This window comes from Thalassophryne amazonica, chromosome 2 (genome assembly GCF_902500255.1).
Source record: "Thalassophryne amazonica chromosome 2, fThaAma1.1, whole genome shotgun sequence".
In the NCBI taxonomy this organism is placed as follows: Eukaryota; Metazoa; Chordata; class Actinopteri; order Batrachoidiformes; family Batrachoididae; genus Thalassophryne; species Thalassophryne amazonica.
Genome location: NC_047104.1, coordinates 66,975,332 through 67,047,420, shown reverse-complemented (window position 1 = coordinate 67,047,420; position 72,089 = coordinate 66,975,332). Strand labels below are relative to the sequence as shown.

General features: G+C 44.9%; 1 protein-coding gene across 1 annotated transcript; it reads right to left on the bottom strand.

Moving 5' to 3' along the window:
* Positions 1-15,414: 15,414 nt before the first annotated feature.
* On the bottom strand, positions 15,415-49,298 carry alpk3b (alpha-kinase 3b). Its single transcript, XM_034162947.1, is given in 16 exon segments — positions 15,415-16,387; positions 16,511-16,559; positions 21,194-21,411; positions 21,490-21,578; positions 23,956-24,230; positions 24,328-24,363; positions 24,450-24,577; positions 25,653-25,800; positions 26,739-28,293; positions 28,295-28,378; positions 28,380-28,547; positions 32,184-33,459; positions 45,731-45,848; positions 47,342-47,463; positions 49,151-49,175; positions 49,178-49,298. Coding segments are annotated over 16 exon segments (4,677 nt in total). The 5' UTR covers positions 49,251-49,298; the 3' UTR covers positions 15,415-16,074.
* Positions 49,299-72,089: the final 22,791 nt, after the last annotated feature.

The following is a 72,089-nucleotide window of genomic DNA, read 5'->3' as shown; positions in this document are numbered from 1 at the left end:
GGAAAGAGAAATTATTAAGGTAGTCAGTACATATAAAAGCAAAAAGTCAACTAATCATAATGACGTACTTAGTCAAGCAAATAATTACTGATATTGCCAAACCATTAACATATATATTTAATAAATCATTTCAAACTGGAATTGTCCAAAATAAAAGTGGCAAAAGTGATACCTTTATTTAAATCTGGTGACAAACATCTTTTTACTAATTACAGCCCTGTGTCTTTATGTCGCAATTTTCAAAGTTATTGGAAAAACTTTGCAATAGTAGATTGGATAAATTTTTAAAATGACACAGCTTGCTTGATGACTGTCAGTATGGTTTTAGAGCAAAAAGGTCCACTGCACTGGCATTGCTCGATGCAGTAGAAGAGATCAATAAACATGTGGACCAAAGGGAAATAGTAATAGGTTTATTTCTTGACCTTATAAAGACTTTTGACACAATCACTCATAACATATTTCAAAAGATGGAACTGTATGGGATCAGAGGAGTGGCTCTGAATTGGATTAAAAGCTATTTAGAAAATGGGAAGCAATTTGTTAAACTCAGGGACTGCTGTTCTTCATATCTGGACATCGTTTGTGGGGTTCCCCAGTGTTCTGTGTTTGGACCAAAGTTATTTATTTTGTACATTAACAATTTATGTAGAGTTTCGCATGTGTTCAGAGCAGTTCTCTTTCAATTCAATTCAGGGTCTTCTTTAGTAGTTATGTATTCTTTGGTTTTGCTTTATTTATCATTCATCGTATGTCAGTTATTCATTGCTTTATTCTGTAGTTGGTTTTGTATTTGTTCACTCAAGGTCCTTTAAGTTACGTTAGCCTTAGTTTTGTTCTGTTAATCACATTTATTGTGTTATGCTTAGTCACAGGTTTTTGTTATTATTTATGTAGCCCTTTCAATACTCGCCAATTGAACAAGTGGGCTCTGGGTTCTATTTGTCCTACTCTATATATACTTAAAGATTAAGTAATATCTTGGATCTCTGCACGGTACCAAATTAAGGACTACACACCATAACTGAACATAATAAGCACTCCTGACTCAAGGGATAACGTATGAACAACCTAACCTTTTATTAAACAGTTAAGAGTAAATTAAAAGTGTTCTTGTGTGGAAAATAAAATATAAAATAAAATAAATAAAATAACAAGCGCCTCCCTCTCAACACAGAAAAACCCCAACACAGTATGGTACTCCAAGTTAATAGTCCAACCTATTTTAACCAGTCTCTTAACCCATAATAAGGCCGGCACACCATACAATAATACTACGTTGCAGGCCTGTATTGATGCTTGCGTTCGTGGAGACCCCAAACTTATTGATCACTTCACTCAAAGAGCAAACAAAATAAACTTATGGTACCTGGTGTCGGTGTTAGTCCCATCTGACCCAACCTGTTGTGTCGTTCTCGGTCCAAGCGAAACCCCAGCTCGGCATTACCAGTAGCAGCTTCCGTGGTAGAAGGGTGCGTGGCCCACACCCAGTCACGAACGCCTCCTGCTTGTCTCTCACCGTTCACAGAGACACTCGGATAGTTGCAGGTGTTGCAGAGTACTCTCTGGATCCAGTTCCTCGTTGACCAGTTCGGTAACGATGCACTACCAGCTCCCCGGTCCTGCTGATTTAGCAAAAAGGCAGCTTAGCAGCTCTTTAGCATCGCCCACCGGCTATGCTAGAAGCTAGCGGCAGAAAGTTCAAAGAGCTTCGAGTAGGAGCTCAAAAGTCCTCCACCACAACTCTAGCATAAATACTTAAAGCAGATTGTCTTAGAGACAATCTCACAGCGATGATAGCTGTTACTTTCACAAGACAAAAACTCATTCCGCAGCTGCCGACCTCCTTGGCCGTCCGGGCTGAATCTCTCTCTCTCTCTCCTTTTTTTTTCACGTCACGTTCAAAGACAGTCCGAGTGTCGGAAATAACACATTCTTCAGGTACCACAAATTAAACAATCTAAATATAGAATAACTATTTTAAGACAAGTCTTGAACTGCATTTTAAAGATGAACATTTAACAAAAATAAATGAACTCACTCTTTTTAACATATTTATATCTTTATGAACCTCCTTTTGATACACAGATTATGTATCTGGGCTACACCCTCCCCCCCCAGATGTCTGGTGTCCCCAACAGACTACCAAAACTCTAAACCAGGGAGACAGTATAACACTTTTGTGTACAGTGCAGATCAATCTTGTCCAATAGTAATCACAACCCCTCTATGGATGATTGTGATTGGCTGATCTTTAGTTTTTCCAGGTTCATCATAAGTTAAACGTACTACCGGTTTAACGGTTCGTTTAGGTTTAATGTCAGGAGTTGTAGCCAAATGGTTATGAGGTGTTTTCTGTTTTGGGACCCTGACAGACCGCGACCTTCGGGTGTCCATCTCCAACTCTGGGGTAGGCACCTGGACTTGCATGTCGTCTTGATCCGATTCCTCTTGATTCGTCTCTGCCTCACTAACCCAAGTAGACTCCATAACATCCTCCAGTTGTGCGTCGGCACTTGCACTTTCCTCTTCTGACGAGGTGTCATCATCATCATCACTTTCTTGGTCATTGATTAGAGTCTCTTGCAGTATCTCTTGAGGTCTGAGAGCATGCTTTACGACTTCTTGAACGCTTTCACTGGTGTAATACGGTCTTTGAGGTCCATAGTACTCATACTCTGAGGATGAGTCTGTATCTTGAGGCTCCAGCACAACTGTCGATTGTTTTGATTGCTTTGACGGCTTAGCCTTGGTACTCTTCTTGTCTTTGTGTAGGACTGGCGGTTTCACGTGCTGTCCAATAGGCAGTATATGGTCTCTGTGGACTGTCTTAACTTTTCCACTCCCACTTTCTTTTTTCAGTTGGTAGACAGGAAGGTGTGGCATCCTCCTGACAACTGTGTACGGTACTGGACTCCATCTTGGTTGCAATTTGTGTTTTCCCTTTATCCCCCAGTTCTTTAGTAAGACTCTGTCTCCTACTTCTAAGGACTGGAAACCAACTCTTCTGTCATAGCTGGTTTTGTTCTTCCGATGAGCTTTGTCCGCTGTCTCAGAAGCTAACTGATAGGCTTGACGCAGATCTTCTTTTAGCTTCAACACATAGCCAGAATGACTTTCCTCAGTTGTATCAAGGGAGGTCTCAAAACACAGGTCTACTGGCAACCTTGATTCTCGCCCAAACATGAGAAAATAAGGTGAAAAGCCAGTGGCATCACTTTTCGTGCTGTTATAGGCATGGACAAAATAAGGGACGTGTTGACTCCACTGCCTTTAGAAAGTAAGGTGCGGTTGAACCTCTCAGGCTGCGGGTCTCCTTGTGGATGATAAGGGGTAGTTCGCGACTTCCTTATCCCCATAAGCTTGAATAAGTCTTTAATCAGGCGACTTTCGAAATCACGGCCCTGATCAGAATGGATACGGGCTGGTAGACCATAATGAACAAAATATTTATCAACAAGGGTCTTGGCCACCGTCTGTGCAGTTTGGTTCCTGGTTGGGAATGCTTGGGCATATCGTGTAAAATGATCTGTGACTACCAATACATTTCTCATGCCTCTTGAATCTGCCTCCATGGAGAGGAAATCGATGCACACCAAATCCATGGGACCACTACTGGAAATCTGGTGAAGTGGTGCAGCTTTCTGAGCAGGAGATTTGCGCGTGACACATTCACCACAGTTCCCAATGTGTTGCTCAACATCTTGTGACATTTTTGGCCAGAAGAACCTTTTACGAACTAAGTCAAGGATTCTTTCGATACCAAGATGTCCTGATTCATCATGAACAGATTTCAGAACACTGTCATGGTATTGTTTGGGCAGAAGAAGTTGGGTCACCTCTTTGTCACCAGGGCGCTTGGTAACACGATAGAGCAAACCATCCCGCATAGTCAGTTTGTCCTTTTCACGTCTCATCTGTGACATTTCAGTGCTCGTTTCCGTCCACTGATTCCGTTGCAGTGCTTGGATAGCAGGCCCAATTACTGGATCCTGTTTTTGAGCCTTAGCCAGATCAATGTTTGAAACATGTTCCAATGACTGAAGCTCCATTTGCAGTGGGAAAGCATAAAGATCTGGAACACAATCTGGAGAAGCTCCAATTTGATCGACACACCGAGGGGGAATATCTGCTATTTCCGAAGCCTGAACTCTGACAGATCGCCTTAACCGCCGACTCAAATATGGTTTCCCACTCAGTGGCTGAGTCTGTCTCAGGAAAACGCCTAGAAAGAATGTCTGCATCTACGTTGTGCTTTCCCGCTCTGTACTGGACATCAAAATCATAGGTGGACAGTGCAGCAAGCCATCTATGTCCCACTGCATTGAGCCTGGCTGTGGAAAGCACGTACGTCAACGGATTATTATCAGTCCGCACAGTGAAACAAGCTCTGTACAGATAATCATGAAAGCGCTCTACCACTGCCCATTTTAGAGACAGGAACTCCAGCTGATGTATGGGGTACCGTTTTTCAGACGGGCTCAGCTTCCTACTAGCAAATGCAACTGGCCTTAAGCCATCCTCTGCCTGTTGATAGAGGACTGCTCCAAGTCCTTTGAAGCTTGCATCCACATGAAGCATGTATGGCTTGGCAGGATCTGCGAAGGCTAGTACTGGTGCATGGGTTAAGCAGTAGATTATTTGGTGAAAAGCTTGGGTACAGGAGTCGTCCCACCGCTCCCCAAAAGGTTCGGACTCTTTCAAATAAGTTTTGGTGGGATCTGAGCATGTTTTCCGGCCCTTTTGGGTGGGAGCATAGCCTTTAGTCAATTCTGTAAGTGGTCTCACAATAGTGGCATAGTTGGCTATAAACCTTCGATAGTACCCACAAAAACCCAAAAAAGATCTCAGGCTCTTTAGATCTTGTGGCTGAGGCCAAGTGATTACAGCCTCAATTTTCTGTGGGTCGGGAGAGACACCTTGGGCAGACACAATATGTCCGAGGTATTTCACCTGCGGCTGACAGAATTGACACTTGTCTAGGGAAATCTTTAGCCCTGCCTGCCCGAGACGATCCAACACTTTGAGGAGCCTTTCCTCATGTTCCTCGAGGGTCTTCCCAAAGACAATCAAATCATCCAAGTAGACCAGAACCTGTAACAAGTTCATGTCTCCAACAGTCTTTTCCATTAACCTTTGGAACGTTGCAGGCGCTCCAGTTATTCCCTGGGGCATTCTCTCAAATTGGAAAAACCCAAGCGGGCAAATAAATGCCGTTTTCTCTTTGTCTTCCTCCGCCATTGCTATCTGGTAGTATCCACTACGCAAATCCAGCACGGAGAACCATTTGCTTCCAGACAAGGAGTCAAGTGCCTCGTCAATGCAAGGGGTCGTGTATTGGTCAGGCACTGCTCTGCTGTTTAGTAACCTGTAGTCTATGCACATTCTTATAGTTCCATTTTTCTTACGAACTATAACAATCGGCGAAGCATAGGGGCTACAGGATTCCTTGATGATGCCTGCACACAGCAAATCTTGCAGATGCTTTCTCACATCCTCTATGTCCGCAGGAGCCAAACGTCGAGATCTCTGACGAAAAGGACTTTGATCGGACAGACGGATGTTATGCTCTACCCCTTTGGCGAGGCCAACATCCCACTCATCGACTGAGAAGACTTGAGAACGTTCAGCTAGCTTTTGGCAAAGCCGATCTTTCCACTCTGTCGGCACCGGAGAGTTGCCAAAATTGATTAGAGCACTATCAATCGTGGGGGCGTCCCTCTTGTGGAGTGGCATTGAGAGAACGCTTTCGGTGTGGTACATGTGAGCCATTACTGTCCCCACTGGAATGATGGTTTCTTTTGCAGACTGGTTTTGTACTAAAATCCTGAAGTTGTTGACTTGCACAGCATTGGTGGGTACCACCATTGGCTGTAATAACACATCCCCAGGCAGAGGGGCTAATGGTGAAGAATCCACCATTAAGATTTCATTGTCAACTTTTTGTATGAAGTCCACCTTACAGGAAACTTGCAGGTCTTCCCCGGGAGGCAATATCAAAGGGCTCGGACCTTTCCATACCACGTGGCCCACCTCCTCCTCGGAGGAAGTTAAAGAAACCGAGCCTGCGAGTGCGCCGCTCGATTCATGATCCGCTTGGATGCCAAGAGCTCTAGTGATGTCAAAGCCCTCTTTCCAGCATTGCTTTACCAAGCGGCGTACATGGCTAGTGTTGGTGCCCACAATGACCGGAATCTGTTCTTCCTTGGAACTCGGGCAAATCAAGGCTAGAACTGTCACTGTATGCTGGCTGCCAGTGACTACGGCTGGATACTCAAGATCAACCACAACATAGCCACAATAGGGGTAGGTGACACTAGACTCACTTAAACCCCAAAGGTCGAGACCAGTAACTGGATGCACAGGAACAGAGGAAATATGCTTTTTGTACCACAACTCAAAGATGATGGTAACCTGAGATCCACTGTCTAATAAGGCATCACATGATTGTCCATTGACCTTTAGTGGTATGACACTGGGTGGTCCAATCAGACCCTCAGGGATCCCTGTTGTAGCGGGAGAGGTCAGCAGACCATGCGTGACTGACAGTTGATATTTGAGGTACTAGGGTCAGCACTTAGGTTACTCTTCATTGTCTTTACAGTTTGAATGAGCTTCCTAATTACTTTACTCTGATTTTCTGGATTGCGGCATTTTGCCACAAAATGACCCTTTTCCCCACACCTGTAGCAGAACTGCTCATCTGACTGTTGTCTGCTTGGGTTGGGAACATTCATTTTTTGTTTAACCTCCACCGCTGTGACTGTAGTCGGCTTTCCGGAGGTTTCTTGACCAAAGTCCCTTTGTGCCACTTTCTGTTGTAGTCTTTTGACTTGTTTCTTCAAGGCTGCAAGCTCAGTGTCACCACAGCGTTCTTTTGACTGTAATGTGGGCACAGACCAAGCACAGTGACCTTTCTCTTTTACACCTTGGGGACTTATCAGGCAGGAAGCCAACTTAGTCTTAAGCTCTTTGATCTCAGCTTTAAGACTTTGTAATTCTGTGTGGCTGGCCTCTGCAGATTGTTTGGTCTGTACTACATTAACAGAGGTAGTAAGCTTTCTCCTTGACGCTTCATATTCTTCCTCTGTACGGATTTCACGCAAGAGCTGCAGGAAAGTAGGGGGGTTTTCCCTTCTTTCACGTAAGCGCAACTGAATTAGCATGAGGTCTGAAACGACAGCTCCTCTCAAAAGCTGTTCCAAACGGGCTTTGTCTTTGCCATCAGCCGGAAACCCTCCTCTCTGTATTACTTTATTGAGAGCTCTCTCCAGCCGTCTTAGAAAATCAGACAGTTTTTCTGCTGGCTGTTGCTGCATTAGCCGAAAGGCAAAGTAGAGATTATCTACCGATTCAGCAGTACCAAACGCACTCTCTAGGGCTTCTAGGTACTCTGTGGGTTTTGCATCTGGATATGAATCTTTGACTGACTTCGCAATTTCCAATGCAGACCCTTTTAGGCTTTCCATTATCCTGCGCTTTTCTCCCTCTCTGTACAGTCACTTTCTTCCACCATGAGCCATGCTTGTTCAAGACAGTAGTCAAATGATTCCTCATTGGGGGGAATCGGCAAGTTCCCTGAGAACAGGCGTAAACGCCGATAACCACCTTCCGCCTGTGGCTTGCAAGACTTCTCCAAGAAGTCACCAACCGCTTGCAAGATAGACTCAGTGGAGTTGACCTTGGGAGTGGATTCTGTGAAAAGACTTTTAACATCTTCTATAGTCTTGCCCTCAGCATTAAGCAGGGTTTTCAACTTGGTATTGAAGTTACTTACAACTGGAATTTCACATAATGTGATCACTGGCCAGAGTTTTCCACTTCCCGCATGAAGCACTTCAGGGGGTACATTGTCAGTACACTCTTCTCTGCATTCACACAAAACTGATATACAGCTTTGGGAGGGGTGGAGCATTCTGCCTCGGACACGGACTCGACCCAAACATTTCACCTTTTCTAAGGTTTCTTCTATTTGGTCTACTTCCACTTCTTCAGGGACCAGGACCATAAGCGCTCTAGCTTCTTCCAAACCTTCCCCCCGGCACCACCTCTTCAGCTCTGCAGCCAATTCGGTGCGATCTGCCATGGTCCAGTCAGCCAATTATGTGGATTGTCGAAACTGGGTACTTTGGAGTGACCTTAACTTTAGTGTAATGCCCCTTTAACGTGCCTAGAAAGACCCAAGATATCCCAGCGGTGCCTCCATTTTATGTAGCCCTTTTAATACTCGCCAAGTGAACAAGTGGGCTCTGGGTTCTATTTGTCCTACTCTATATATACTTAAAGATTAAGTAATATCTTGGATCTCTGCACGGTACCAAATTAAGGACTACACACCATAACTGAACATAATAAGCACTCCTGACTCAAGGGATAACGTATGAACAACCTAACCTTTTATTAAACAGTTAAGAGTAAATTAAAAGTGTTCTTGTGTGGAAAATAAAATATAAAATAAATAAAATAACAAGCACCTCCCTCTCAACACAGAAAAACCCCAACACAGTATGGTACTCCAAGTTAATAGTCCAACCTATTTTAACCAGTCTCTTAACCCATAATAAGGCCGGCACACCATACAATAATACTACGTTGCAGGCCTGTATTGATGCTTGCGTTCGTGGAGACCCCAAACTTATTGATCACTTCACTCAAAGAGCAAACAAAATAAACTTATGGTACCTGGTGTCGGTGTTAGTCCCATCTGACCCAACCTGTTGTGTCGTTCTCGGTCCAAGCGAAACCCCAGCTCGGCATTACCAGTAGCAGCTTCCGTGGTAGAAGGGTGCGTGGCCCACACCCAGTCACGAACGCCTCCTGCTTGTCTCTCACCGTTCACAGACACTCGGATAGTTGCAGGTGTTGCAGAGTACTCTCTGGATCCAGTTCCTCGTTGACCAGTTCGGTAACGATGCACTACCAGCTCCCCGGTCCTGCTGATTTAGCAAAAAGGCAGCTTAGCAGCTCTTTAGCGCGCTAATTAGCATCGCCCACCGGCTATGCTAGAAGCTAGCGGCAGAAAGTTCAAAGAGCTTCGAGTAGGAGCTCAAAAGTCCTCCACCACAACTCTAGCATAAATACTTAAAGCAGATTGTCTTAGGGACAATCTCACAGCGATGATAGCTGTTACTTTCACAAGACAAAAACTCATTCCGCAGCTGCCGACCTCCTTGGCCGTCCGGGCTGAATCTCTCTCTCTCTCTCTCTCTCTCGCTCTCTCTCCTTTTCACGTCACGTTCAAAGACAGTCTGAGTGTCGGAAATAACACATTCTTCAGGTACCACAAATTAAACAATCTAAATATAGAATAACTATTTTAAGACAAGTCTTGAACTGCATTTTAAAGATGAACATTTAACAAAAATAAATGAACTCACTCTTTTTAACATATTTATATCTTTATGAACCTCCTTTTGATACACAGATTATGTATCTGGGCTACATTTATCTTCAGTGTTGCTCATCAGATTATGTTCCATTTGTTGTGTGGGCCGCTGAAGAGGAGGTACTGCTGGCCCACCACCACCAGATGGCGCCCTGCATGAGAAGGCGTCATAGCAACCGGGAGTGACAGCTGTTACTCGTCATCAGCACCAGCTGTCACTCATCCACATCACCACCACCTTAAAGGCCGGACTGCAACTCCACCTCCCCACTGAGAAATCAGCTACCTTGGAGGTAATTTCTCTGCTACACTTAACGCTGACTAATAGTCTGAACTTCTTTGCAGCCGTTTTCCTGTGGTGTTGCCTTATCTGGGGGATTGGCGTTTGGTGTGATCAGCGACGGCTTCGCTTTACACCCCAACCAGATAAGTGGTTAGACAGGAGCTGCACGAGTGTGTGACTGGAGGTGGAGGTGCTCCCCCCCAAAAGAACACATACTGGGGGATTACTGAGTGTGCGTACTCACACTCACCTGTGCTGTTTGTTCTCTGCCAGCAGTGCCAGGTCTGACAGCTGGAGACGGTGACCACCTGGGGACTCAGGACCTGGCGGCTCCGGTGTTCTTCAGATCCGTTGGCAGTGAGGGCCGTGTGGGATCCGGCTCGGTTCTGGACGGGCATCTCCTATCCTCAAGCCTGCCCACATGTCACCCAACGTGTAATTGACTGTAGTTCCAAACTTGTTGTTGTCTGTACAATGTACAACATTAATGTTGTGTGGGCCGCCAGAAGAGGAGGTACTGCTGGCCCACCACCAGAGGGCACCCTGCCTGAAGTGCGGGCTTCAGGCACGAGAGGGCGCTGCCGCCTACAGGAACAGCCGAGGTGACAGCTGTCACTCAACTATGACAGCTGTCACCGATCATCTGCATCTCACCTTGGATAAAAGCAGGATGACACCTCCACCACATTGCCGAGATATCAACTTTTGTGAGAGGTAACTTTCTCTGCCAGCATTGAGTGATTCCAAGAGCTATTGTGTTGCAGCTGTCAACCAGAGGACCGGCGTGGGTCGCGACTGTTTCGTCCTACGTCCCGTCAGATAAGTGGTTAAACAGACGCTGCACGAGTGTGTGTTAAAGGTGGAGGTGGAATTCCCACCGTTAGTGTTACTGGGTGTACACACACCCACACTTGACTGTCTTTGTTCTCCGCCAGCAGTACCAGATCCGACACGCTGAGACGGTGGCCACCTGGGGACTTCGGGACTTGGCGGCTCCAGTATCCTTCGGGTTCGGTGGCGGTGGAAATCGTGTGGTTCCGGTTCATCTCCAGACGGGCGTCTCCTATCGTCGAGCCTGCCCACACGACACCTTCATTAATTGACTTGTATCTATTCTGTAATCTGCTGTGTGTGTGGTTGTGACATTCACAACCACACACTTTCACAACAGTAAAGTAAATTTGTTATTTATTGCCTTCTCGGTTTTATTGCATAATTCTATAGTCACCGGGTTTATTTATTTTCCGTTACACCAGTAGTTTGTTTTGTCACCATCGTTGTTTGTATTCTCTTTTATGTCTCAGCCAGTATCAGTTCTTTCCTAGTTTGGTTTATTATTAGATCTCTTGTTCTTTCCCCTCTTTCTTAGTTCTTATTTTGTTTTGCCCATGCCTTATTATTTGCTTGGAACATTTCACGTTATTCAGTTAGTTTTTCTGTCACTCACTTCTCTTGCCTTGCGCCGCTTCATTTTGCCCTTTCGCACTCTCTTGCCTTTCTTCCCTCTTTTTTGTTCACAAGGCTACACCTCTTTCCAGAACCTTCCACACACCTACTTCACATCTTGATTACTTTGCTCCTTATTTAAGCCCTCACAGTTCCACAGCTCACTGCCCAATTGTTGACTTTTCTCACCTCTCGTTCCTGTCCAGTTTGCTCTCGTGTTTTTTTTACTTTGATTGTGTACTCCGACCTCCGCCTCGCCATTGCCCTGAACTCAGCTCAGTTTTTTGACTCTGCCTGTGTTTTGCCTGTTTAACTCCTGCTGTTTGTATGAACTTTGCTCATTTCTGGACCACGACCCTGCCTGCATCATGTCTTATACCTCTGCCTGTAAGTTTGACTACCTGTGTACCGAGCCCCATGCCTGGTCATCAGATAAAGCCTTTCATCAATCTAAACCAACCATGCCTGTGAGTCTGCCTTGGTCTCCTCCCATTTCCTGTGTCAAACCACCACCAAAAAGCATCTTGCAAATAGAAAAACAAAAAACACCACTGGCAAGCACAGAGAACGCAAATACGCACCTGCTGCAAATTCACAGTGTACACAAACATGCTGCAAAGCTCCACAACACAGTGAAGTACTAACAACATAAAAAGACATTTCTGTCTGTAGGACTTTTATTGACTTCTACTGTTCAATGAATTGCAAATAAAATAATAAAATTACAAAAATATAGCTTTCTTAAGTGTAAAACCATCAATAAAGTAATGATAAACTTACCTAGCTCTGTGAATGAGGTAGAGATAAAGACAATGGAGCACTTAGATGCACTGAGCCACCTGTCTGTCAGTCCTCTGAGCAAAAACATGATTTTGTATTGGTATTGATATAAATATATTATTAATCGTACTAACAGTAGGTGGCAGCGGTGGAACTTTTGATGATAAACCAAAGCAGCTTTGTCCAACATTCACATCTTTTATGTGTGTTCTAGTCATAGCAGAACTGAATACTCACAGTAACAACAAAGTTCAGCATAACAAGGACAAATAAAAACACAATGAAACAAAACGGTGAACTTGAAACAGTCACTATTTAGACATAAAGAATGTCATTTTGCTACATCTTGGACAGTGTTGTTGTGTGAGGTGTAGGTGTGTTACTAATATATTGTGCACACCCTGCATGCAGTGTGATAACAGTAGCAGATGAGAAGGACACATGAACTGCATGAGATTTTGCATGAGGGAATCAAAATCCCATATGGAAATTCAGCTAACTCATTGAATCATGTAAACCTGTTTTTTTGTTTGTTTGTTTGTTTGTTTGTTTTGCATTACTAAGTGCATGCAACCACATCACATGATTATTATAATTACCTGAATATTCCAAGTTATCACATTATTGAGGTCATGTAAACATAGTCAGTATTTCTATGGTTGGAATGAAAGATGAGCAATCAGGAAATAGATGAGAGGATGAAGGTCAAGGAATGAGGGAGAGAGGATGAAACAGCTTGAGCAAACAGCAATAGGTGTGAATAAATAATGAGCGAGGGTTGATAGGGGTGTGTTAGGCCTTTCGCCCATACATGTTAAATTACATTTAACTACAGTGGATAAGATTAAGAAAGACAGTTATTCATCCCAAAGGAAATTATTGAAGAAAGTAGTATTAGATCCAGAAAGTATTCACAGTGCTTCACTTCTTTTTTGCTATGTTACAGCCTTATTCCAAAGTGGATTAAATTTATTTATTTTACCTCAAAATTCTACACACAATACACCATAATGACAAATTCAGTAAATTGAGTTGATTGGACATGATTTTGGAAAAACACACATCTGTCTACATATAAGGTCTCACAGTTGCCAGTGCATGTCAGAGCACAAACCAAACATGAAATCAAAGGAACTGTCTGTAGACCTCTGAGACAGGATTGTCTCGAGGCACAAATCTGGAGAAGGGTACAGAAACATTTCTCCTGCTTTGAAGGTCCCAATGAGCACAGGCCTCCATCATCCATAAATGGAAGAAGGTTGGATCCACCAGGACTCTTCCTCAAGCTGGTTGCACATCTAAACTGAGTGATCAGGGAGAAGGGTCTTAGTCATGGAGGTGACCAAGAACCTGATGGTCACTTTGTCAGAGCTCCAGCATTCCTCTGTTGAGAGAGGACAACCTTCCAGAAGGACAACCATCTCTGCAACAATCCACCAATCAGGCCTGTATGGTAGAGTGACCAGACGGAAGCCAGTCCTTAGTAAAAGGCACATGGCAGCACACCTGGAGTTTGCCAAAAGGCACCTGAAGGACTCTCAGACCTCAAGAAACAAAATTTTCTGGTCTGATGAGACAAAGATTGAACTCTTTGGTGTGAATGCCAGGTGTCATGTTTGGAGGAAACCAGGCACCATCCCTACAGTGAAGCATGGTGGTGGCAGCATCATACTGTGGGGATGTTTTTCAGCGGCAGGAACTGAGAGACTAGTCAGGATTGAGGAAAAGATGAATGCAGCAATGTACAGAAACATCCTGGATGAAAATCTGCTCCAGAGTGCTCTTGACTTCAGACTGGGGCGACGGTTCATCTTTCAGCAGGACAATGACCCTAAACACACAGCCAAGATATCAAAGGAGTGGAATATGATACATATGACACAATAATCGTACATACGGGGACAGCCCTTGCATGTCCCCATCAGAAACATGGCACTTTCTCAGTTTTCGGGCAAATTACATGGCAAACAAAGTGAAAATGGAAAGAAAAAGTGACGATGCGGTGGAAAGTGGACGTGTTGCGGTTTGTTTATGACCTGGAGCTCAAACATATTGAGGTGTTGATGCAGGCGAGAGAACGCAGCAACTCTGTCAAGGTGTGTAGGCTAAAACTTACCGACATGACTTCTCCCATTTGCCTCTTCTTCCCTTCTCCACCCAACAAAAATTTGCACTTGTTGCAACTGCTTCGGTGATTGCAGCCGAAAACAAAACAGTACACCATCTTTCCGTGTGAAGTGATGCTGTGTTAGTGTTGCACAATGGCAGGCTCTCCCTGTAAGTGGTCAAATCTCACAATATCACACAGGGGTTCAAACGAGACTGCGCTGCCCCATTCAAGAAGATTTGAGGCTGTAATTACTGCCAAAGGTGCATCAACAAAGTTTTGAGCAAAGGGTGTGAATACTTAAGTACATAAGTATGTGATTTCTTAGGGTTTTTTTTTTTTAATAAATTAGCAAAAAGGAAAAAACTTTGTCATTATGGGGTGTTGTGTGTAGAATTTTGAGGGAAAACATGAATTTACTCCATTTGGGGAAAAGGCTGTAAATAAGCGCTGTAAATACTTTCTGGATGCACTGTACATCAATAATTTAATAGGTAAAAGTCTATGCTTGATTTATGCCACAGATACTGTAGGTAATAACAGTAATGTGCAAGTGTGGACTAGAAGATTTTGCAGGAATATCTGCAAATGCCATCAGTCAGTTTTGGCAAGTTATACTTTATATTTTTTATATGGTTAACAGCAGTATGCAAAGTTGAAACAAAATTTCCAGTGCATTTTATTGTCATCAAATGCAGTGTGGGTATTAAGGTTTGGGAAGCACGGAGCTACTGAATCCCACACGACTGTCACCTCTTCCTTCTGGTGACAACTTTCACCCTCTCACGCTGCTGGACGACATCAGAAGTGACACTCAGTGAGTGTGTGAGGCAGCGTGCTCACATAATGACTCACTCACGACGGCGGCTCACACATCATCATGATGAAATTCGATTTTCTCAACACATTTTACAACATGTGTCAGAGACTCTGAAGGTGTCAGTTTATTCAACTTTGTTGTTGTTTGTTTTTGTCAGCCACAGAATCCACCATGGACACGTGTACTATGCAGTGCATGTGCATCCAAATATATTACAAATCCTGATTCTAAATGATGCTTTTGCTATTAGCAGAGTGGTGTGCTGGTACTGCTACTGTCTTGCAATGAGAAACCAGCCACACGTGGTTTGGATTAAAAACAGGCTGTGAAGTAGCTGGTTTTAAACACAATTACATGTCATATTTGTTACTATGATCAGAAAACTCATGATAAAGTGTTTGCAGTGAGTTCCATTTTAGTGCTGAAGGAAATATCTACAAACAAAAATGAAATACTCACGAGAATATCCTCCATTTTCAACAATTTTTATTTTTGTATTGCAGTTAATATTCTTGAGTAGCACAGTGGCTTAGTGGTTAGCACTGTTGCCTCACAGCAAAAACGTCATGGGATCGATTCCCACCTGTGGCTTTTCTGTGTGGAGTTTGCATGTTCTCCCCATGTTTGTGTGGGTCTTTATAATGTGATAAGGTGTTTTTTTTAAAGAACAAGAATTAAAAATAAATAAATAAAATTCTTTTGGTTTCTCCTGTTTGTGGTCACCATAGGTTATCAATGATCAATCCACATGTTGATTTGAATCAAATTTTACACCAGATGTCCTTTCTGATACAGCTCCAGATGTGCACGCACGGTGAAAAATGTCCCTGTTAATTTACAGTAAACTACTGACAGCTACAGTTGCCAACTTAATACTGTTTTTCTACAATCTTGCTGTAGTTGTTCTACTGTAACATACAACACCTTATAACTGTAAAATAGGTTATCGTACTATGACTGTCCCACTGTTAAATTACAGTGTGAAGAATGGACATGGTAGTCTTTGAAAGAAAGAAATTATTTAAAAAAGAGAGAGAGAGTCTGTGGACACATTAATCAGAATGTGATGGTGTCAGCTCTTCATTACTGGTGTGGAATGGTCTCTGAAAGGTTTCATGTCTTTCTTATAAACTGAACTTTCCATCATTTTCCAGCATCTCCTAATTTGTTTGCTGAAACAGGCCTGTAAAGTTATTTAAAAAATCAGATCTGTTTAGATATTCAGTGATTACTTCTGTTTTGTAGAGAGATAACTACTCCAATAGAACTTTGGGAGTATCAGCAACTTTTTGTTTCGTGTCAGTCTTGCTGCTGCCGTGCGTGACTTTTCGGGGCATTCTGGGGCTGACGGCTGCTTTCCTGTCGGCCTGAGGGGTGGAGGAGCCCACAGCGGTCTTGCGTTGAAGCAGTGGACTCTTGGAGCCCTTGTGCTTTGTTGGCGTCATCAGAGACTCCATGACCTTCAGATGCCTCAGACCGAGCAGGCCGCAGTAGTAGTTACACTGGTGCTGGGTGACAAACTGCTCAAAAACCTTTGGATTTCCTTCAACAGAGAGACCTTGATGTCTGCAACATGTAACATTAAACAAAACAAAATAAAACCACTGCTGCAATGTGAAGGTAAATTGGCCGTAAAATTAGCAGTTGTCACCACAGTATCACAAAAACAACATGATAAAATATACTGACCCGGTTGATTTGACTACAATTCCAACATTGGCAATCCTTGTGTCAACACCTGCAAAATAACACCATTTACTGAGTTTGTACTTGTACTTCAAAACTGCGCCAAAGCATGTAAATGGCAGGAAAGAAAGAAAGGAAAAACTAATATTTTTTTTCTTAAATAGCAACTTGTCAAAGTGCAACATACAGTACACCTGTTTTGTTTTGTTTTGTTTTTTTGTTTGATAAGCAAAAAAGTTGTTCGATGAATAAAAAGCTCATCAAAGAGGTCATAAGTCGGGATGACATGATATCATTTATTCGTGTTTGATAAGATATGGATTCTGGGCCCTTCGATTTCTGCCAGCACCGATATCCAGTTCAATATTGTTTTTCCATCTTAAAACAAAATCTGTTAATAATTACATTTGTTTAGATGTACTTTCCTAACCTAGCCATTTACCAAAACATCATTCCAAACTGTGAAACAAATACTCTACTACGCTAAAGGACAACAACAGAAGACTTGGATCGATCCCATTTTTCTTTCCCCGGATTAGTCAGCCATAGACAGGATTTTTCGTCCCATCCTGTCTATGGCTGATGCTGAGACCCTGATTCATGCGTTTGTCTCTTCTAGACTGGAGTACTGCAATATTCTATTTTCTGGTTTACCACAGTCCAGCATTAGGAGTCTCCAGTTGGTTCAAAATGCTGCTGCCAGAGTTTTGACACGAAGCAGAAAGTTTGACCACATTACACCCATTTTGGCATCTCTTCATTGGCATCCTGTCCCAGTGAGATCAGATTTTAAGGTTCTGCTACTAGTCTGTAAAACAGTTCTTTTAATTCATTTTATTAGGAAATGGAGCGGGCTGCGGCCTCAACTTTATCCAAATTCTGGGTCTTTTAGTGAAGCTTAGGGCTAGTGGCCGGCGATCACCTTAGTATTTCTTCTGTTTTTCTTGTTGCTTAATGCTGAAAATTACACTGTATTTGTCTTTCTGATGGTTGATTCTGCTTTTTTTGCCCTTCTCTCTGTTTGAGGTGCGGCTCCATCCAGACGTGTGCACCAGCAACATTTCCTGTATGTTCGTTTTGTGAATTGTTTTGTAATTTATGTCTGTAGCATGGCCCAAGCAGAGGGTCACCCCTTTGAGTCTGGTCTGCTTGAGGTTTCTTCCTCAGAGGGAGTTTTTCCTTACCACTTGCTCTGAGGGTTAGTAAGGTTAGACCTTACTTGTGTGAAGTGCCTTGAGGCAACCTTGTTGCGATTTGGCGCTATATAAATGAAAATAAATTGAAACTGAATTGAAATTTCCAGTATCCGATCTAACAATTTTGATTCAATATCAGACTGATGCAGATACAGATTTCTGTTGATTTAAATAGCACCCGTAAAACAAAAAAAGACGTCTGACACATGAGAGACAACACTGCAAAATAAATCAATAACCAGAAAGACACAAACAACCAGCAAGGCTCTGACAACAAGTTCAAGAGAAGCAATTTTTGCTGTTAAAATGATTCTTACCATAAGCAACCTCTGAAAATTTAATTTTGGAGGTGTGTGACAGCTTGAAGCTTCTTCACTCTTTCAGTAAGCAAATGAGCCCCCCCCCAAAACCCCCTCCTAAAATGTATACAGACCTTTTCACACACAGTGTTGGGCACATTTAAGGAAGACAATTAACCTAGCACAGATACCCCATGTCTTTTTTGCTGCTGGATGAGTACTGAAAAGAGAAACAAGCAGCAAATTTTACATATATCAAATTAGCTTTGTCTAAGGTGCATAAGCCTGGGTCCCACCAAATAATAAGCCATGAATAATGAGCCACACATGGGTGTGTCAGCGATTATTTGAAGAATGACCCACATTTTCATCTATCACATATCCGCTACTAAGGTGCCTCTATGTGTCTCTCTGTACCCCGCATGTGCCACGTAGCAGCCTCTAGTGAGCCACGACCGACCTTTCATTAGAGCCTCGAATGGCTCACATCAGCCACACTAAGCCACGTAGTGCCGTGATAACACCATGATAACGTGACATTGGCGTACATTTAGGTATGGGTTTGGTCCAAACCTCCAGCCCTCCCACACCTGGTCCCTTTAAAGTCTGGGTTTTCAATTCACAGCAGCATTTATTATTTAAACGCAGTCCAAAAATAGATGCTCCAGTACAGTTCCGCAGTTGTGCGCTGTGCGCCAGGCTGCTGTCCACCTGTAATGCACCAGACCAGCTAGAAGCGAACCAAGGGTTCCTGGACAGCCGCCTCTGTGCTCCTCGCTGGCTCCGTGGCTCACTGGCTTTATTTCTTCCGCTGCTTTAAATAGTCATTTTCACATCGTGATCCCACCTTTAACTTTGTGTTCGTCCGTTTAATTCAGCAAAATCACTCTTTTGCATGCAAGCTGCCATTCTGCATGCACAATGAGGTGACCACTTTAATTATGTACACCTGCTGTCGCAACTCATGTGGATCACTTCCAAAAAAAAAATCTTTATTTCTTCTGCAGCTTACAAGTCACCTCCCTTTTCGGCAGAACAGTACGGTAGAGCGAATGCAATACCGCCCCTGCTGCGCCGACTCTCCGGCCAATCTCATGCTCCATCGTCCCTTCACTCGTGAACAAGGCCGTATTCCCTACCAAGAGTAGGCAATCCATCGGTTTCCTGCTGAGAACCATGGCCTCAGATTTAGAGGTGCTGATCCTCATCCCAGCTGCTTCACACTCAGCTGCGAACCGATCCAGTGAGTGTTGGAGGTCACCGGCCGATGAAGCCAACAGGACCACATCATCTGCAAAAAGCAGTGATGAGACCCAGAGCCCACCAAATTGGAAACCCTCCTCCCACCCAACTATGCCTTGATATCCTGTCCCTGAATATCACAAACAGGATTGGTGACAAGGCACATCCCTGGCAGAGGCCAACCTCCACTGGAAACGAGTCCGACTTACTGCCGAGCACCCGAACACAGCTCTCGCTTTGCGAGTACAAAGATTGGATGGCCCTGAGAAGGGACCCCCTCACTCCACTCTCCCGCAGCACCTCCCACATTATCGCCCGGGGTACCCAATCATACGCCTTCTCCAAGTCCACAAAACACATGTAGACTGGGTGGGCATACTCCCAGGCACCCGCCAGGATCCTTGTGAGAGTAAAGAGCTGGTCGGTTATTCCATGACCAGGACGGAACCAGCATTGTTCCTCTTCAATCCAGTACCCTGGAGTTCACTTTACCAGGGAGGCTGAGTAGTGTGATGCCCCTGTAGTTGGCACACACTCTCTGGTCCCCCTTTTTAAATATAAACCTCTCCGGGAACCATCACCTTATTGTGGTGGAGAGGTTTGTGAGCTATATTGTTGAGAGCTGTGTTTTCTGGAGCCTTTGTGCTCCTGGTAGGGTCTCCCATGGCAAATTGGTCTCAGGTGAGAGGTCAGACTAAGAATGGTTCACAAGACACCATGACAGAACGAGGTAGAGGAAACCTGACCCGGCCCGGAGGAAGCCCGGGATGTAGGGCCCGTCAACGAGTGCCTGGTGGCTGTGCTTGCTACGGAGCCCAGTCTGGCACAGCCCAAAAAAGCAACATGGACTTTTCATCTCCACCCTGTGGGATCACCACCTGCAGGGGGAACTGCTGGTGTCGGGTGCGCTGTCCTTTGGGTGGCAGTGAAAGTCGAGGGCCTTGACGAACCAGACCCAGGTGGCAGAGGCTAGCTCTGGGGGTGTGGAACGTCACCTCACTGTGGGGGAAGGAGCCAGAGCTCGTGCGGGAGGTGAAGCGATACCAGTTAGATCTGGTGGGTCTCACCTCCACACACAGCCTCGCCTCCGGAACCACTCTCCTTGATAGGGTTCATACAAAACTACCATGTCAAATTGTAATGGTGTGTGTCATTCTTTAATGTCACTGTAAACCCGAAGAGCATTCACAGGGATCAGGAATTAGCATCAATTATGGCTCAGTATACATACGCACACACATAAAATGGGATAGACTGGACTGCAAGCCATCCACACTTGAGAACCTCCTACAGCTAGAGTGTTGTTTTAAGCCCTCACCCCCTCCCCCTTCCATGGTGGATGGGGCTTTTACCCCTGAAGCAATTTTTATTATCATTGCATGTCCCCACACTGTCGACAAATAAAGAAATATCTTAAATGAACAATATTAGCCTATATGAATTACTTTAGTATTACTAGTATATCACAATCAAAATTGTAGAATTAAACAGGATAACATCAAATTATGGTGTGTAATTTATGTGAAATTTTCAAACTACAACTGCTTTGAAGTCATGAAATATAAAATAAATGACAGAAAACTGAGGTTTTTATGACAAAAGACAAACTGTACATGACTCCTACAGATCTAGGCCACTCGTGAATTCTGTTTGCACCTATGAAAAAAATGTGTTAATCTGGGAAGTTCTCTTCAATTACTTGTACACAACATTTACAAATGAATCTGTTTAGTATGAGTGGTTGTTGCATGAAGACCATTTTGTGGAACCACTCACTGACTGGATGAGTCATTAATCCTACACCTGTCCTGCTCATCTCAGGGAATAATCAGTGTTTGGAACAGGCAGTATAGACGGTGGCTTCTGTTTCAAAGTATTGTTTATGCATGAGTTCAGAAATTATGTTTGGTGTAAATTTAGAAGAACACATGCATCACTCAGGTTAATACCTTCTAGTCGAGTGAATAGCAGACTGCCATTCGTCCACTCAAACATCCAATGCTGCAGGGTGCAGCATTTCTGCTCCACCGCAGAACCTGTTCTCATTAATAATCTGCCTGTATGATCCAGTCCAGAATATTTCTGATAATCCCCCTTCAGATCAGCCTCCACTGTGGCATAGGGGATGGTGCTGGCTGGTTGGTACATGAGGTAGACAGGAATCACTCTGTGGAACATATGAAAGGACTTTAGAAAAGTGTAAAGGTCAATACGCAAGACAGAGGTACATCTTATATTCCCTTACTCAAGAGTCTGTCCAAAGTTTTCAATCACTCTTGTTTCTGCTGAAAAGATTTTGCAGTATTCACGAGCCAAGTTCTGATTGACACACTCCTGTATGCAGAAAGATGGGAGAAGATCCATTTAACATATGCTCAACCTACGCATTATATTAAATTATTTTTGATTATTGTCACAGTAATCCTCTGGAGGTATCAGGAAGAGTGCATGACTGATTCCTCTTAACACTGCATTTTTAATTACAAATATGAGAGTGATTGGGGCATGTTTGATTAAGGGACCCTTCACACATAAGTCGAAGTTGGGCGAAAGAAGCAGAAACTGGCCGAAAAAGGACAGAAACAAAAAAAACAAAAAAAATTTGGTGAGCCATATCTGTCATGTCAGATTTTCTATGTCGCATATGAATTTGGAGAAACATTACAAGAAATATTCAGAATTGAATTTTATTAAATCACAATGTTAATCATATAATGATACTAGCAAATGGCATTAGCTCAGCTAAATCAACAAATTCTTATTGTTAAGTCTACTGACTATTGGTATTGCCTTGGAAACGTGCGTCAGCATCTAAACAGCATTTGTAAATGTGAGGAGCTCTTATCACCTGTTTGCTACAATCTAACTTGACATGTTCAGCTATAGCTGATGGATCAAAAACGCAGCACCTTCACTGATGGTACTACCATATTTTATGCCAGAAATGAGGTCCAGGTTGTTAAAAGCAGCATTTCTCCTTTAATACGGGTTGGCTTATATGCACATCTTTAAGCTAACAGACAGCAGCTGGTTCATGCTCTGTTGGCTTATTAGTGCAGCAGATAACTGAAACAATCCTTCAAATGGTGATACAAGCATCACATTCAGCACAAATACAGCTGGAGCAAAATTAATGGAGCAACTTTAACTTTTGACTCCTGTACAAACTGAAACTGACCTTTGTATTTCACACATTTTAATTTGTTTATTCCATTTCAGATACATTTTTTTCTAAAAATTATCTTCCTTGACTCAAACTGAAAGCAAATCTCTACAACTTGATATAAAAAATATAAAATCCAGCTTCCTGATGAAGTGGTGTCGAGGAGGATTTTCTTAAAAAGAAAATCTGAAAGTTCAGCTACAATTTGACAGAAAGTACATTTCAGATGAAAGCCTAGATTTGATGTTTTGGTGAAAGAAACTTTTGTATTTCTTTATAATTCATGTAAATAAAGTCCAAGACATAGTCAGTGATGAGGAAATGTTCATGTTTCCATCCCCTGACTTGTCTAAAGAAAACTGTCAATAAAACTGATTATTATTTACAGGTTTTATCAAATTTTAGAGATTTGCTTTCATTTTGACTTTGAGGAAGATAATTTTAGAAATTTTTATTCTTTATTTTTTTGTATTTCTTGTATTTAAAATGGCATAAACAGATTAAATGTGTGAAATTCCAAGTGTTCCAATACTTTTGGAGGGCACAGTATCCTAACGTTATGATGAGTGCAAAATGAGTGTGGTATTATTAGTTTTGTTTAAGAATGTTTAATTTTCACTGTTGCTGCACTTCGTGTCAAATCATAGTCATATTGTCTTCTTCTATTATACATTCCAAGGGAATTATACATTCCAAGGGTTCCATGGGAACTCTCCCTACCCACCTAAGAGGCTCAAGAATATGGACAGCATGTATATAAGTGACATTTACATGACAATTTATATGACAATATTGAAATACGATAATTTGGCCATATTGTACAGCCCTATTGTTAACTAGCTGAAAACTCTGAATATTAATTTACATCTACATTAAAAAAATGCTTAAAGTGGCAAGGGGTTAAGAGGGCTGTAAATGGGGGGTCAGCTGAAAGGCAAAATAAGGAAAATGCTTAAAAAGACGGGGGGGGGGGGCTCCCCCAGAAGCTGAAAGGTTTTATTCATGCTCATGCTCCCAAGAACCATTCTTTTGAAAAAAGTCTGAAGGATCTAAAGGATATAGTTAGATGGCGAGGAGCTTCAGTCAGAAAAGGCATGTGAGGCATGCCTCCAGGAATGTGAGAGACAAATAAAGAAAAATGCTTAAAAAGGCAGGGAGTCTGGAGGGCGGAGTGCCATGCTAATGCTCCCCTGAAGCTTTTACTCGATAATGAAAATGATAATAATAATAATGATAATAATAAGAATAATAATAGTGTGTATATGATAACAAACTAAACAATTTATAGATCCATTAAGACAGTAAATTAACATTAAAAATTGCATAATAAACAGGAAATAAAAATTGTTGAGGTCTAAGGTCCTAAAACATTCTGGACTGACACACCATTCTAACTCATTGCTTAATTTATTACCACCCTTCAAAAATGTCAGGTACCTATTTTATAAACACTACCCAATCTAGAGCCCATGGATCCTCACGGGCAACATGCTAGTATCTATTTTAACTTGACTATATTAAATGTTGTCAAGCCTTTTTTGACTTTACCTGCTTGGTGATGTCCAGGTTCTGCTCTATAAGGCAACTTTCCCCCTTGCCTCCGTAGGGGATAGGGTTCCGCACTTTAATGATGCATGAGCAACCAGACTCAAAGACTGGCTCCAGGCCATAGATAACCTTTGCCCTCCAGACTTTGTGAGAGCAGCCATCACCAATATGAGATTCTTGCATCATTATACGGCCAAATAATTTGTTGCCCCAAACACCAGAATTAGCAACGCCCTTGTTGAACACTAACGGTATCATTTCGATTTCTTCACCAGCTGCAAGTGTGAGAGCATAAATATGTCAGTCACATAGTCGGTATGAGGAAGAACATTTCTGCAAAAAATGACCTACACATTTGAAATTTCATCTTACCACCAAAGTCCTCACGCAGGGACATTCCAGCCAAGACTGCAAAACAGTGTGAGATTAGACAGAAGGACAGATGAAAGACCAAATAATGAAAAACCGAATATGTAGTAACATAAAATACATACTATCTGCACTAAGTAGACAATCTGTAGAGTCTGTCCCATGCTCATTTCTGATTGTGCATCTATAGACACCACAGTCTTGACATGATGCTTGAACCAAGGCTAGATTGACCTGAGTTTCATCCCCTGCCCTGGAAAAGAAAAGGAAAATTAACAAGTTTCAGAAAACACTCACATAGTAGATGGCTAGCCAACCTTGCGTCAGTCACATGACAGAAACTTCCATCAACACACCCACTCGGCCCGATGACCTACTCTATTCACACAATGTCTGGATAAGTACACCCTTACCAAAAAGTAGTATATACAAGTATGTTTCAAGTATACTTCTAGTTTACTTTTTATATACTTATCAGTACTATTTTTTGGTAAGGGCAGATTTGCAGTGCACGTGAAACAGCCAATCGGTAACCTCTGGTACTGAAAAAGTAAGCCAATAAGGAGGTAGTGCCGAATCTTTCAGTTCCCTGAATGGCTGCTTGAGGCTGGCTGTAAAAGTGGGTCACTCCCCACAGACATCCATATTAAAATCTCCATATTTACAGCAGGAATAAACATGTTTATTGGTACAAAAAGAAAACAAGACAAAAACAAAAACCAGCTTGTTTTGCTATTCATAACAATGGCAGAGGGGCAGGTGTTTTTTTAAATACACCATCAGATTAAGGCATTTTAAGCGATAAAGTTATAAATAATTAAGGGCGAGACTGCTTTGAGTGACAGCTAGTGGGCCGGTAAGTTCAGGGCCCCGCTAGCAGTGGTTGCTACCAGCTGCTTTGGACACGACTGTGTTGTCTGTTCTTAGCATTTTATTACAAATACCTGAGGTAACATTGCTTGTTGTGTAGTTTTGTGTAAATAAACCATGTTGAGTGAAATTTTAGTATTATTTTCTGTGTTTGTAATGTTAACAGTAATTAGCAGGTATTGATAGCTTGGTGACATTAGCTCTACTTTTACTCCATGGTTACTGTGCTATTCATAATTTTTAATACCCGTACCCAAGGAACCATTTATGATAATCACTGCCCAGTATGCAAAAATATGTCTTAATCAAACACCTGAATCAAAATTAGCCTGTTAGCCGTGGCATAGCTTGCTTGGTAATGACCCATACTTCACCTCTTTACCCATTTGTTGGTTGACCTTCGAGTTAGGTGGACTCAGGCAATTTTATTAGTTATTTTTAAATTTAGTGTTACTTACTTTCTTTTAATGTGGGTGATCTCTACTTCATTTCTGTACCAACTGACAGTAGAATCGCTGAGAACATTGAAGAACTGGCACCACAGTTTCACATGACCTACAGCGTCTGAGAAAGTTTCACTCCTAATTTTGCGGATAACTTGAGGAGCTGTGGAGAGAAATACCCAAAAAACAAAGAGGATAACTCCACAAGCTTATGAACAAAAAAATATTAAAATAATAACATTAATAATTTTCACATGGTTCACATGGTGGAAAGGGAATGCACCAAATGGCGAATGTGGCGAAAGGAGAATGTACCAAATGAGGAATGTGATGGAAAGCGAATGGCTGTCATTTTATATATTCCCCTTCTGTCATGTTCGGCATTTGGTCCATTCCCCTCTGGCCACGTTCAGCATGTGGTACATTCACCTTCCGTCACATTCAGCATTTGGTACATTCCCTATCCATCAGAATCTGTCATTTGATACATTCCCCTACTGTCAGAATCTGTCATTTGTAAATTTGTTTTGGGACTTGTGAAAGTGTCTGCCTGCCTGCTCATGTGTCCAGCACATCCATTTGTGAACCTCCATGGTACTTTCTGTATTCCTGCTCTGTGAAATGTGTTCTCACTGTTCAACGAGGCCTCGTTGAACGGTTTGTTCCAGCTTTCACCTCATAAAATATTCGTACCATTGAAAGAACGTAAAAACATTCATTATTTGTTTTATATAACTGCTAAAAGACATCCTAGTTATTTTATATTTTATTAATTTACAAACAACAGAAAAGGGACGTTTTGGTGCCTCCTCAGTGCAGTGAAACGACAAGGATCCACTCAGCCGTGATATAATGTCCACTATCAGCACGCTACACCGCAACCTTTCCACACGGCGAATCCCCTTGAGCAACATCACTTCTTTCTTTAGCTCTTTTATTCCCATGATTTAAAGTTTGCATGGCTTTGCTGATTTTTCTTCAAAACCAAACTTCCAGTAAACCAGGAAAGTTTTGACAAGAACTATTGATGACCTCAGTGTTTTGATCTTACTACTTTTCCCATGCAGTAACTTGTAACATTTAAACACAGACATGATTTACCTTTGAATGGGTCATGCTTGTCCTTCTCTGTAGGTTGTTCCTCAGTTTTAGAGGATTGGATATCCTCAGCGAGGTCTAGTATTGCCTTTCTCCTGCTCAGCATTGGAGAACGTCTTTCTCCTGGAGATGCTTTCTCAGCTGCAGGCTGAAGTGTGGATCTTTGTGACAACTCTGGAGATGTAGATAAGGTCACAGGACCTGAGGAAAGCTTGCCAATCTCTGTGTACTTTTCCATTTTCTGAGTTTGACTAATGGCTGTCAATGAGGCCTCTGTGGTCTCTTCCGTTTTACACTTGGGTGTAAGCATTTTGCGACGAGCTCCAGAAGCTAGCTCTTGAGGTGTAGCAGAAGCGATAGGTAAAACACAGTTTCTTTTCTTTAACAAAGGACTACTGTCAGCCCTTGAAAGTCCATCAGTCACAGAGGTGTCCTCCTGAATATGAAGGTGACAAACCCCTTCTTCTTCTGTGCCAAGAGTGACTTTGTTGTGCTCTTGGTTTAAAGGTGCAGTCGACTCTATTTCAGCTATCTTCCTATGGGTTTTACCAATCAGTTTGATTTCTGGAATTCCACCATTACCTTGACTATCATCCACAATATCTCGTAATGGTTGTTGACTACTTGCTGTTGCATGTGAGGAGAACATGTAATCTCTTTCTGTAACTTTAACTGATTCTTCACTGACAGGCACAGCTAGGGTTGCTGGAACTGTATTGGTCAGTTCCTCACATAAAGTCACAGGAGAAACACTATTTTCAGCATTTTGCTTATCAGAACAAGAAACAGGGATTTCTTTTAATAGAACTGCCATTGATACTTCAGTTTCTTGAGCAGCATCAGCAACATCCTTGTTATACATTTTAGTGTTGTCAGTAAGTCCCGTGCTGTCCATAGTATTGCCTTCATTAACATCAGAGATAGAAGGCAGCACGAGAGGTTTTTGCAAAAACTGAACTGTCTCCTGATCACTTTCATTTAGTTTTTGGGAAACCTCCAAAAGTGTCACCTTTATGCTTGTTGGAGATGTTTCATCAGGCTTTGACTTGTTGTCATTGGCTGTTGATTCTTGACATGTGTTTGTAGGAAGCTGTTGCCCGAAGTCAGGCGGAACCTGCACCGTGGCTTCAAGAGCCTTTATTTGTGATCTTAGAAGTACAGCAATAGAGACGACTTTTTCCGTAGGTTTGGGAATTTCATCGACGCACCCAGTTTGTTGCACAGGAACATTTTGTGTATTTGTATTTTTATTTTCTGCATGTTTTATTAGGTTTGGCAAAACACTTACAATTGGAACTGTTTTCATATTTTCTAAGTCTGAATGGAATTCCTCCCTGTTATCTGGCACATTATCATTCAGTGTGGTGTCCTGCATGTCTCTTGTATTTTCTGTCTTAGTTGTCTCAGTTGTCTGAAGACCGTTTTCCTCACCAGTCTCAGCTACCTTTTCATTTCGCCTCTCACTGCCAGCTTGTACTAATAACCAGTCGACCTTGTCAACTTTTACCTTCTCATCAACTTCAATGACTTCATCAGTATTTATAGCCAGTCCTGCTTGGGCTGTGTTGGGTGGTGGGTAAAACATTGCACAAGAGGCTGTTCCTGACATCAACTGGGCATTCAAGGGGTGACTTATGCAGCTCCAGTAAAAAAAAGCGCATTGCTTTCACTTGATCCTTTGGAATGATCCCATGCTGTCTCTGCTATTCTGCCAATAACTGCTTGAAGAGCAGTGTGCCGAGAGGGGTTCAGGATGTCATCTGTTGTGTCCCCTCTTTCTGAGGAAGTCTTTTGTGGTAGTTGTGTGTCCATCTAGTGTGTATCTGTGTTGTACTTCCAGGCTGACAGGTGCATCATTCCGGTACAGACTTTTTATGAGCATGTGCAACCTTGGGACATAAAACAGGCAGAGGTTTCCATGCTGGAAATATTTCTTCCTTATCCCAGGCTATGCTGAATGTGGGTAAACACATGCAATTTCAAAACAGCAACCACACAACAACAGAAAAGGAATGACAAAATAATACAGCAAGCACAACTCAACATATATGTATTCATTTACAAATGTGGATACTTCTGTTTCTTAATTAGACAAGTAGGTGTTGGTGGCAGATTAAAGGGGAAGTTTGACTTTTTTATAGGCCCTAATTCTATATGTACATTTTGGGGGTCATCTTTTGACTCAGGACAAAAACTCATGCATGATTGATTTCGTACTCAACACAATCACAGGCTAACCTGATAATTAATATTGTTGCATATTGTACACTCAAATCATTTTCAGCAAACTAATTCTTGTCACCACTGAACAGGTGAAAATGTAATTAGAAGTGTCAGTAGCATGGAGAGGACTCCTGCAGACACACACACATTTACCTCACTAAACGTAAAGAAACCTTTACGATAACAGATTATACAACAGGTAAAAGACGTATTGAAGACACCACCATTTTTCTCAGTAAATATATTTCTCAAGCTGCTATTGACATGAAATTTTCATCAGATGTCAGTAACAACCCAAAATAATCCACCATCCAAAGAAAACCAAAACAAATTAGTACAGAAATTACATTATGTGTAATAAAATGGAATGACCGGGAAAAGGTATTGAACACACATACTGAAATGTATGGTAGTGACGGCTTCAAGACACCTCCTGAATGGAGGTGAATAATGACACACATCAGAATTAAACAACCACACATATACATTTGATTGTTTATGTACGCTAAACTTTGAAACAGTCCATCATCCGAATTGAGGCAATGTAAGTGTGGGTTGCAGCAGCTTCATGCCACGCAACCAAGCTTAGGGGGGGTGGAGGTGGGAGGTTGCTGCAGCCATGCCGCACAGCCTCCCGGAGGGGGAAGGATTGGCAGAGCAGAGGCCGGAGTGGGGACAGAAACACAAAGGAGGGGTAGGGGTGTAGGGGTGTGCGTCATGTGTGCAGATGAGTTCATGTCAGTCTGTGGGGGGGGCAGATGAAGAGGGAGCCAAATGCTTCACCAAGGCCGTTGAAATCCTTCTGGAGGAAAACAGTGGGGCATTTTGACCTTCGGTAGCTGATAAGGCTGCCATATGTGGGTTAGGCAGAGAGACATAGAATTTCAATACGGCCTCTCTTTAACCATCCAGATCCAACTGTGAATATTCACTGGTCTCCAACATCAATTCCTTTGCAAGGCAGACAATTGCTCCGAGATGGTTTCCAATTTGCGTTTAAGTTAAAATTCCATGGTTATTCTAAATATAGTTAGGAGAATACACAGTCTGGTGAAGTTGGGACTTTTGAAGGTTGGTGCAGAGATAGAGAAAAACACAGAAGAAGAGGAGAGAGAAGGAGATGCGACCGCCCTGGCCGGAGTCCCAAACAAACTAATTTTTATCAAGAATGTGTCAGTACATTTTTTCCATTCATCCTTCTTTCATTTATATGACATTTGCCAGTCCCGTATGTTGAAAAACAGCCCCACACCATAATGTTCCCACCTCCAAACTTCACTGTTGGTATGGTGTTTTTGGCTGATGTACAGTGCCATTTATGGTGGGTTTTATGGCATCCAAAGAGTTCAGTTTTGGTCTCATCTGACCGGGTAATATTCTCCCAGTATTTCACAATGCTTGCCTAAATGTTGGGCAAGAAACTTTAAACGAGCTTCAACATGGTTTTTCTTCAGCAATGGAGTCTTGCATGGCGAGTATACATACAGGCCATTGTGGCTGAGTGCATGGTTTTCTTTGAAACAATTGTACCTGCTACTTGGCTCTTGGACAACACCTCTGAAAATTCTTTTCAGTCCTCTGTCAGAAACCTTGGAATACCAGGAATACCTGTTGGCCAGTTTATGATTAAATTATGTTCTTTCCACTTTCAGATTATGGTGACAACAGTGCTCACTGGACAGGAGAGGAGGTAATTATAAATCATCAACAGCTGGAAAAGATACACAGGAAGAATTTAACCAAAACATACAAGCAAACCAGGACTCCTAAAATATAACAGGAAGAACAACACTATAATCAATATATAGAAAAAAAAACCCAAGAACAAACAAATCCAGGAATGAGACATGCTAAAACCCGACTGCAAAGATGAAGAGAATTAAACTGCAGAACCGTAAAATAAACAAAGACAGACAAGGAATAAAGACAATAACACAAACAAGCCAACCTACAGGGACCTAACCAATAACAACACAAGGAACAGTCACAAGGGGGTGACAGAGGAAAGGACAGCTAGAAAAGGACCCAGATAAAGTACAGACCACAAACGAACAAAACCACAAATACAGACAGGGGACCGGACACTGAGAACACAAACACAGGATGCAAACATGGATAAAGAACAAGCCACAACCCTTTTTTTCCTGTGTCATTTCACGTTATTACACATAATTTATGGGCATCTATGGTTTGATTAGTTTGTACGTGTTGCATTACTTCACTTGTTACCGACATCTAATGAAAATTTCATGTCAATAGCACCTTTAGAAATATATTTACTTAGAAAAATGGTGAGATGTTCAATACTTATTTTACCCAATTTATAGTTATTCACTTTTCTCTATCGTCCTCCTTAGGTACTGCTTCTCAATGAGTAATTAGTTGACTGCCAATGAGGGGCAGTGTCTTACGGTGTCTTACAGAACAAAAAAAGGTTAAAATATTTTTTCCGTCTGTTCAGTGATGACAAGAAGTGATTTACTGTGCACATTTTTAGCTTGCCCTGTGCCTTGAGATTAGCTAGTTAGCCCATGACAGTGTTTGCATTCTAAATCAATAATGGCCTGATTAATTTCATTTTAGTCTTGAATGAAGACACCCAAAATGTTTAAAAGTTCCCCTTTAAAAAGCCTCTTCTAAAACTGATATATTGACACTGTTGAGCAATTTCAAAAGTGAAGACTGTCCAAAAGGTGTAACTTTAAATAGACCCTTTGATTGGTTATTACATTCTTGTCAATAGTTCAAAGATAAATCTGTAAAGACGTTCTTTTAAAAAGTGCATTTTAAATATGCGCAAACTTCTTAAGTCTTAAATCCTCTTCAGTAATAGTAAAAATTGTCAATGTTAATTCAACTCCGCATAGTGTTAAAATTTATACTATTCATGTTTTCATGTAATCCTCGTCATTTCAGAGTTAGGGAGTATGGTGGATTAGCGGTGGCATATACTGTATATTGACATTGTCTAAATCTGCCTTTACTGACACATTCATGATGGGAAAAACATAAAAATGACTTTTGAATAGTACCACATATTCATATATACATGCATGTTGTGTCATTCCAAATTGCTGTCATACATAATGGCTTCCATCTGTATATGTGTTGTGTCTTTCAACATGTGCACATAGCTCATAAAAGCTATGAATAGCTGCAGGATGCCTGTGTGTAACAACCCAGGCCTGTACTCATGAGTTCATTGGAAGGAAAAGTGTTACTTACCTCACTCAGTTGCAGCGGCCAACAAACAGACGCAGTGTTTTGCCGGCGGCAAGTTTCCTCTTCAGATAGCTGATCTCCAGTCTTTCCACTTGCATGCTGATGCAAAGCTGTCTTGGGTTCACAGCGGGTGTGCCATGAGTCAATGTCTCTGTGTGCTAAAGTTCCACCATTATACTTATTGGACATTGGTGATTGAAGCGGAAAACCCTCAGAAACTGTTTCTGATTCCCGCATTAGTGGGACAATTTTATGATTTCCCACTAAGGAGTTTCCGCCTGAAACATCTTCTGCTTCACATACATCTTCTTTTAAGGGTTGTTGCTGTGTGGCTGCAGTACTTGGTTGCACTTGTGTTGAGTTCATGTGAGGTCTTTGTTTCTGCATCTCCAGACTTTTCTCTCTATCTTTGCATCCTGCCTTTTTGATGTGCATTATAGCTTGTTGACTTTTGTTTTGACTTGTGGCACTAACAGTATCCGGGTTTACTGGCGCAGTGAGTTGGTCTTTCTCTGCAGGTACCAAACCTTTAACAAAAACCTTCTCATCATTTGCAGGAAGATCTTTCTCTGAAGATGATTCCTGGTATTTTCCTCTGGATTTGGAAAATAGAAGGGATGGATTAGCAATGTTTTCCACTTCCATAACATCTTCTAAGTTCCCTTTGCAGTGAGCTGACTTTGTGTATTCTAGCGCTGCGGGTAGTAGCGTCCCTTCCATTGCCTGGTTCCCCTCTAACACGTTGTCTCTGGAATTATCTGCTTTTACGACCTTTGCACTGTTAGAAATCTTGATTTTCTTTTTGACAAATGGTGTTTTGGGTTGGTGTGTGGTGAAAATCTGGACAGAGTCTTGTTTCTTTATCTTTTCATGAAAGTCCTGCATATTACAAACAGCAGACATTTCTCCATTGGTGATGGAGGCTGAAATTTCTTTCAGATCTTCTGTAGAGGTCTCCTGCCGCCTCACGTCAGGCTCCTCGGCTACAGTCTGGCAGTTGTCATCTTCCACGGAGCTTGGGGTGCTACAAAAAGCCTCCATTGTTGATCGGCGCTTCCTTTGCGAACGGTCTGGGCTAATGGTCCGTAGTGGCTCCAGGTTCTCTTTACCTTCCAATTCCTTACGTTTCTTCTCTGCTTTTTGTTTGAGCTTGGCAAAGTAACGCTGATGGATTTTGAACTCGTTCATTTCACCCACCTCCAGAAGTCCACAGCAGGAAACGATACCTTTGCTGTTGCTAGCTGAGGCCTGGTATATGGCTGCATCCTCCGCCGTGCAACTGCAACAAAAAGCAAATTATTCATTTGTTCACATGAATTTCAGTGTTTACATCAACAAAGCTAAAGGTACTGAGTACTTAAAAAATTAAGCTGCACAGACTTTTTGAGTTTTGTCAACTTAATGGCATTAGCTTGTTCGAATATGTTTAAGAAGTCCCTTACCAAAAAGTAGTATATACAAGTATGTTTCAAGTATACTTCTAGTTTACTTTTTATATACTTATCAGTACTATTTTTTGGTAAGGGGTTACACAACTCAAAGTGATGTGTTGGAGTAACTTAAGCTCTTCGGTGAGTCCGGTGTGGCAGTTTTCTGAGTAGCTCTTGTGGCTGCCTAGGGTGAGGTTGGCATGTTGCTCAGAATATTCAGGAAAGGTCAGTTTAAAATTTTCGGGAGCTACTCGCACTCAACTTGAGGAGGCCACATTTTCCTCGGCATCCAGATTTCACAATGAGTACAGAAAGTATTACTACGACATATCAAGAGTTGAGGACAGAGCGAAAACCAAGGTCACTCCCAGACTTACACTGTGCTGTACCCGGCCTGTCCCAGAATGTGAGCTATATGCTGGTGGTTCACGAGGGGATGGGAATCACCCCCCCCCCCCAAAAAAAACCCAAAAAAACTTTTTTTAAACTTTTGCTGAGCGGTGTTCCTGTTCAGGAGGTCTCAGAGTGAACGCAGCCAGACGAGGGCTATTTGGGGAAATAAATCAGCTGAGAGGCACCAAGTTGCAGCTCAGACTGTTATGGTGTGAAATGACTCCAAACTTAGCCAGATATAAAAGCAACTTTACTTAAAAAAAAAAAAAAAAAAATCATGTTTAAATAAAGTAGTTGTTGTTGTCCTTTCGGTTGCTCCCATTGTGTTCAGGGTTGCCACAGCGGATACAGCCAGATCTGCATTGGTACCGGGCACAAGTTTTACTCCAGATGCCCTTCTTGATGCAACTTCAGCTTTCACCTGGAGAAACACACAGCCCCTGGTGTTCCGAAGAGGTCTCCCATCCAAGTACTAACCAGGCCCCACACTGCTTAGCGTCTGAGATTTGACGGGATCAGGCTGACACAGAGCAGACTGGCTGCCATATTTAAATAAAGTCACAATCTCAAATTCTTTATAATGAAAATAACACATTTTTTAACCTTGAAATAGCATGCTGACTAAAATAAAAACAAACAAAAATCTCTTATCTGGGTCAGTTAAAACACTGGAGAATTCTTTAAATAATGTACAATAAGTTTATTTTTTTCACAAATTTATTTTTTAAGAATGCTGATCTTTAAACTAATTTGATCTGAATGCCAATGGGATCAATTCTGGCATCATTTCCACATTTAATGTAAATACGTTATGACGTTTCCCATCAGCAACTGAACGCAGATTAAAACAGTCGCGTCTGTGGGACATATTTGTTCTTATAATATGTTTAGTGTCCATACTCAGCTTTAAACTGTACATATGTTAGCATCCTTATTGTCATTTATTACGCTACTGTTCTACAGCTCTAACACTTCAATATTAATCTCAGAAACATGGTGGATATTTGAATTTACCTTGTGAAAAATCTTAAATCATTATAGCAGCAAACCACTCCAAACATAACTTGCTGCTGCTGATTATCTCCTCGATCTATTTTCAGAGCCTTGCTGTTTGTTCATGGAGTTCTTCACTGTGATCAAGAGACAAATCCAGCGTTGCAGACTAAGTACTGGCGGAGGAGTTATTGTCGGGACATTCCACATCCACATACGAGTCATCAGACAAGTCATCATTCTGCATTGTTTCTTTGTTGGGTTACTCTGTCCTTTCCCAAACTCTGGGTCATAGAGCTGGACAACTTAAGTTGTTCCACTGAAAAAGCACTGGGACTGTTCCGTTTCTCAGACGTCTGCGTCCAGGTGACGTTGGAGGCTCAGTCAGGTCTGCACTTTGGAAATGACAACTACAAGTTTGTGAGTAGTTTGTAACTGTAAAGTCATCTCGTTGGATGTTAATTACCCACTGCTTCTTTAATTCCTTGTCTTTGGAAGCATATGGAAACTGAGAACAGAGTTCCATAGAGAACATGCTGTGCATTATGGCATACAGCAGTGCTGGCTAAAAGTGCTGTCCTCCCATCTTTGAAATTACACTTTCATATGTTTACAAGTTGTTGTGGTATTATGAAGACGTATATCAAAGTTATTAAAAATTAACAACGACGAACCCCGAATGGCTGAGGAGTTGAACCTGTTTGAAAGAGACCCTCACCCACCCCAACAACAATGGACTACCTCACCCCCAGACACCTCTTTCCTGCTCTCCTCTGCAACCCCACCCACATTAACGATCTGCGAAGTGGATGTTTCACAGACAATCAAGAAGGCTCCAGGACATGATGGTGTCTCCCCCTCATGTCCGAGAGCCTCTGCTGACTAGTTGGCCCCCGTCATCACCTGGATTTTCAACAGATCTCTGGAGCTGTGTAAGGTCCCCTCCTGCCTCAAACGCTCCACTGTTATCCCAATCCCAAGGAAACCCTCCGTAACAGGACTAAATGACTATGGACACATCGCCCTGACATCTGTAGTGATGAAGTCTGGTGTTGAGCCACCAGAATGACATCACAGGACCCCTGCTGGGCCCCCTGTACTTTGCCTACCAGGCAAACAGGTCAGTTGATGTAGTCAACACGGGACTGCATTACATCCTGCAGCACCTGGACTATGCAGGGTATCTGAGGATCCTGTTTGTGGACTTCAGCTCGATATTCAACACCATCATCCCCGACATTCTCCACAAAAAACTGTCCAACCTCTCTGTGCCAGTTCCCACCTGTCAGTGGATCGCCAGCTTCCTGATGGACAGGACACAGCAGGTGAGGCTGGGGAGCATCACATCCGGCACACGGACAATCAGCACTGGTACCCCTCAGGGGTGTGTGCTCTCCCCATTGCTGTTCTCCCTCTATCCGAATGACTGCACCTCAGGGAAACCCTCTATTAAACTCCTGAAGTTTACAGACAACATCACCATCATTGGTCTCATCCAGGATGGTGATGAGGCTGCATACAGACAGGAAGTGGAACAGTTGGTCCTCTGGTATGGTCAGAACAACCTGGAGCTGAATCCGCTCAAGACTGTGGAGATAATAGTGGACTTCAGGAGAAAACTCCCCTCCCCTCCCCCCATCACTCCCCCAAATCCCCCATTCTCAACAACACTGTGTCTAGTGTGGACTCTTCCAGTTCCATCTCCCGGGATGTGAAGTGGACCTCCCACATAGACTCCATCAGGAAAAAGGCACAGCAGAGGATGTACTTCCTCAGACAGCTCAGGAAGTTCAACCTGCCCCAGGAACTGCTCATCATCTTCTATAGATCCATCATTCAGTCTGTTCTGTGCATCTTCTCCATCTCTGTTTGGTTTCCCTCTGCCATCAAGCATGACAGGCACAGACTTCAACAACTTTCAGGTCTGCAGAAAAAAAAATCATCGGAGCCAGCCTGCCCTCCTTCCAGGACTTATACCGGTCCAGGACCAGGAAGTGAGCTGGTAACATCTCTGCAGATCCACACTGTTTAAACTCCTCCCCTTTGGTCGATGTTACAGAGCTCTGTACGTCAAAACAACGAAACACAGGAACAGTTTCTTCCTGCCAAAAGCTGACTAATTCATATACCTCATGTACAACTTCAGTCTGTTTGTCTGTTTCTCCTTTGCACATATTTTTTATTGAACATTTTATTTGCACATTTTTATTGTGAATTGTTTAGTGTATATTTATACATGCTTGTACAGAGAGAGTACAATTCAAACCAGAGTCAAATTTCTTGTATTCTTGGCAAATAAAGGCTATTCTGATTCTGAAAAGAGCATCTTAGGGCCCGGTCCCACTGGCGTTTAGGAGGATTTGGGTGTATTATAATACGGGTGTATTATGAATGCATCGCGCACGTGTTGCGCGATGCATTCATAATACACCCGTAATACTGCCATGATAATCGCAATGCTTCGGGTCCGTTTCCTCACTTCCTGTGTTATACAACTGTGATTGTTCATCATATATTTGCTATACATTATTAATATATCCATAATTCATACTGGGACATTTGTCATTTTTGGCCATTTTTGTTGCGGACAACAACGAACGCCCGTACTTTGTATACTCAATTCATGCGCAATTAATCCTCTCCCCAGTGGGACCGGGTCCTTAGATTGTTTGGGTGACTGGTGCTCCATGGAAGCATAGTACTCTACAATGAACAGATGTTTAGAACCATCCTGAGATTTCACTGGAAATACATCATGCTCGTGCTTGCAATTAGGCCATTAGAGTAAAGCTGTTCACGTAAATTTATTCTAACATACTTAAGTTGTGTAAACTAAAAAAAAAAACTGTGCAGCTAATCTCCTTTTTTTAAGTTTGCATAACTTTTTTTCTTTTATTACAACAGACACAGTTGACAAGAAAAATACTTTTTTGGTTGGGCAGCTTGTTACTGTGATACATCTAATAGTTAACGGAATTTAAGAACTTCATGACCTTGTTTTCTTCAAAGTTAAAAGAACAAAATAAGGCATCAGCACACGATGGTGCTTGCTGCCTTTTTCAGTGTCATTTTGAATGCTTTTGAGTTTTCTAAGAAAGTGCATTGGAACATTTGTAGTCCATGGGCCAAGCAGGTTTTCAGTATCACTTAAAATGGCAAAAAGGAACGTGGATGGATTCATCCAGTGAAAATTATTGGTTGAGCTAATAGGATTAATAAATGGAATCGTTCCGGCTGTGTTGAATGCTTGGCCTCTACATTAAAGGTCAATGTCGACATCCATTGGATTCTATGACATATGTTACTCTGTAACGTGACAACTAAGCATAATTGCAAACTGATTTTGCAAATCTGCAAACTATTTTTTTAAAACCAATAATTGGAACAACTTTACCTTTTGATCCCTGTACAAAATTAAATTGACCCTTGTTGCCATTTTTGCTGTTTTTATCCCTAAATCCATAACATTCAGTCATAGACAGTCCAAACTATACCTTTTTGGAATTGTTATGATAAGACAAATAGTGCAGCAGATAAGTGAAACAATAATGCAAATGATGATGATAAAAGCATCAAATTCGGCAGGAATACTCATTAGACAGTCCTCTTTTGAAAAAACCTCTTTTGAAAAACTTTTCAATCGGTGGTCAGGTAGGGGTCAATTGAAGAATTACACAGAGGTCAAAATTAAAAGATGCTCCAATCATATTGAAAAATATTCCACATTATTTGCCTGATCATAAAGATTCCAAAAAGGTATAGTTTGGACTATCTGTGACTGAATTCTATGGAGTTACGGGATAAAAACAGCAAGAATGGTGACAAAGGTCAGTGTCATTTTGTGCAGGGGTCAAAAGATAAGTTGCTTCAATTTTGGTAAAAAGTGATGCAGATTATTGGTTGAGCTAATAGGACTAATAAATGGAACAGTTTTGACAGTGTTGAATGCTTGGTCTCCAAAGTAAAGGTCAAACAAGGTCAGTGTCTATTGGATTCTGTTGTGTGGGCCGCTGAAGAGGAGGTACTGCTGGCCCACCACCAGAGGGCGCCCTGCCTGAAGTGTGGGCTTCACGCACGAGAGGGCGCTGCCGCCTCAGGAACAAGCCGTGGTGACAGCTGTCACCCATCATCCGTGACAGCTGTCACTAATCATCCACATCTGGAATAAAAGCAGGAAGACACCTCCACCACACTGCCGAGATATCATCTTCATCTAGAGGTAATATCCTCAGCCTTTGTGGTAATATTGAGAATCTGTTTATTGTGAGTGTTTGCAGGAGTTCCAGTCCTTTTGTGGAGGCTGTGCAATACGGCACTCTTTTTCCTCTGAGGACGTGCTGCAAGTATTGAGTGAGAGGTGGAGGTGGAATTCCCACCAGGATTATTGCTGGGTGTTCACACACCCACACTTGACTGTCTTTGCTTTCTGCCAGCAGTACCAGATCCGACACGCTGAGACGGTGGCCACCTGGGGACTTCGGGACTTGGCGGCTCCAGTATTCCTCGGGTTCGGTGGTAGTGGAAATCGTGTGGTTCCGGTTCGTTTCCAGACGGGCGTCTCCTATCGTCGAGCCTGCCCACACGACACCTTTATTGATTGACTTTGCACATTCTGTAATCTGCTGTGTTTGGTTGTGTCATTCACAACAGTAAAGTGTTATAATTTGACTCCTTCCATTGTCCGTTCATTTACGCCCCCTGTTGTGGGTCCGTGTCACTACACTTTCCCAACAGGATATCTCGGCCAGCGTCATGGACTCCGAAGGGCGTCACCAGGCTGTTGAACAACCAATGGGAGAGCAGGGAGCGCAGGCGTCTGCAGGAGGCGTGATTGGTGAGCTACAGCATATTCTCACCGCCTTTACGGCTCGGATGGATCAAATAGCCGAGCAAAACATCCTCCTGAAGCGCAGGGTGGAGGCTCTCTCCGCGCAAGTGGCGGCGAGCGCTCAGGGCGCTGCTGCAGCTCCTCCTCCTGTCGACCCTGTGCTGGATATAAATGTTCCAGTGGTGGTTCAACAACCCCTCCCACCATCCCCTGAAGCATACATAAGCCCTCCTGAGCCGTACGGAGGTTGTGTGGAGATGTGCGCGGACTTTCTTATGCAGTGTTCGCTCGTCTTCGCACAACGTCCCGTCATGTACGCGTCAGACGCAAGCAAAATAGCTTATGTGATCACTTTGCTTCGGGGAGAGGCACGCGCTTGGGCTACGGCGCTTTGGGAGCAAAATTCACGGCTCCTTCACACGTACACTGGGTTCGTGAGGGAGTTCAGAACTGTGTTTGATCACCCTAACAGAGGAGAGACCGCTTCAACAGTGCTGCTGTCAATGAGACAGGGACGCCGGAGCGCAGCCGCTTATGCAGTCGACTTCCGCATCGCGGCTGCGAGGTCCGGCTGGAATAACGCTGCGCTCTGCGCCGCCTTTGTAAACGGACTGTCGTCAGTCCTAAAGGAGCACCTAGTGGCCAAGGATGAACCGCGGGCTTATTGATCTCATTATACGATTAGACAATCGGTTGGAGGAACGCCGTCGGGAACGAGACGAAGGACGTGGCCGGGGCGCGCGCCGTCCCTCTTCCTTCCGGGTCCGAGAAAGGTCCGCCCTTCCCACGCTCCCTGGCCTCTACGTCCCGTGGGGCAACAGCTCCCCCTGCTGACGAAACTATGGACACGAGCAGGGCCACATTTAGACCACCTAATAGACAGAGGAGGTTTCCACGCGGGGCATGTTTTGTTTGTGGCTCAATGGAGCATCAATTGAGCAATTGCCCCGAACGGTTAAACACCAACGCCCGCCCCTAGAAACTGGGCTTAGGGTGGGCCAAGAAATTCACGTGGGACACACACATATTGCCGCGCGACTCCCAGTTACAATCCTTAGTGGGGATTTAACCCTTCAGGCCCCAGCACTGGTAGACACAGGGTCAGAAGGGAATCTGCTAGACAGCAGATGGGCCAGGGAGGTAGGGATCCCTCTGGTGGCGCTACCTACACCATTGCAGGTGCGAGCACTAGATGGCACCCTACTCCCTTTAATCACACACAAGACACCACCAGTAACTCTGGTAGTGTCAGGGAATCATAGGGAGGAGATTGAGTTTTTTGTGACTCCTTCTACCTCCCGTGTGATTCTGGGGTTCCCCTGGATGATGAAACACAATCCCCGGATTGATTGGCCGTACGGGGTGGTGGTACAGTGGAGCGAGACCTGCCATTGGATGTGTTTGGGATCCTCGGTTCCTCCCGGTTCCCAGGCTAAGGAGCAGGTCAAAGTTCCCCCAATCTGTCGGCGGTGCCGGTTGAGTACCACGATCTTGCTGACGTTTTTAGCAAGGATCGGGCACTCACTCTTCCCCCACACCGTCCGTATGATTGTGCCATCGATTTGTTGCCAGGCGTGGAGTTCCCGTCCAGCAGGCTGTACAACCTCTCCCGACCTGAGCGTGAATCAATGGAGACCTACATCCGGGACTCCTTAGCTGCCGGGCCGATCCGTAACTCCACCTCTCCGATGGGAGCAGGTTTCTTTTTTGTGGGCAAAAAAGATGGCGGTCTTCGTCCATGCATTGATTACCGGGGGCTGAACGAGATCACGGTTCGCAACCGATACCCGTTGCCTTTGTTGGATTCGGTGTTCACCCCCCTGCATGGAGCCAAAATCTTCACAAAGTTGGATCTTAGGAACGCATACCACCTAGTTCGGATCCGGAAGGGAGACGAATGGAAGACGGCATTCAACACCCGTTAGGTCATTTTGAGTACCTGGTCATGCCGTTCGGCCTCACTAACGCCCCCGCGACGTTCCAAGCTTTGGTTAATGATGTCTTGCGGGACTTCCTGCACCGATTCATCTTCGTATACCTGGATGATATACTCATCTTTTCTCCGGACCCTGAGACCCATGTACGGCATGTACGTCAGGTCCTGCAGCAGTTGTTGGAGAACCGGCTGTTTGTGAAGGGCGAGAAGTGTGAGTTTCACCGCACTTCTTTGTCCTTCCTGGGGTTTATCATCTCCTCCAACTCCGTCGCCCCGGATCCGGCCAAGGTCGCAGTGGTGAGAGACTGGCCCCAACCTACGAGCCGTAGGAAGCTGCAACAGTTCCTCGGCTTCGCAAATTTTTACAGGAGGTTCATTAAGGGGTATATTCAGGTAGTTAGCCCCCTGACGGCCCTGACCTCACCAAAAGTTCCCTTCACCTGGTCGGATCGGTGCGAAGCCGCGTTTAGGGAGTTGAAACGCCGGTTCTCGACTGCACCGGTCTTGGTGCAGCCCGATCCTAGTCGCCAGTTTGTGGTTGAAGTGGACGCCTCTGACTCAGGGATAGGAGCCGTGCTATCCCAGAGCGGAGAAACCGATAAGGTTCTTCACCCGTGTGCCTATTTCTCCCGCAGGTTGACCCCAGCAGAGCGGAACTATGACGTGGGCAATCGAGAGCTCCTTGCGGTGAAAGAGGCTCTTGAGGAGTGGAGACACCTGCTGGAGGGAGCGTCAGTGCCTTTCACGGTTTTTACTGACCACCGGAACCTGGAGTATATCAGGACCGCCAAGCAACGTTTTGACTTCCGGATCACCTACCGCCCCGGGACCAAAAACCAAAGATCGGATGCCCTGTCCCGGGTGCATGAATGGGAAGTCAAGACCGAGCTGTCGGATCCACCGGAACCCATCTTACCGGAGTCCACTATCGTGGCTACCCTAACCTGGGACGTGGAGAAGACCTTCCGGGAGGCCCTGGCACGGAGCCCGGATCCCGGAACAGGACCAAAAGACAGATTGTACGTCCCACCAGAGGCCAGAGCTGCCGTTCTGGACTTCTGTCACGGGTCCAAGCTCTTACATCCAGGCCTGCACCACCTGCGCCAGGGGCAAGGCGGACCACCAGAAGGCACAGGGACTCTTACAGCCACTTCCTGTGCCTCACCGCCCCTGGTCCCACATCGGTCTGGATTTTGTCACGGGCCTCCCGCCGTCCCGGGGACACACCACCATTCTCACGATAGTGGACCGATTCTCCAAGGCGGCCCACTTCGTGGCCCTCCCGAAGCTCCCGTCGGCCCAGGAGACAGCAGATCTCCTGGTCCACCATGTCGTCTGGCTGCATGGGATACCTACAGACATCGTTTCGGATCGCGGTCCCCAGTTCTCCTCGCAGGTGTGGAGAAGTTTCTGCCGGGAACTGGGGGCCACCGTAAGCCTCTCGTCTGGGTATCACCCACAGACTAACGGACAGGTCGAACGGGCCAACCAGGAGTTGGAGCAGGCCCTTCGGTGCACGACCTCCGCACACCCGACGGCTTGGAGTGAACATCTGGCCTGGATCGAGTACGCTCATAACAGCCAAGTGTCCTCTGCCACCGGCCTCTCCCGTTCAAGGTGTGTCTGGGGTACCAACCCCCTTGTTTCCTTTGGTGGAGGGAGAGGTCGGTGTGCCCTCGGTCCAGGCCCAACTGTGGAGATGCCGTCGGGTGTGGCGCACCGCCCGTTCGGCCCTTGTTGAGGGCCCGGACGAGGGCTAAAGCCCATGCAGACCGTCGACGGTCCCCGGCCCCCGCATACCAGCCCGGGCAGGAGGTATGGCTTTCCACCACAGACATTCCATTACAGGTCGAGTCCCCCAAATTGAAAGACCGCTTCATTGGACCCTTCCCCATCCTCAAGGTCCTCAGTCCTACCGCAGTGAGGCTCCAACTCCCGGCCTCACTGCGGATCCATCCGGTCTTCCACGTCTCCAGGATCAAGCCGCATCACACCTCACCCCTCTGTGCACCCGGTCCGGCGCCGCCTCCTGCCCGTATTATCGATGGGGAGCCGGCTTGGACAGTTTGCCAGCTCTTGGACATCCGTCGAATGGGCCGGGGCTTTCAGTATTTGGTGGACTGGGAGGGGTATGGACCCGAAGAACGCTCCTGGGTGAAGAGGAGCTTCATCCTGGACCCGGCCCTCCTGGCCGATTTCTATCATCGCCACCCCGAACAAGCCTGGTGGGGGGGGTCCTGTTGTGTGGGCCGCTGAAGAGGAGGTACTGCTGGCCCACCACCAGAGGACGCCCTGCCTGAAGTGTGGGCTTCAGGCACGAGAGGGCGCTGCCGCCTCAGGAACAAGCCGTGGTGACAGCTGTCACCATCATCCGTGACAGCTGTCACTAATCATCCACATCTGGAATAAAAGCAGGAAGACACCTCCACCACACTGCCGAGATATCATCTTCATCTAGAGGTAATATCCTCAGCCTTTGTGGTAATATTGAGAATCTGTTTATTGTGAGTGTTTGCAGGAGTTCCAGTCCTTTTGTGGAGGCTGTGCAATACGGCACTCTTTTCCTCTGAGGACGCTCTGCAAGTATTGAGTGAGAGGTGGAGGTGGAATTCCCACCAGGATTATTGCTGGGTGTTCACACACCCACACTTGACTGTCTTTGCTTTCTGCCAGCAGTACCAGATCCGACACGCTGAGACGGTGGCCACCTGGGGACTTCGGGACCTTGGCGGCTCCAGTATTCCTCGGGTTCGGTGGTAGTGGAAATCGTGTGGTTCCGGTTCGTTTCCAGACGGGCGTCTCCTATCGTCGAGCCTGCCCCATGACACCTTTATTGATTGACTTTTGCACATTCTGTAATCTGCTGTGTTTGGTTGTGTCATTCACAACAGTAAAGTGTATAATTTGACTCCTTCCATTGTCCGTTCATTACGCCCCCTGTTGTGGGTCCGTGCCACTACACTTTCCCAACAGATTCTATGACATGTGACATATGGTCCAAACTATTTTTAAAACCGTGTTAACTCAGCTAGTAATTCATTATTATATATATATATATCGGGGGAGATGGGCCTTAGTCAGGGAGTTGACTAAGAACCTGATGGTCACTCTGTCAGTACTCCAGCATTCCTCTGTGGAGAGAGGAGAACCTTCGAGAAGGACAACCATCTCTGCAGCAATCCACCAATCAGGTCTGTATGGTAGAGTCACCAGACGGAAGCCACAAGGCAGCTCATCTGGAGTTTGCCAAAAGGTACCTGAAGGACTCTCAGACCATGAAAAACAAAATTCTCTGGTCTGATGAGACAAAGATTGAACTCTTTGGTGTGAATACCAGGCATCATGTTTGAAGGAAGCCAGGCACCATCCCTACAGTGAAACGTGGGTGGCAGCATCATACTGTGGGGATGTTTTTCAGCAGCAGGAACTGGGGAGACTAGTCGGCATGAAGGGAAAGATGAATGCAGCAATGTACAGAGACATCCTGGATGAAAAACCTGCTCAAGAGCGATCTCGACGTCAGACTAATGATGTGAATATTTACGTACATGTGATTTCTTGTTTTTTATTTTCAGTAAATTTGCAAAAATAAATTTTAAAAAATCATGTTATCACTATGGGTTGTTGTGAGTAGAATTTTGAAGGGGAAAAAATGAATTTACTCAATTTTTTAATAAAGCTGTAACATAAAATGTGGGAAAAGTGAAACGTTGTGAATATTTCGCACTGTACTCGGCTACAGCTGCCACCCTGGGATGGACAGCATACATTTTGTATCGGGCATGGTAGTCTGAAGCTGGATTGTAAGTGTTGTTTTGCAATATTTAGTGGCATTGTCTACATCAAAACTGTTTCCTGGCTCATGGACTGCTGGGAGTTTAAACTGGCCCAAAGAACATTCCATACTATTTCTATTTGATGATGCAACAAGAAGGAACATCAAAAGAGAAATCATCAAAAACATACATACTTGTAAATGTGCAGGGAATGGTTTTGTCCATGACGGAATATCTCATATTTTGGCAGTCCACAGTATCTGTCTAACTGAATATCATCCTTATACCAAATAACTTGAGGGATGGGGTACCCTAAAAAACAAACAAACAAAAACACATCTAGGAATCGTTTCAATGGTGACAATACCTATTTATTCTCATTGTTCATATTGCTTCAATGCAGTTTTTCTTGAATTAAAGTTTTTTGTTTTAAGATAAACAACTTGTCACTGTTTCATAAATCACTGTCTTCATTGAGAATCATGTGAATCATCATATGACTTCCAAGCTCCCACAACTGATGTGAACAAAATGTGGTAAAATTTCACCAAACTTAATAGTGATGTTGCTGGAGGTTTACACTGTTGTGATTGCCTTGACCTCTATTTAACTATACTAGTTGTTTGCATGAATGTATGTTTGTAAGATATTTTAAGAACACCTAATCCACTTGTGACGAAATCTCTAGCAGAGAAAAGAATTTCTTTCACCAAAACATCAAATCTAGGCTTGCATCTAATGTACCTTCTTGTAGCTGAACTTGCAGGTCTTCTTTTTAAGAACATTTAAGAACATTCTCCTCTATACCACTTATACCAATGTGTATAACTGGTGATGCAAAATGCAAAACATGCACTATGCACAATTTCTGCAATCACAGCCACAGAAGCCTATAACTTCTTCTGAGTTGTCTGGGTGTCACTCTCACTCTTCTCCATGACTATTCAGTGACTTGAAAATGTTCATGTAGAAATGTTCCCCTGACTTGTCTGCAGAAAACTAGCAGTAAAACATTATTTTGAGATATTATACAAAGGGCCCCATTACTTATGCAACCCATCATCTTGGCATTTATATTTTTTATTCAGTTATATCAAATTGCAAGGATTTGCTTTGGGTTTGAGTTTAAAGAAGATAATTTTATAAATTTTTCTATTGAGAAGCCTGATTTCTTTTTGTATTTCAAATGGCATGAACAAATTAAAATACATGAAATACCAAGGGGCAAAATACTTTTGCAAGCCAATGAAAGTATGATCCAGCATTTCACAAAAAATAAGGGTTCTCAAACTTGTTATTCTGCACTAGCAACCAGTAGCCAGTGTATCGAGAGCAACCACTGATTCCTCTTTGTTTATCTTCAGTGTTCCAGCTACACCGCAAAATGCAAATTATGGAGTAATTATGTCCCTTGTGGACTACTTTATCAACATAGTGATCTTCATGGTCTGCTCCATGTAGATATGAAGGGTTCATTAAAAGCTTAAGAGAACACATCAATGCATAGTTGCAGGTATTTATACATTAACCAACAGATGGTTATGAATCCTATTTTCCATTTCTGCTAATAAACTCCCCAAAATCCTTCAATGAGGAAGTGGTCAACTTAAACAAAAAGTAAAAGTTACTGCCTGACACTGCATGGCGTTCTTTGCCTGTTCAATGGAGAGTGCAATTTGTCTTCACATTGTTCACTCCCATTACGTGTTGCAGTTCATTGTATATCATCATGTTTGTTTGCGTACATTGTGTTTTGTCTTTGCAGGTTGCACTGTAACATGCTAACAGATGTTTAATTTGTTTACCTGTAACCACACAAGAGAACTTCACATTGCACGTCTCGGATACAGCTTTTGACTTCAGCGTTGTCTCGAAGAAAGGCTGCGTTTCCTCTACCAGTTGTGCTATTACACTGCACAGCGTGCTCCTGTGCGAAAACACAACAAAATTAAGCTAAATTTGAATGAGGGGTCAAAAGGTCTAAAGCAATGGTCTTGTGACCAGAGGATCCTCAGGTCTACTCCTGATGTGCAGTTGACCACCTGACATCAGTGAATTTGAAACGTCAATGTCGCCCTGCAGTCAGATTAGCTACAAAGGCAAAGTGACGAGTTGCCAGGTTTTGCAGCAACAAGCAGTAAAATCGTATGGCACCAGCTAGATGGGGCCAAAATTGACAAGAAGTCTGTTTATATGCAAATACTGAATGACTCAACATGGTGACTGCCAATCTGAGTGAAGGTAACACGATTACAGCAGGTTGCTGGCTCAAACAAAATAATCCAAGAGCAAAAATGCTCTAAAACAGCTTTACTTTCTGTATGAATCTGTTAGGCATTTTTTCCCTCATTTGTTTTGGAAAAGTAAGAAATAAATAAATACTTCTAGAGATTTGCAACACATTTTACAGAGATGTTAGCATGCTAACTATCGATACAGGAATGTCACTGTGAAAGATGTGAGACTGAAACAAATTAAGCAAACTTTAGTTCCATTAAGCCGTCAAGCAACAGCTTAATGGAAGGAATGGAGGAACAACTCATTCTGTCCTTTAAAATCTTTCATTAAACACAGCAACGCCAAGTAACCACGAACCCATGAAGTGACAAATGTCAGCTGCATGTCGCCCTCCTTTGTAGCTAACTTTCAGCAATTGCATCAGGTGAAAAAGTGCCATACAAATGCAGTGTATTTATTTACCATTTTATATTAGATAAACAGTTTTAGAATTTTTTTGCACACTACTGTTCAGAGTTTAATTTTATTTAACTACTGTTGTTGTCATTTGTCAGGGTTGCCACAGAGTTGCCAGTGCAGATACATTCATTCATTTTCGATACCCGTTTATGCCAATCAAGGGTCGCCAGGGGCTGGAGCCTATCCCAGCAGTCACAGGGTATGAGGTGGGGTACACCCTGGACAGGTCAAAAATTCATTTCTTTGTAGGTATACTGCCCAGCACAAAATCATAAAGGAAAGCCATAAAGATAGCTGTCAATTATTAATCATTCATTAAATGATTTTAAAATAAAGTTTTTAAAAAGTTTCAAAACTATTTTTTTGTCCTTCCATGTAACATGTTTTTTTCACTTGTCTTATATAACAGGTTCCATTCATTCATTCTTTCAATTTGTGAGCCCACTTAGCCCAGTTCAGGGTCATGGGGTGCAACAGTGTTTCACCCTGAGCCACTGTACTACCACACAGGTTCAGTCCTGCTGACAAAAAGACTGCAGAAAATTATATTCATGTATTATTCTGCAGCAGTAAAGCTTGCTTTTTTTTAAGCGAAGCCCAGATGCAATTATCTTGTTAAACTCCCACAAAAATCAAACCTGTAGCTTATCTGTGCTTCTACATAATAATTGGTGTGTTAAAATGAAACAGCAGTGTTCCTAATATTTCCATACAGAAGCAGTGTGTGTGAAGTGGGACCCACAGTGCATAGCTGGCATGCTGTTCTTAATCAGTACTTTATTTAAACTCTAGTGTCCATGGTAACTGGCTGTCAGCACATAAATAAAATGCCTTACACGTTGGTCCCAAGGCTGGAAAAAACCTTAATGTGGACATGCTGGAGGCCACAGTTCCTGCAGTGATCAGACAATCTGTACCTGTTTTCTGGCCTGACATTGGAGGGTAGCTGCAGCCGCCTGGCCGGCTGTTCCCACTGGAATCATCCCCGTTACAGGAGTGTGTGCGCCTAAGTTCCATTGCCAGATTCAGTCATACACAGAAAAATACCTCCAGGACAAATATGGGTTTGATCCTTAAAACAACACAGAGAAAATTTTAACTAATAACCGTAAGTGAAGACAACAGGAAGTCAAAATAGACAAGACCACTTTCCACCATTTTTTTCAGGAAGTGGCATTTTGAGTAGAAGTAGAAACTCTTCTGAATCTTGGGAAAAAAATGGATGCCAAGGTCAAATTTAAAATTTCTCAGTGGAAAAAAATGTACTTAGAAATGCATCCCTGAATAGACTAAATTTAATAGAATTTCAGTGTTTCAGCCAAAGTCCTTTGCTAATGATATTGTCCAGCATGTACAATGTGGTCATATATTACGGTCTCAGTTTTGAATATTGTTTAATAATGTTTCCACATATCATGTTTATCAAGTTTGCATTTATGCAAAAGCAGCAGGACATGATCGATGTTTGAATGACAGCACATAAAATATGTGTTCTCTCAGCAACAAACATGCATGTTGTTATTATGGGGATGTTGAATATTTGTCTTTAATTCTTATTTTGGTCTAATGTTAATTTATGTGTTGACCATGATTTTAAAACATAACTTGATATCAGAATACATGCACTGTTTGTTATTAGTTTGTTCCTCATAAGCGTTATTCCACAACCACTGTTAATAAATTACAAACATCAGTTATAACTTAATGAAATGGCATAGAACATGTAGAAGTGACGAATTAAGATGTTCATTGTGTTTACTCAACATTTTAAGATTTAATATGATTTTGTGATGATGTTATTCAGGAAAATACATAGAAATGTTGAACGCTTTACTTAAAATTTATTGTTTATCTACCGTGAACATTTTTTGTCCATTTAGAAGCTAAAAATGAAAATGTTAGCTTGGTATCCTCTTTTTCCATGAACTGGAGCATTTGAACAAGTTAAAAACAACACTGATATACTTCTACTCAAAAAAATGCTGGTTAACCTTTTATAAGCCACTTTTCATGAATTCTGTCAAGACTACAAACCATGAGATTTAAAACCGTAACAGAATAAAGTTCTGCATCAGTTGGGGAAAAATGCTGGAAGATAGTTACCGTAAATGTCAGCACCTGTTTAATTGATAAAAATCCTGTTTTAGTAAAGCAGTATATTTTATGTCTTGCACTCACCATTCACAGGTTTCTTTCTCTCCTTTGATAGATGTCCACAGCTCTGACTTAAGCTGCACAATTTCCCATCAAACACCAGCTTGCGTCAACTGCTGCTTGGCTATTTATAGTCGGCCTGCAAATAGACAGAAGAGTACGTCACGCTTTCCAAAACTTGTTTTTATATCCATTTAACAAAATCCAAGGAGATACTTTGTAACGGGTATGCACACACACACACACACACACACACACAACACACACACACACACACACACACACACACACACACACACACACACACACACACAAAGTCAATACAAGATCCTCAGTTAAGATAAAAGGAATAATAATAATAAGAGAATTTATGGCTATTTTCTAACCTGTTATACCACACATATCAAGCAGAAGTGCGACATCTTCACTATTAAGTCTAGGAGCAGAACATACATGCAATCATTCAGTCAAAGAAGGTGTTTCAATAAATGTAATTGTGAAGCTGCCTTGTAGTGCATCTGGAAAGTATTCACAGCGCTTCCACTTTTCCATATTTTGTTATATTACAGCCTTATTCCAAAATGTAGTAATTAATTTTTCCCTCAAATTCTTCTCACAACACCCCATATGACAATATGAAAAGTTTTTTTTTTTGCAATATATATATATATATATATATATATATATACACACCCTTTTCTCAGTACTTTGTTGATGCACGTTTGGCAGCAATTACAGATGATGCCACAAGCTTGGTGCACCTATTTTTTGGCAGTTTTGCCCATTCCTCTTTGCAGCACCTCTGAAGTGCCATCAGGTCGGATGGGGAGCATCGGTGCACAGCCATTTTCAGATCTCTAGAGATGTTCAATCAGATTCAGGTCTGGGCTCTGGCTGGACCACTCAAGGACATTCTCAGAGTTGTTCATGCAGCCACTCCTTTGATATCTTGGCTGTGTGCTTAGGGTCATTGTTCTGCTGAAAGATGAACCTTCAACCCAGTCCTGAGGTCAAGAGTGCTCTGGTGGAAACAGGATGAACCTGAGCTCAATTTTGAGCTCCATGGCAAAGGCTGTGAATACTTATGTACAGGTGAATTCTTCTTCATTTATTTATTTTTTTTATTTGCAAAAGTCTCAAAATTTTTCACATTGTCATTATGGGTATTTTGGAATATAGCTGTAACGTAAAAAAAAATGTGGAAAAAGTGAAGCACTCTTTATATTTTCCAGATACACTTTATGTTTAATTTTATATTTTCCAGATACACTGTATGTTTAATTTATATTTACAGATACACTGTATGCTTAATTTTCCAAGAATCTGTTTTAATGGAATATATTGTAATTTTATTCAAATTTATAAAATAGACAGAAAATTGCTAAAATTGTCTTTTCTTCACTATAGTATCTGATCCCCAGCAGCAGGCATTGTGCTGTGGGTGACGATGTTTTAGGACCTCGGGGGGAAAGCGTAGGATAGAACAGCCTTATAAAGGCAGATGGCAGTGAGCAGCACACAGCCACAGCCTCTTATCTTTGCACAGGCATGCATGTGCACACAATACACTACCTTAAAAAGTGCTTAATCACTAGGGGTGTTACATGTTTTTAATGTTTTATGACATCACAACAAAGGAAAAACTCAACCAAAAAATAAAATGAAAGGCCAAGTCATTTGTGTCGTGTATGGTTGTGCAGCTTGGACAATGACCAGTGTCCTGAGGGGACAACTGGATGTCTTTGGTATCAGGTCTGTTCGAAGAATCCTTGGGTACCATTGGAATGACTTTGTGTCAAATGAAACATTACTGATGGGAGGCTCAGATGAGGACTATCCGGATTTGTTAAGCTCGGATGTAATAGCTCACGTTGAAAAAACTGTTTTCCAAGTCTAAAGAGCCTGCAAGTTTACAATTAAGTTACATCTGTTTGATCCTTTTTAGGATCTACAGTTTAAGTTCAGTTTGTGTTTACAGTGTGCGCAACCTCTGTCCCTCCCTTCGCCACCTCCACCTCCGTTAACCGCATTTTGTTGGAAAGTGTAGTGACACGGACCCACAACAGGGGGCGCAAATGAACGGTCAATAGATGAGCCAAATATAACAATTTAATGTTGTGAATGTGCACAACAAACATACAGACAATCTCAGAATATCACAACAGTCAATACACAAAGGTGACGTGTGGGCAGGCTCGAGGATAGAAGACGTCTGTCTGAGGAGAGCCGAACCACACGATTTCCCGCCGCCCCAGAACCTGGTGAATACTGGAGCCGCCAAGTCCCGAATTCCCAGGTGATCACCGTCCCCGACTGTCGGATCTGGTACTGCTGGCGAAGACAAAGACAGTCAAGTGTGGGTGTGTGTACACCAGCAAGTAACAATAACGGTGGGAATGCCACCTCCACCTCTCACTCATAACTTGCAGAGTACTGAAGATTCCTCAGGGAAAAGAGTGCCTTCTAGCGCTCTCTCAGCTTCCACTGACAGCGGTACCGGTACTCCTGCAAACACTCACAATATACAAACAATATTGCAAAACGGCTGAGGATATTACCTCCAATGAAGTATGATATCTCGGCAACGAGGTGGAGATGACGTCTGGTCTTTATGGAGTGAGATGATGTTGAGTAGATGGGTGACAGCTGTCAAGAGGTAATGAGCGACAGCTGTCACCCCCAGCTGTGTCCATGGCGGCAGCGCCCTCTCGTGCCTGAAGCCCGCACTTCAGGCAGAGCGCCCACTGGTGGTGGGCCAGCAGTACCTCCTCTTCTGGCGGCCCACACACAACAGGACCCCCCCCTCAACCCGGCTTGTTGGGGTGTGGACGGTAGAAGTCGGCCAGGAGGGCCGGATCCAGGATGAAGCTCCTCTTCACCCAGGAGCGTTCTTCGGGTCCATACCCCTCCCAGTCCACCAAGTACTGGAACCCCCGAGCCATCCGACGGACGTCCAGGAGCCGGCGCACCGTCCAAGCCGGCCCCCCGTCGATGATCCGAGCAGGAGGGGGCGCCGGTCCGGGAGCACAGAGGGGTGAGGTGTGATGAGGTTTGATACGTGACACGTGGAAAACCGGATGGATCCGCAGTGAAGCCGGGAGTTGGAGCTTCACTGTGGCAGGACTGAGGACTTTGAGGATCTTGAAGGGGCCGATGTACCTGTCCTGAAGTTTCGGGGAGTCCACCTGGAGGGGGATGTCCTTCGTGGAAAGCCACACCTCCAGCCCGGGCTGGTAAGCAGGGGCCGGGGATCGCCGGCGGTCTGCATGGGTCTTCGCCCTCGTCCGGGCCTTCAACAAGGCAGAGCGGGCGGAGCGCCACATCCAACGGCACTTCCGCAGGTGGGCCTGGACGGAGGGCACACCGACCTCTCCCTCCACCACGGGAAACAACGGGGGCTGATACCCCAAAACACCACTCAAATGGGGAGAGGCCGGTGGCCGAAGACACCTGGCTGTTATGCGCATACTCGATTCCAGGCCAGATGGTTTACTCCAGGGCCGTCGGGTGCGCGGATGTGATGCAGCGGAGGGTCTGTTCCAGTTCCTGGTTGACCCCGTCTGGCCCTGTCCGTTCGTACTGTGGATGGTACCCGTACGAGAGCTCACGGGTGGCCCCCAGTTCCCTGCAGAAGCTCTTCCAGACGTGTGAGAAACTGGGGACCACGATCTGAGAACAATGTCGGAGGGTATCCCATGCGACGACAACAATGTGGACCAGAGGGTCTGCTGTCCTCCTGGGCTGTTGGGAGCTTCGGGAGGGCCACGAAGTGGGCCGCCTTGGAGAAACGGTCCACTATCGTGAAGATGGTGTTGTTGCCATGGGACGGCGGGAGGCCCGTGACGAAATCCAGGCCGTGTGGGACCATGGGCGATGAGGCACCGGCAGCGGCTGGAGGAGTCCTTGGGCCTTCGTGTTGTACTGCCTTGCCCCCTGGCACAGGTGGTGCAGGCCTGATATATTCCCTGGACGTTCTGCCTCCATAGACCGCCCACCAAGAAGCGCTGCCGGACAACTGCCACGGTCCTTCGCACCCCTGGATGACAGGAGAGCTTGGAACCGTGACAGAAGTCCAAGACTGCAGGCTCTGGCCTCTGGTGGGACGTACAGACGGTTCTTCGTACCTGTTCCTGGGTCCGGGCTCCGTGCCAGGGCCTCCCGGACGGTTCTTCTCCACGCCCAGGTGAGGGTGCCACGATAGTGGACCAGGCAGGGATGGGCTCCGGTTGGATCCGATAGTGCAGTTTTGACCTCCTCTTCGTGTACCCGGGACAAGGCATCCGACCTCTGGTTCTTGGTCCCGGGGCGATAGGTGATCCGGAAGTCAAAACGCCCGAAGAACAGTGACCAGCGGGCTTGCCTGGGGTTCAGCCGCTTGGCGGTCCTGATATACTCCAGGTTCCGATGGTCAGTGAAAACCGTGAATGGCACAGACGCTCCCTCCAACAGGTGTCTCCACTCCTCAAGAGCCTCTTTCACCGCAAGGAGTTCTCGATTGCCGACGTCATAGTTCCGTTCAGCCGGGGTCAACCTGCATGAAAAGTAGGCACACGGGTGAAGAACCTTATCGGTCTCTCCGCTCTGGGACAGCACGGCTCCTATCCCTGAGTCAGAGGCGTCCACTTCAACCATGAACTGGCGGCTAGGGTCGGGCTGCACCAAAACTGGCGCAGTAGAGAACCGTCGTTTCAACTCCTTGAACGCGGCTTTGCACCGATCCGACCAGGTGAAGGGGACTTTTGGAGAGGTCAGGGCTGTCAGGGGGCTAACTACCTGACTGTAGCCCTTAATGAACCTCCTATAGAAATTAGCGAAACCGAGGAACTGTTGCAGCTTCCTACGGCTTGTTGGTTGGGGCCAATCTCTCACCGCCGCAACCTTGGCCGGATCAGGGGCGACGGAGTTGGAGGAGATTATAAACCCCAGGAAGGACAAAGACGTGCGGTGAAACTCGCACTTCTCGCCCTTCACAACAGTCGGTTCTCTAACAACCGCTGCAGGACCTGACGTACATGCTGGACATGGGTCTCAGGATCCGGAGAAAAGATGAGAATATCGTCCAGATATACGAAGACGAATCGGTGCAGGAAGTCCCGCAAGACGTCGTTAACCAAGGCTTGGAACGTCGCGGGGGCGTTGGTGAGGCCGAATGGCATGACCAGATACTCAAAGTGACCTAACGGGGTGTTAAATGCCGTCTTCCATTCGTCTCCCTTCCGGATCCAAACCAGGTGATACGCATTTCTAAGATCCAGCTTAGTAAAGATTTTGGCTCCATGCAGGGGGGTGAACACGGAATCTAACAATGGCAACGGGTATCGGTTGCGAACCGTAATCTCATTCAGCCCCCTGTAATCAATACATGGACGAAGTCCGCCATCTTTCTTGCCCACAAAAAAGAAACCTGCCCCCATCGGGGAGGTGGAGTTCCGGATCAGCCCGGCAGCTAATGAGTCCCGGATGTAGGTCTCCATTGATTCGCGCTCAGGTCGTGAGAGGTTGTACAGCCTGCTGGACGGGAACTCAGCGCCTGGAACCAAATCAATGGCACAATCGTACGGACGGTGCGGGGGAAGGGTGAGTGCCAGATCCTTGCTGAAGACGTCAGCAAGATCGTGGTACTCAACCGGCACTGCCGTCAGATTGGGAGGGACTTTGACCTCCTCCTTAGCCTGTGAACCAGGAGGAACCGAGGATCCTAAACACCCCCGCTGGCAGGTTTCGCTCCACTGAACCACCACCCCAGACGGCCAATCAATCCGGGGATTGTGCTTCAACATCCATGGGATGCCCAAAATCACGCGGGAGGTAGAAGGAGTTACAAAAAACTCAATCTCCTCCCGATGGTTTCCAGACACCACCAGAGTTACTGGTTGTGTCTTGTGTGTGAGTAAAGGGAGGAGGGTGCCATCTAGTGCCCGCACCTGCAATGGTGAAGGAAGCGCCACTAGAGGGAGCCCTACCTCCCTTGCCCATCTGCTGTCTAGCAGATTCCCTTCTGACCCCGTGTCCACCAGTGCTCGGGCTTGAAGGGTTAAATCCCCGCTCAGGATTGTGACTGGGAGTCATGTGGCAATTTGTGTGTGTCTCACTTGAATGTTTTGACCCCCCCCTTAGCCCAGTCTCTAAGGGCGAGTGTTGTCGTTTTGGCCGTTTGGGGCAGTTTCTCTGTGTGTGCTCAGTTGAGCTGCAGAGAAAACACTCTCCACGGATCAGCCTCCCCATTTTGGTCCTGTGCGTTCCCTAACAACGTCAGCAGGGGGAGCTGTTGCCCCACAAAGCGCTGCGGCTGTGGAGCGTGGGGAGGGCGGCCCCTTTTCGAACCCGGAAGGGAGAGGGGTGGTGCGTATCCGGTCACGTCCTTCGCCTCGCTCCCGACGGCGTTCCTCCAACCGATTGTCTAACCGTATAACGAGATCGATAAGCCCATCTAAATCCCGCGGTTCCTCCTTAGCTACCAGCTGCTCCTTCAGAACCAACGACAGTCCGTTTATGAAGGCGGCGCGGAGCGCAACGTTATTCCAGCCAGACCTCGCAGCCGCGATGCGGAAGTTGACTGCATAAGCGGCTGCGCTCTTGCGTCCCTGTCTCATTGACAGCAGCACTGTTGAAGCGGTCTCTCCTCTGTTAGGGTGATCAAACACTGTTCTGAACTCCCCCACAAACCCAGTGTATGCTGATAACAACCGTGAGTTCTGTTCCCAGAGCGCCGTAGCCCAGGCGCGTGCTTTACCCCGAAGCAGAGCAATCACATAAGCTATTTTACTAGCATCTGACGCGTACATGACGGGACGTTGTGCGAAGACGAGCAAACACTGCATAAGAAAGTCCGCGCACGTCTCCACACAACCTCCGTACGGCTCAGGAGGGCTTATGTATGCTTCAGGGGATGGTGGGAGGGGTTGTTGAACCACCACTGGAACGTTCATATTCTGCACAGGGTCGGCAGGAGGACGAGCTGCAGCAGCGCCCTGAGCGCTCGCCGCCATCTGTGCGGAGAGAGCCTCCACCCTGTGGTTCAGGAGGATGTTTTGCTCAGTCATTTGATCCAACCGAGCCGTAAAGGCGGTGAGAATGTGCTGCAGCTCACCAATCACGTCTCCTGCAGACGCCTGCGCTCCCTGCTCTCCCATTGGTCGTTCAACAGCCGGGTGACGCCCCTCGGAGTCCATGACGCTGGCCGAGATATCCTGTTGGGAAAGTGTAGTGACACGGACCCACAACAGGGGGCGCAAATGAACGGTCAATAGATGAGCCAAAATATAACAATTTAATGTTGTGAATGTGCACAACGAACATACAGACAATCTCAGAATATCACAACAGTCAAAGGTGACGTGTGGGCAGGCTTGAGGATAGAAGACGTCTGTCCTGAGGAGAGCCGGAACCACACGATTTCCGCCGCCCCAGAACCTGGTGAATACTGGAGCCGCCAAGTCCCGAATTCCCAGGTGATCACCGTCCCCGACTGTCGGATCTGGTACTGCTGGCGAAGAACAAGACAGTCAAGTGTGGGTGTGTGTACACCCAGTAACAATAACGGTGGGAATGCCACCTCCACCTCTCACTCAATAACTTGCAGAGTACTGAAGATTCCTCAGGGAAAAGAGTGCCTTCTAGCGCTCTCTCAGCTTCCCTGACAGCGGTACCGGTACTCCTGCAAACACTCACAATATACAAACAATATTGCAAACGGCTGAGGATATTACCTCCAATGAAGTATGATATCTCGGCAACGAGGTGGGAGTGACGTCTGGTCTTTATGGAGTGAGATGATGTTGAGTAGATGGGTGACAGCTGTCAAGAGGTAATGAGCGACAGCTGTCACCCCAGCTGTGTCCATGGCAGCAGCGCCCTCTCGTGCCTGAAGCCCGCACTTCAGGCAGAGCGCCCACTGGTGGTGGGCCAGCAGTACCTCCTCTTCTGGCGGCCCACACACAACACATTTGTCTGTTTCTAAGGTAAGAACACTTAATAAACTTCTTTTCCTTTTAATTTATATATTTTATTATGCACAGGTAAATATACATGTCTGTTTCTTCATAAAAAAATTATTACAATAAACAGGACATTAAAGTGCAAACTTCACTTTCCCCTCGAATGACTTGAATTGGAAGCAATCGCAGCTCACAGCAACTCCCATTGAAAATAACGGAGAAACAACCTGAGCTTCTGGCATTTTTACATAAAACAAACGCAATAACAATGTCTAAAAACCCAGTTAATATATCCAGGAGAGTTTTAGGCACAATATACAAAGAGTTTTATGTTGCGATGTTAATGCTGTTGTCCGTGTGCAACACAAGTGCAGCCTGATCAGTTAATGACAGTGCGCCTTTTTTGTTTGGAGCTGGAAGTTGAAAATCACATGATGGATTACATCACACTTAACAACCGGATTTACTGCATTGTGAGGGAGTGTCAGCTTTGAGATTTTGGTCATGTGATGCATTTCTGTGAATTCTCAGTCATCCAGGTCATGATATCCAAGTAGTTTCAGTCCAGTTGACCCAACTGAACCTGGTTGGATATCTCATAGATCATGTCTCTTTCCTTAAAACAAATTATTTCAGCATTGGATCAGTATCATTTAAAATCTGAATTTTGGCAAACATAATTTAAAAAGTCACATCCATTACCTTGTAACAAGAAGACTGTGAGAGTTTGCAAAAGATCTCAAGAGCTTGCATGGAACCAAGTCTTCATCTCGCACCTTTTGACACAGGGTCTCAATTCTTCACTCCCAAACCTTGTGGAGCATGAAAGTGACACCAAATTATTTTCCGTGGCCAAAGCAGGATCAGGATGCCAAACACCAAGTACCCATTCATTAATTTATGACACCTCAAAGCATTCTTTTGGGGAGCATAGTAGATTCTTATCAGTCATCAAATCAACAAGTTACTGCAAACCCCCTTCCAGTTGGCCAACAAAGCCTAACAGATTGAAGCCTACATGTTATTGACAAATCATACATCTAAACTTAAAACTCTGGTTAAATGACAAAAATCCAAATAAATATTTTCAGAAGCTAACTGGGCACAACCAGAAGACCATATGTCTTCTGTTTGTCCGGTTCAAATTGACCCCAGAAGGGCCAAATTCCCTTTTTTCTTTACATATAACATTGCCAGGTCCATCAAAGTAATGAAACAATAGCAACTTCAAGTGAATCAGATTGATAAGGACACAGACTCCTGTCTACGGGACTCTGAGCCTTTGAAGAAAAGAAAAATAAAGAATCCAGTGTCTTTTGTCTGCTTTTTTTCTTCTTGTTATTTGAAAACAAAAAGGAAAAAGTAACTTTTTTGTTGTTGGATTGTGTAAGCCAAGTATGGAATCTCTAACTCAAATTATCTCTGAATATGTTACACAGAATGTAGCTAGAATTTGGAAAAAACTATCAATATGTTTTTTCATATTGTGGTTACATTTTGTTTCTAGTTTACTTATATTCCATTAAAGACTCTTGTTTGCTGTAGGACGGTTTAGCTTTAGCAGGAATTTAAGAATGGAAGATAATAAATAATTGTCACCTTAGACAAAGAAACATGGTACAAGACTGCATTGACCGCAATTCTTGTGAGCAGAGTTAAATGTTGGGAAAGTGTAGTGACACAGACCTACAACAGGGGGCGTAAATAGAGGGAGTTAAATTAGAACACTTTACTGTTGTGAATGTCACAACCACACACAGCAGATTACAGAATGAATACAAGTCAATTAATGAAGGTGTCGTGTGGGCAGGCTCGACGATAGGAGACGCCCGTCTGGAGATGAACCGGAACCACACGATTTCCACCGCCACCGAACCCGAAGGATACTGGAGCCGCCAAGTCCCGAAGTCCCCAGGTGGCCACCGTCTCAGCGTGTCGGATCTGGTACTGCTGGCGGAGAACAAAGACAGTCAAGTGTGGGTGTGTGTACACCCCGTAACAATAATGGTGGGAATTCCACCTCCACCTTTAACACACACTCGTGCAGCGTCTGTTTAACCACTTATCTGACGAGACGAAGGACAAAACAGTTGCGACCCACGCCGGTCCTCTGGTTGACAGCTGTAACACAAGAGCTCTTGAAACACTGAATGCTGGCAGAGAATATTACCTCTCACAGAAGTCGATATCTCGGCGATGTGGTGGAGGTGTCATCCTGCTTTTATCCCGGGTGAGATGCAGATGATCGGTGACAGCTGTCATAGTTGATGAGTGACAGCTGTCACCTCGGCTGTTCCTGTAGGCGGCAGCGCCCCTCGTGCCTGAAGCCCGCACTTCAGGCAGGGCGCCCTCTGGTGGTGGGCCAGCAGTACCTCCTCTTCTGGCGGCCCACACAACATTATAGTCTAGTGGCTTAGCTGCCAGGAGAGTGTATATTTGTGCACTTTTGGAAAAAAGTATTACATTTTTGCATGAAGATTGATATCACCAAGGTGACTAGTTCTGGCTATAGAAGCACTTTCACAGCGCCCCCTGGAGGCGGGTGGCACCACCTATATGTAGCAAAGACTTTTTTATCATATGACTAGCTCACTTGTCATAATTTTGGATCTGATAAAGATTTTTCATTCCAGTTTTGGGTTTAACTTCTTTAAATCATAACAAATATAATATTGGTATGGAAGAGTTGGGACACCCGTTTACTGAGGAAAAGTGCTGATCTGCTTGTCTTAGACTCCAAAGATATAGTTGATGCGTCTGTGGTATAAACTGTCAGGAAAATAGAAGATTGGTGAAAAACAGTACAAAGACTTTGTTGAACAGAGGCTAATGAAAGCAACCAAACCCATCTCAGTGTCATGATCCGGCCTTTTAGGGCCATCTGTTATTAGTATGGATCTGTATCCACATTTGTATTCTATGCCTTCTGTGTTTTAGCCATGTTTTGCCATATTCATATTATCATTAGTTTTGTTTCTGTTAACCTTGTATTTGTTCACTCTTGGTCACTTAGTCACTCCAGTCTTAGTTTGATTCTGTTTATTTCATTTTTGTATTATGCTTTAGTCACAGGTATTGGTTATTATTTATCTTCAAGTGTTTCTTCTGATTATGTTCTGTTTGACACTTATTGCTCATCAGTTCTTTTTATTTCTTGCACTGTTCTGTAGTCACCAGTTTTGTTTATCTGCTGTTCTCATTTCTGTTGTTTTCTCTTGTACATGTTCACTCCACTTCCTGCACCCGCTTCGTGTCTTTGTCTCCCACACTTTGAGTCTGTCTGTTTTGCATTTTCATTCACTCCCACTCTTGCACCTGCTCACGCATCTTTGTATCTGACATCACTCCACTTTGTGCACTCCCTTCCCCATTATCTTGCCCATGCTTAATCTTTGTTCACTAGTCACACCAGAACTTCCAGAACTTTCACTGACACCTGCTTCTTGTTCCACTAATTACATCACCAGTTATTTAAGCCCTCACAGTCTCACAGCTCACTGCCCGATTGTTGAATGTATTTCACTTTCCAGCCATTTCTCGTCTTGTTTAGCCTTTGTATCAGCCTGCCAGTGTTTGACCTTGTTTTGCCCTTGACCTTGTACTTGTCTTTGCCCCTGAACACCACCACACTGTGTTTTTTTTTACCTCAGCCTGTTTTTTGGACCAAACCTCAGCCACATGTCTATTTGTACCTTTGCCTTCATCGCTGGACCACCTGTGTACCAAATCCCTGCCTGTTTTACGATTAAACCTAATTCTAACAGCACCTGCAGTGAGAGTTTGCATTTGTGTCCTGCTCTGTTTGTGCCACGCCTGACAGAACAATAGGGCCAAACATGGACGCAGCAAACTCTCTTCCTGCTGTCTCAGCCGCAGACCTTGCCACCATCAAGGATATTTTTTCAGAGATCAACTTCTTCAACTGTTTCCACTCCTGTTACACGCCGAAGAAGAAGTTTGATTATCTAGATCAAGCCTGGAAACTTTTAGAAGCAAACACTTGGTTGTACCTATTTTTCCCAGACCTGGAAAGTCTGGATGATTTGTTTGCTGCGAGGAAACTCCCTGCCTGGATTGGACAGCCCGAACTTCACCTGTTGTCCAGCCTCCCGCTCACAGACAGTGACTCCGAGTGGGAGGACATTGACGATGATATGTCATCTGAGGCTGAAGGTCAGGCACTCCGGGACATTGCCAATGTGTTTTTAAGATACAAGACTTATTTTTTGAGTTTTTGGACAATTCAGGTTGTTGGCACAGACAATGTATTTTTTCAGCATTAGATCAAATACTGCAGGCTGAGCCTGATATTGTGTCTGCATACCCAGACTTAACTAACATCAAGGAACTGTTTAGACAAGGTCAGATCCCACCTTATATAGAGGATCCCATGGATTTTTTGTTTGAATCAGCTCTCCATGATTCCTGTTTAAAACGACCTCCTTTCATCACCCTCTCCGATGCCGCCATCTCACTTCCGCCTGCATCAGAACCTCGGCTGTCACCTGCAGCAGTGGTGACCATGCCCAGCCCGCTGCCAACACCAGCTCCGCGAAGTGCATTCACGCGAACAGCAGTTGGACCGCACCAACCAGGAGGACAGACGTGCCGGCCGGTTGCAACACCGTTGCCACCCATGCTTCGTCTGGCCCCAGTGCCTGCACTAAGAAAAAAAGCGCTCGTCACAGCTCCAGCCCTTGGCTCCCACTTGTTCCTCTGCCACAAACACTGAAGCGCAATCTTTGCCTGACCCCTCTGGAGGGATGACAGCAGAGCCATCCACACTATCCAAAGCACCTGCTGATAATGTCACGACACCACAGCATTCGTAAGTGGAGCTCTCGCTACTAGAATCCTCAGCCATAAACCATGCTACGCGTTGGCCACAAGGTGCGCAACAGCTGTTCTCGCCAGTGCTTTCTATCAGCTCTTCAGAAAGACCTACGTCAACTGAACCACTCACCAGATCTCCAAAGCCGTACATGTCTCTTCAGCTCTCAGCTGATTTAATTCCCCAGGAATCACCCACAGCACCACTCACAACTTCCGAGCTGCCTAAAGATCTTCTGGAAGACATCACGGCTTTGTGTGCTACATCTGAGCTGCGCACAGCTCCAGGAGAACCAACCGAGTCTGCATCACCAGTACCTCCACTCACCACCAGAGTGACAGAGCCATTCCAGAAGGAGGACTCAGACAAGTTTGCTGGAATGACTGATTGCTTGCCTTTTTGCGTAATAATGGTGCTTGAGTTAATATTTCACCTGTTGTGTCTGCCAGAAAACCATTACTTTCTCTCCACTCAGTACCTTTTTGAGTGGTCTCAGGACTTTGTCTCTAGGGGTTTCACAATGTATTCTTTAATTTTGTTTTTCTGTGTACCAACATGTTTGTGGACGGTGTACCATTCACATTTTGGTTTGAAATAGATCCGCCTTTCATTTTGTAGTTTTGCTAAGTTCTCACTCAGGTTCTTTCTAGAATCCCCAATTTTTGGTTGTCCCCTGAATTTGCTTCACTGCACTAATCACTACATGCAAGCTTTGGTTAATCAGTTTTTTCCCCTTGTTGTAGTTGTTTTGTTTATTTGTCCTCTTTTGAAGACATCCTCAGTCCTTTGCATAAAGGTTTTTCTGTATTTCGATCTGTTGTCACACAGTTCTGCTCCCCTAATGGTCATGTTAAAGTACTGCATTTAACTGACCTTCACAGCCTTCCATTTGATTGGTTTCTTTCTTTTTTGGCTTTGTTGTGAAATCAGTTTGTCCCTCAGGTGTTTTCACCGTTTATTTTCCTTTATGTTTCTTGGTGAGTTGCTTTATTGTGTGTCTGGGGGGTTGTTCTTTAATCTGTTGATTACTCTGAAGATTTTGGTGAAAATAATTTGTATCCTCTCCATTGGCTTGAATCTGGGATCATCAGCATCATCTACGTCAATGTAGAAGTCAGACACAGCAGCACCAAGTTGGTCAGGTTCAAGGCAGGGTTCAATCATTGCATCAGGGTTACTGGGTGAAGACTCATCACAAAATTGGCTGTCTGTAAGATGTGCTCCTGGTCATATTGCGGATGATATTTTGGAGGGTTTTAATCAGTTTGTTGATTACTCTGAAGATTCTGGTGAAAATAATTCGTATCCTCCTCTCCATTGGCTCGAATCTTGGATCATCATCAGCATCATCTATGTCAATGTAGCAGTCAGACACAACAGCACCAAGTTAGTCACATCCCACATCTCCTTCACACTCATTGGGGTTTTGATTGCTGCTCATTATCACAGCCAATAAGGCCGTCTTTGGAAGGATCGCTAACTGAACCTTTATGCAGGTTATCCATGTTCTCACGTCTGCCTTTGGATGTGAGGTTGTCTTTGATGGGTTCACTGACCAATGATGTTTGCCTATGAAATGTGGGTACAATTGTACTCTGCTCAGAGGAGATAAAATTGTTTCTTGTGCAGTCACTGATTCTGAGAGAGTGAAATACAGTTTTGCTTTTGTCAAGCATAACACTGTTATTGTTGTGGTGGTCAGAGCCTGGCACTGTGTCAAAGCTACCACTAGTTAAACCTGTGTTGCTGGAAACATTGGCAGTGTGTTCATCTTTGAAATCCAGGCACTGATCCGTTGCACAGAGAACCTTAGAGTCCAAACAGTGTTGAAGATAAGGAAGAGTTTTCTCCACTTCCTGCATGGTGATGTAGTTATGTTGTAGAGCCTCTGATGGTGTAATTCTCTCTCTGGGATCCACCTTCAGCATTTTCTGCAGCAGCTCTATAATGTCACACAGGTCTTGATACTCCACACAATTATCAACAGTATAACAGTCTTTTATCTCATCTAGATTTTTGAACGAGCGTTTTGCCTCAACATCTATGTCATAGCCGGCGCCACGAGGGGGCGTTTGGGGCGACGCCCCCTCACGTCATCAACCTCGCCCCCTCGGATGTTAGAGTTATCAAAAAAATAAAAAAAGAAAAAGAAATACTGGAAAATATAGCAAAATATTAGTTATTCAATAATATCACGTATTTAACAAATAAACCAAATTAATTTACTAAAGTAATTAATTTTAAAACAAACAGATATGGCATGTGTCTGTGTTCAAGGGATTTGATAGGTTGAGGGTTGCGCTTGTCAGTGCGGCAGAGGGCGGTGCGTTTCCAACGCGTCGTGACGTCAGACGCGTCGCTTCAGAAGCGGCAAGGGGGCAGAGATTGCTACGTCACACTCTGGCTGTTTCCACAATCTGAAAAAAGTTCAGCGATCGCCGTCTTGAACTTTGCTCGCCTGAACCACAAAAAAACCTTTAAAAAACAGCAGTAGAATGATTCTCTCATCACCCTGCTGGGAGAAGCTGGGAGGACTTACGTCTTGGTGGGATATCGATCGAACCGCGACAGCGGGCCGACCCGCACGGAGAAGCCGGCCTTCAGGCATCATCACTGAGCAGAGTGATCCAGGCCGCCGGGGTGATGGAGCAAACCCACTCAGTCCAAAATCTCCCAGTTTTTGGATATATACGAAGTCCCAGTTTGCCCAAGGAGGTTAGTTCTGCAGCTTTGCTGAGGTGAGAATAATATAAAAATAAAACGTGACGTTTACTGAACTGTGAAGGTTTAATGATCGGCTAACGTTAGCTTAGCCTTTTAGCACAATTGATCTGAGCTTTAATTTGTAAATGGTTCAGTCTTTTTTATTTTTACCAAATAAAGGTACAGCTTTTTTCAGACACCACAAAAGCTCAACTTTAAATAACTTATTTTTTCGGGCGTTTTTTCCATCGTTTTTTGCCGTTCCCCCCCCCCCACCCCCTTTTTTTAATGTATAAACTGTTTAGTGTTTCTTTATATTTAAAGAAATATTTTTATTTGTCTCAATCAGGAACATTTGCTGTGCAGACAACCAAACTTCCATTGATGAGCTGAACACCGCGAAGTCCAGTCGAAAGAAAACATCTCTGCTCTTCAAAATAGGACAAAAGTGTCTTCAGCAACACCACCAGAGTTCAAAACTGCAGAAGAGACCTTCATCTGGTCCCGAGAATCCAGCATAACACCTGCTTCTAAATAAAAGACTCTTTGAACAGCAACTATTTTATTATTTTTAAAAAAGCTGTTTCATTTTATATTTTAACTATAAATGAACAGATCATTAAAATGTCCATGAATCAAAGTCAAAAGACATTTGCACAGGTAGAAGCTCTCCACTTATTGTGCTCAAATCATATTTTAGAAATGACTCTGTCCTGATAACATTAAAGGCAATTACATATTTTGACGAAATTACAAGTTTAAATGACTATTAAAAAATTTATCATGAGATTTATGTCACAGAAATCCTACTTTACAATCACACTGCAGTCATTGTTAAATTATTTCCTTTTGCATTTATAATAAACATTTGTATTTATTTAGTGTTTGTTTTTCTGGTTGAAATGAGATATAAATAATCTACCAGACTTAAAAAAATATGTTGTGTGGGCCGCTGAAGAGGAGGTACTGCTGGCCCACCATCAAAGGGCGCCCTGCCTGGAGTGCGGGCTTCAGGCACGAGAGGGCACTGCCACCTCACAGGAGCCAGGAGTGACAGCTGTCACTCATTAACTCCTGACAGCTGTCACCTATCATCTACTCATCAACCACTCCATAAAAGCCGGATGACATCTCCACCCCGCTGCCGAGATATCGTTTGCCTACGAGGTATTTTCTCAGCCGTACTCTGTTAAGTAGTAGGTACTACTGTTATTTCTTACTGTGTTCCTGTTTCGGAGGTGGAGGTGTTTTACCCACCATTGAGGAACTGTCGCTGAGTGTATTGCTGGGTGTACACACACCCACACATAACTGTTTCTGCTTCCTGCCAGCAGTACCAGATCCGACAGCCGGAGACGGTGGCCACCTGGGGACTCGGAACTTGGCGGCTCCAGTATTCTCCGGGTTCGGTGGCAGTGGAAATCGTGTGGGATCTGGCTCTTCTCTGGACAGACGTCTTCTATCCTTGAGCCTGCCCACACGTCACCTTAGTACATTTGACTCTGTCCAAATTCTGTATTTGTCTGTATTTCGTTGTGCATGCTTCACAACAGTAAGGTGTTGTATTTTTGGCTCATCTAGTGTCCGTTCATTTACGCCCCCTGTTGTGGGTCCGTGTCATTACACTTTCACAACAGGATATCTCGGCCAACGTCATGGATCCCGAGGGGCGTCAACCATCTGTTGGACAGCCAATGGAAGAGCAGGGTGCACAGGCGTCTGCAGGGGGCATGATCGGTGAGTTGCAGCAAATCCTCTCCACCTTTACTGCTCGGTTGGATTTAATGACCGAGCAAAATGTCATCCTCAACCGTAGGATGGAGGCTCTCACCGCGCAGGTGAGAAGGAAGCGCGCGCATCAGGGCACGGCTGCAGCTTCTCCTCCTGTTGACCCGTGCCGAATATAGACGTTCCACTGGTCGTCCAACGAACCCCCCCATCATCCCCTGAAGCTTACATAAGTCCGCCGGAGACCATACGGAGGTTGTGTGGAGACGTGCACTGACTTCTTAATGCAGTGTTCGCTCGTCTTTGCACAGTGTGCCGTAATGTACGCTTCAGATGCCAGTAGAGTGGTTTATGTCATTAATTTGCTTCGAGGTGAGGCATGCGCTTGGGCTACAGCGCTTTGGGAGCAGAATTCACGGCTCCTTACCACTTACACTGGGTTGTGAGGGAGTTCAGAACGGTTTTTGATCACCCTAACAGAGGCGAAACCGCTTCGACAGTGCTGCTGTCTATGAGACAGGAACGTCGGAGCGCAGCTGAGTATGCAGTCGACTTCCGCATTGCGGCTGCGAGGTCCGGCTGGAATACGGCTGCGCTCCACGCCGCCTTCATAAACGGACTGTCGTCGGTCCTGAAGGAGCACCTTGTGGCTAAGGATGAGCCGCGGGATTTGGATGGTCTAATCGATCTAGTTATACGTTTGGACAATCGATTAGCGGAACGCCGTCTTGAGCGAGACGAAGGACATGGCTGCGCACCGCCATCCCTCTCCCTTCCGGGTCCAAAAAGGTTCCGCCCTCCCCACACTCCACAGCCTCTGCGCTCCGTGTGGCAACAGCTCCCCCTGCTGACGATGCTATGGACACGAGCAGGGCCAGATTAAGATCATCTTACAGACAGAGGAGAATGGCCCGCAGGGAGTGCTTTTTCTGCGGCTCAAATGAGCATCAGCAGAGAGACTGCCCCAAATGGTTAAACACGAACGCCCGCCCTTAGAGACTGGGTTAAGGGTCGGTCCAGACATGGGACGTACACGTATTTCCACGTCTCCCAGTCACGATCCTGAGCGGGGATCTAACCCTTCAAGCCCCAGCACTGGTGGACACAGGGTCAGAAGGGAATCTGCTGGACAGCAGATGGGCAAGGGAGGTAGGGCTCCCTCTGGTGGCGCTTCCTTCACCTTTGAAGGTACAGGCACTTGATGGCACCCTTCTCCCTTTAATCACACACAAGACACAACCAGTAGTTCTGGTGGTGTCTGCGAATCATTGGGAAGAGATAGAGTTTTATGTGACTCCTTCTACTTCCCGCATGATTTTGGGCTTCCCGTGGATGGTAAAACACAATCCCAGGATTGACTGGCCATCTGGGGTTGTGGCTCAGTGGAGCGAAACCTGCCACCGGGAGTGTTTAGGATCCTCGGTTCCTCCCGGTTTAAGTGCTAAGGAGGAGGTTATAGTTCCCCCCAATCTGACGGCGGTGCCGGTGGAGTACCACGATCTTGCTGATGTTTTCAGCAAAGATCTGGCTCTCACCCTTCCTCCCCACCGTCCGTACGATTGTGCCATTGATTTGATTCTGGGTGTTGAGTACCTGTCCAGCAGGCTGTACAACCTCTCACGTCCGGAGCGCGACTCAATGGAGACCTACATCCGGGACTCATTAGCTGCCGGGCTGATCCGGAACTCCACCTCCCCGATGGCTGCTGGTTTCTTTTTTGTGGGCAAGAAAGACGGCGGACTCCGTCCATGCATTGATTACAGAGGGCTGAACGAGATCACGGTTCGCAACCGATACCCTTTGCCCCTGTTGGATTCAGTGTTCACGCCCCTGCATGGAGCCCAAATCTTTACAAAACTTGATCTTAGGAATGCGTACCACCTGGTTCGGATCCGGAAGGGAGACGAATGGAAGACGGCATTTAACACCCCGTTAGGTCACTTTGAGTACCTGGTCATGCCGTTCGGCCTCACTAACTCCCCCGCGACGTTCCAAGCTTTGGTAAATGACGTCTTGCGGGACTTCCTGCATCGATTTGTCTTCGTATATCTGGACGATATACTCATCTTCTCCCCAGACCCTGAGACTCATGTCCAGCATGTATGTCAGGTCCTGCAGCGGTTGTTGGAGAACCGGATGTTTGTGAAGGGCGAGAAGTGTGAGTTCCACTGCACTTCTTTGTCCTTCCTGGGGTTCATCATCTCCTCCAACTCCGTCGCCCCTGATCCGGCCAAGGTTGCGGCGGTGAGAGACTGGCCCCAACCGACAAACCGTAGTAAACTACAACAGTTCCTCGGTTTTGCACATTTTTACCGGAGGTTCATTAAGGGCTACAGTCAGGTAGTCAGCCCCCTAACAGCCCTGACCTCCCCAAAAGTCCCCTTCACCTGGTCGGATCGGTGCGAAGCCGCGTTTCGGGAGTTGAAAGTCGGTTCTCGACTGCACCACTACTGGTGCAGCCCAATCCTTGCCGCCAGTTTGTGGTTGAAGTGGACGCCTCTGACTCAGGGATAGGAGCCGTGCTGTCCCAGAGCGGGGAGTCCGACAAGGTTCTCCACCCTTGTGCCTATTTTTCTCGCAGGTTGACCCCGGCAGAGCGGAACTATGACGTGGGCAATTGGGAACTTCTTGCGGTGAAGGAGGCTCTTGAGGAGTGGAGACACCTGTTGGAGGGAGCTTCGGAGCCGTTCACGGTTTTCACGGACCATCGGAACCTTGAGTATATCAGGACCACCAAGCGGCTGAACTCCAGGCAAGCTTGCTGGTCACTGTTCTTCGGGCATTTTGACTTCCGGATCACCTATCGCCCCGGGACCAAGAACCAGAGGTCAGACGCCTTGTCCCGGGTACACAAGGATGAAGTCAAAACAGCTGTCGGATCCACCAGAAGCCATCATACCTGAGTCCACTATTGTGGCCACCCTCACCTGGGACGTGGAGAAGACCATCCGGGAGGCCCTGGCATGAAGCCCGGACCCAGGTACAGGTCCGAAGAACCGCTTAAAGGCGGCCCACTTCGTGGCCCTCCCGAAGCTCCCAACGGCCCAGGAGACTGCAAACCTCCTGGTTCACCACGTCGTGCGTCTGCATGGGATACCAACAGACATTGTCTCGGATCGTGGTCCTCAGTTCTCCTCCCAGGTCTGGAGGAGCTTCTGCAGAGAACTGGGGGCCACCGTGAGCCTCTCGTCCGGGTATCACCCACAGACGAATGGACAGGCAGAGCGGGCCAACCAGGAACTAGAACAGTCCTCCGCTGTGTAACATCTGCGCACCCGACGGCCTGGAGCAACCACCTGGCCTGGATCGAGTATGCACATAACAGCCAGGTGTACTCTGCCACCGGCCTCTCCCCGTTTGAGGTGTATTTGGGGTACCAGCCCCCATTGTTTCCCATGGTGGAGGGAGAGGTCGGTGTGCCCTCAGTCCAGGCCCACCTACGAAGATGCCGTCGGGTGTGGTGTTCCGCCCGTTCTGCCTTGTTGAAGGCCCGGACGAGGGCTAAGGCCCATGCAGACCGCCGGCGTTCCCCGGCCCCTGCATACCAGCCCGGGCAGGACGTGTGGTTATCCATGAAGGACATTCCTCTCCAAGTGGACTCCCCGAAACTGAAGGACAGGTACATAAGCCCCTTCAAGCCCCCTATTTTGTTTTTTGCCACCGTTGTCGTGCGTTGCCTGTGCTGCTCCGCAGCCTGTCTAGTGGATTTTTATTTTATTTTTTGCCGCCATTGTCGTGCGTTACCTGTGCTGCTCCACAGCCTGTCTAGTGGATTTTTATTTTATTTTTGCACCGTTGTCGTGCGTTCGCTGTTGCCGTGCGTTACTTGTGCTGCTTCATGGCCTGTCTGGTGCCTTAACTAAAGCACTCCTTCTGCTGAATCACCTCTAAATTATTTACACATTATTCACTTTGCGTGTTTTTAGGAATCCACTAGGTTGCGTATCTACTAGCTTTTAGCCGATTTAGCATGGCGGCTTCTCCTGTCTCTCCCGCACTTTTCTGCTCTGGTTGTGAAATGTTTAGTTGTTCCTCGGCTTCCTTTAGCAGTAACGGTACTTGTAATAAGTGCAGCTTATTCGTAGCTTTGGAGGCCAGGCTGGGCGAATTGGAGACTCGGCTCCGCACCGTGGAAAATTCTACAGCTAGCCAGGCCCCTGTAGTCGGTGCGGACCAAGGTGGCTTAGCCACCGTTAGTTCCCTCCTGGCAGATCCCGTGCAGTCGGGAAAGCAGGCCGACTGGGTGACTGTGAGGAGGAAGCGTAGCCCTAAACAGAAGCCCCGTGTACACCGTCAACCCGTGCACATCTCTAACCGTTTTTCCCCACTCGACGACACACTCGCCGAGGATCAAACTCTGGTTATTGGCGACTCTGTTTTGAGAAATGTGAAGTTAGCGACACCAGCAACCATTGTCAATTGTCTTCCGGGGGCCAGAGCAGGCGACATTGAAGGAAATTTGAAATTGCTGGCTAAGGCTAAGCGTAAATTTGGTAAGATTGT